Source organism: Rhinopithecus bieti, unplaced genomic scaffold (assembly GCF_001698545.2).
Source record: "Rhinopithecus bieti isolate Rb0 unplaced genomic scaffold, ASM169854v2 scaffold_1014, whole genome shotgun sequence".
Taxonomy (NCBI): Eukaryota; Metazoa; Chordata; class Mammalia; order Primates; family Cercopithecidae; genus Rhinopithecus; species Rhinopithecus bieti.
Window position 1 is genome coordinate 619,573 of NW_016803499.1, and position 66,845 is coordinate 686,417.

Consider the following 66,845-nt stretch of genomic DNA (forward strand, 5'->3'; position numbering starts at 1 on the left):
CCTTTGAACAGGTGCCCTATTTATGAAGATATTTATAGCCACCATAAAAATATAGGAAAATGATTATTCTTCCTCCCCTTCTCACTTTTTCTGCTAAAGAGGTAGAACAATATATTGCCTCTGAATCGCACACCCTGGTGTATTTACCTTGCCCAGATCTTCCCAGATGTACGAAAAAACAACGTTGTATTTTTTTTCCTATATTTCTGCTGCAATTCTAATATGTTTCTCCAAGGCTGACTCTGACTTTGAATTTATGGAGAGTCTTTCAAAGGACCAATAATAATAATGAATTGTTGTATTTGGGGAGGCTCTGTGCTTCATTTCATGCTCATAAATTAATATTGCTGATTTTAAAAGACTGTGTGAACAGGTATCTTTATAGTATATTCAAGATCTTAAATGCTTTCTATTATTATGAGACAAGCCTGATGAACTTATTTCATTAGCAGTTATTTTCTTCACAATTATCTCTACCTTATGAAATCTAAGGAATTCCTAGTATTTTTACATTGAAGATTCTCTAGGTATTAAGGAGAAGTGCATTAAAAATCCCAAGAAATTCTACATGCTACAAAAAAAATGAAAGGAAATAGAAAACTTACTTGAATCATCTTGACATGAAAGCAAAATTCTTAAAATTCTATCTACCCTCTTGGCATCCCCACATAAAGATCCTGCAGAAACTGGAAACTTGTAGGAGCCACGACTAATCCAGGCAAAGCCAATTATGAACTGCTTCTGCAAAATGACCCCTGTTCTGCCAGCAACATTTGCATTGCATCTAGAATGTGAAATCTCAGTACCCTATATCATCACATTCCCAGCCCTTTCTTCTTATGTCTGTACTTAGTGAAGTCTCTCAATGCAGAGAACAAGGAAATTTATATTCTTCTTGGAAGAAGGTTCAGATGGAGCCACAGTCTTGGGCCCAAGACACTCTTCAAAGACGTTAATTAATGATGGGAAAAAGAAAGAGGCGTGGTGTATATAATAGGGGCAAACTCTTCTGAGGTCTCTTGGCTAAGAATTCCACAGAAAATGCAGGCAATCACTTTCTCCACTCTGTCCTGACCTCCCAACTCCTCTCCTGGGTCCTCCTCCCAGGAAGTCTAGCATGTCAAAAAGGAGCCTGTATCTTGTCTAGAAAAACTCAAAGGCAGCCATCCCAAACACAAATAATATGAAATAAATCTTAGAAAAGAGATGGTGAGAAATGACACCTTGGTTTAGCCTAGGCTGAGAAACCTAGAAAGACTGTTTGGAGTGAAGCAAACACCAGCTGGGAAGCACAGTTCAGGCCGAGGGCCTGACCCTGAGTTCAGAGATGGAGGAGCCAGGCAAAGTATGTGTTCTGTTTTGTAACCTTAATTTTTATGGCTATCTGCTGGTGGGCTGTTTCGCCTGGTTCTGGTCTATTTCAACATCCACTTATGTTCCACCGCTAGTTCTTTAATAAACACATTTTTTACTCTACCTTGCCAAGCAGGAGTCCTCAATGCTGGAGGCACCCCAATAGTCGTAGGAGGTCTCTTCTATCTGATTTGGGGAGCGAAGGTGTCTGCCGGTAGCCCTTTCATTTGCTCCTCTGCAGCACCCTGCAACTCCTGTGTGCTTCGATCCCTGGTGCAGACCAAAGCCTGCTGCACCTGGAAGAACCCTGGCCCCGTCTCACCCCTGAATGCACTGGATATGATCTCATGGGGAAAGAATCCACCTTGTTTTCCAAAGCCAAAAATGAAACAAACCAATTGTACTTGCAATTCATACTCGATATTTTCCATCTCTGAGTTTGTAAACGAGAAGAGGGATTTAAGACACACAAGAAAAGAAAAGAAAGCTGCTTAGAGAGAAATGTAAGAAAAGGTCAGTGATGCCATCCAAACAGCCATGAAGAGATGACAGTCATTACCCAAGGACTCTGATGATGGAGTTTGGGAGGCAGCCTGGGGTGAAGAAAGTGAATGGCTCAGGTTTCAGGCCAAGGTGGGTGTGCATCTTGGCTCTGTCACTTACTAGCAGCATAAGGAGAGCAAAGTGACCCAGCCTCTCCCAGCCTCAGTTTTCTCATTCGTACAACAGTGGCAGCAGTGCCTACCCCAACATTCTTGTCAGAATCCCATGCCAGCACGTAGCACATGGAGTGTGCTAGGACCTACATGGCACTTCTAGCAGGGTGCTGGCACAGCCAGAAGCAGCTCTACAGGAGCGGCTTCCATTACCCTCAAGTGATTTAGGCCACAATAACCCAGTGTGATCAAACTTCCTCATCTTTTGCAGACAGCCTTCCCATACCACGACCCTAAACGTGGTACAAGAAGGTGTCCTGACATTTTAAACAACGTTTGCCATAGAACCAAATCTCCATGCACTTCCACAAGAGTGGCCAGATAATATGATACATCATCTACAGAAATGCAGGATTCTTGGTGACTCATTTAAAAATAGAAAGGCTTTATACTGTCATCTACCAATGGAATGAAATCTGCATGCCTATGGTCTCAACAAACTAGCGTGATGGAGGGAGGCTCTAGATCATGCCAAATGAATTTTTTATCAAATATTAATCCAAATTCACACGCAGGATTGTTCATTAGAGATGGAATCCAGTGCCAGCATTTACTGGGGACTATATTTCACAAATTCTCCTACATCTGACTTGAGGAAAATCTGACTTTGAGCAAACGTTCAGCCCAGTGAGTGCTTCTTGATCATTACAATGGCCTAATAATAGAAGGTTTCCCATAGGTAGAGTTAAAATCAGCACATTCATTCAAGCACACACAGTAATGAAAAGTAGAGGCAAAGTCAGAGCATGAAAAATAAGAACTAGGGACTCTTCTCCCACACATGCTGAACTTTAAAGTTAAGACAGTGATGCCTATATGGGTAATAGATAAATCCTCCAAACTTGAGGCAGCCTGGTCTTCAAAGTCCAGAAAATTGTTTGCAGACTTGCCTCAGCCATGAATACAAGTTTTGGCTTACACATCTAGGGTGAATAAGGGATCCAATAAATGAGAATGTTGCAGTATCTTCCCTCTGTGAACAGAAACTTTATGACAAATTAGTGTTCTAGAACAACAAGAGGTCCCTAAGAGGTTTCTAGCTTTGGTGGGCACAGAAAGAGCATTCCAAGAATGTACCAGGAGATGCCCAGAAAGGAGGTCAAGGAGGCAGTGACAGAAACACAGAAATGGAGACAGAAATCAGAGACAGCTATAAAAAAAAAAAAAAAAAAAGTTATAGGAACACAGTTCAAAAGATGAAGGTCAACTCATCACACATCACTGGCCCTGAACTCCCTTGACAGCATCTATTTGCAAAGTTGTAGTAAAATGACACTGGAGCATAGGAGGAGATTTGGGGGAAGCCTTGCACGTGACAATGAGCCATTCCCTCTACTGGCTGAGCTAACGAACTGCACCACTCATTTCTGTGTATCATATTAAAGAACAGGTTTGGGACCTGGAGAGAGAGAGAAAGGGAGAGAGGAAAAGAGAGGGGGCACGCAACAATACTCAAAATGTGGTTCATTTCTGGGGATTTCAGATTAGTTCCCACTACCAAGCTCTCTTAGTTTCTTTTCTTGGTTTGAAAATGAAAACGAAACATGAGTTCAAGTAGACAAACAATGTACCCACCAAACACATGACTTTCCCCTCCCCCCCCACACCCCGATTCCTTCTCATTTATTATTAGAAGTTGTTCTCACCTTCTTAGTGGATACATTTAAATTCAGTGAAGCCTCAATATAATTATGAATGTTTTATTCCACATCACACATGCAGCAAACATGCAACTTACCCAGAAATCAGATGGATTCAGACTAAAGGTTTTCAAGGAAGCTGTTTCAAGGACCTGTAATGAAAATAGTGTCTTCTCGCAAAAGGTAGGAGTGCCAGCTGCAGCGCTGTGGGGGCTTGTCACATACAAAATCACCCCGGTACTGAAACAATCGGGGCCAGGCGTGGTGACTCACACCTGTAATCCTAGCACCTTGGGAGGTCAAGACCAGTGGATCATTTGAGGTCAGGAGTTCAAGACCAGCCTGGACAACATGGTGAAACCTCGTTTCTACTAAAAATACAAAAATTAACCTGGTGTGAAGGTGGGTGCCTATAATCTCAGCTACTTGGGAGGCTGAGGCACGAGAATCGCTTGACCCCAGGAGACAGAGTTTACAGTGAGCAGAGATCATGCCACTGCACTCCAGCCTGGGTGACAGAGTGAGATTCTATTGCAAAAAAAAAAAAAAAAAGAAAGAGTGATTCGGCATCTGTGACGGCATCCGAGGATGGCCCAGACCTGGTCTTCTCCACCACAGGCCAGATGTTCGCCGTCACGGTTTGGCAAAGGTGGGATCTGACCAAAAAGGGTAATATGCTCATCTTTCCTTCCTTCAAAGGAGTTGCAGTGAATTTCTGAGTTCAGAAATACCTTCTCTGCATCACTTGAGACATGCTATTTACACTCTTACTAATATAAAAAAAAAAATCCCTTATCTTTATTTTACATAGTAGCTCTTAACATAACCTCAGGGAAATAATGAGAAGATGGACTTGATGATTCTAACCATACACAAGGTGACTGTGAACGGGAAGGCTGCGATGCTGCACTGTATCACATACCTCCAAGAAAACTTTGAGCTGCATGGAGAAAACTATCTAGGATGGTATCATAGCAGCTACTTCCATTAAAGAAAATGCGATCTGGCTGACATTTAAGTAAAGCTTAAATTTACTTCAACCTGAGTTTCTCCTTTGGGTTGATAATACTGTAAGAAACTACATGTAATCAGCATTTCAGTCAATAAAATATAAATGTCAGTACTGGAAGAAAAGCCGTGGTTAGAAACACTAAGATAAAGATGTGGTCAACTGACAGATATTTAAATATGCAATGTGTCCCAGGGACGACGAGCCATCAAAATGGCTACACTCGCCCCCACGTGTGCCGCAGAACTGTTCACATAGCCAAGAGGTAGACACCACCCAAATGCCCATGGACAGATGAACGGAGGAAGAAAACATCGCATCGAATAGGAAACAGCTTCCTCCGACTGTCCTCACACCACTCTCAATACTTCCAGAACACTTCCCTTCTGACACCACACTCAACACAGATCACACCTGTGACCAGATGTGTGGGGTGTTTTGCCTCACCACACAACTCTGACTCCAGCAGCTCCTATAATTTAACTCGCTTCTGACGCCCTCTACCTACAAGCTCTACGTGCAGACAGTGCAGCACCCACAGGTTGAGAGCTGGGTTCCACAACACTATCCCCACCTCAGAATCCAGTCAGGTCACTCGAGCTTCTGACCCACCAGCTGTAAAGCAAGTGTTCTCACGACCCCCTTCTCACACTGCGACCCCCGTCTCACACTGCGACCCCTTCTCACACTGCAACCCCTTCTCACACTGCGACCCCTTCTCACACTGCGACCCCTTCTCACACTGCCGACCCCTTCTCACACTGCGACCCCTTCTCACACTGCGACCCCTTCTCACACTGCGACCCCCTTCTCACACTCCGACCCCCTTCTCACACTGCGACCCCCGTCTCACACTGCGACCCCCGTCTCACACTCCATCCCCCTTCTCACACTCCGACCCCCTTCTCACACTCCGACCCCCTTCTCACACTGCGACCCCCTTCTCACACTCCGACCCCCTTCTCACACTCCGACCCCCTTCTCACACTCCGACCCCCTTCTCACACTCCGACCCCCTTCTCACACTCCGACCCCCTTCTCACACTCCGACCCCCTTCTCACACTCCGACCCCCTTCTCACACTCCGACCCCCTTCTCACACTCCGACCCCCTTCTCACACTCCGACCCCCTTCTCACACTCCGACCCCCTTCTCACACTCCGACCCCCTTCTCACACTCCGACCCCCTTCTCACACTCCGACCCCCTTCTCACACTCCGACCCCCTTCTCACACTCCGACCCCCTTCTCACACTCCGACCCCCTTCTCACACTCCGACCCCCTTCTCACACTCCGACCCCCTTCTCACACTCCGACCCCCTTCTCACACTCCGACCCCCTTCTCACACTCCGACCCCCTTCTCACACTCCGACCCCCTTCTCACACTCCGACCCCCTTCTCACACTCCGACCCCCTTCTCACACTCCGACCCCCTTCTCACACTCCGACCCCCTTCTCACACTCCGACCCCCTTCTCACACTCCGACCCCCTTCTCACACTCCGACCCCCTTCTCACACTCCGACCCCCTTCTCACACTCCGACCCCCTTCTCACACTGCGACCCCCTTCTCACACTGCGACCCCCTTCTCACACTGCGACCCCCTTCTCACACTCCGTCCCCCTTCTCACACTCCGTCAATTGCTAGAGTGACTCACAGAACTCAGGAAAACATTTGAATACATTTACCCATTAATTATAAAGGATACAACTCAGGAAAGGCCAAGTGAGTGTGGGGAAGGGACGGGGAGTTTCCACACCCCACACTGGGTGCGCCCCTCCCAGCGCCTCGTGTGTTCAGCAGCCCTGAAGCTCTCCAGACCTGTCCTTTGGGGTGTTTGCAGAAGCTTCATTCTATACACTAATTGATTACATCATTGGCCATTAGTGCTCAGACCAAACTTCAGCCCCTCCCCTCCCCCGAGCAGCAGGCAGGGACTGGGCTAAAAGTCCCCTCTAATCTTGAGGTTGGTTCCCCGCCTACCAGTTCCCCAACACAAGGCTATCCAGCCACCGGTCATCTCAGTAGCATAGGAAAGACACCACCTCAGACATTTCAAAGGTTTTAGGAGCTCCAGGAAACCAGGACAGAGTCCAAACGTCTATTTCTTATTATGTCACAGGTATTTACAACGGAATATTACCCAGCCTTAAAAAAGTAATCCTACCATTTGCACCATGAATGAACCTGAAGGACATTAAGCTAAGTGAAATAAGCAGTATCAGAAGGGCAAATCTTGCATGATTCCACTTATATGAAGTGTCTACAATAGTCAAACTGACAGAAGCAGAGAATAGAATGGTGGTTGCCAGGGGCGAGAGGGAGGAGGAAATGGGAAGTTGTTGTTTAATGGCTGTAAAGTTGTCATTACGCAAGATGAGTAAGTTCTAGAGATCTGCTGTACACCCTAGTGCCTATAGTTAACAACACTGCACTGTGCACTTAAAAATGTGCTAAAGCTAAAACGGTAGATTCCATGTTACGCATTCTACCATCAAAAGCAAGGGAGGGGCATGAGGAAGCTTTTGGAGGTGGCTGATAATGTTCATTACCCTGATTGCATAATAATACAAAATAATAATAAAAGATAGGGTTACAGGTGTATGCATATTCCAAAATTCATCAAATTATGTACATTAAACATATGCACAAGTTTTTATGTACATCAATTATACTTCAATAAAACTATTAAATATTAGGAAGCTATCAAGCAAGATCAAATAACCTTCCCAAACCCTGTATATACCTCTCTGGTCTCTCTCACATTCAGGGAAAATATGGCCCTGAAGACTGACATGTCCACAGCCCTTGATTTACTGTATTTTTTATGAGTTTGCCAATAAATAACTTAATAGCTGAAAAAAAAATTTCTAGAATTGAGTGTAATGGCTGCGCAAGTCTTTAAAAATACTAAAAACCATTGAATTGCACATTTTAAATGGGTAAATGGTATGGGTATGCGAATTATATCTCAGTAAATTTGTTATTTAAAAAAAATAAAGGTGGCCAGGCTTGGGGGCTCATGCTTATAATCCCAGCACTTTGGGAGGCCAAGGTGGGAGGATCACTGGAGCCCAGGAGCTCAAGACTAGCCTTGGTAACATAGTGAGACCCAGTCTCTACAATTTTTTTTTAATTAGGCAGGTCTGGTGGTACAGGGCCTGTAGTCTGAGGTATTCCGGAGGTTGAGAAGACTGCTAGAGCCTAGGAGTTCAAGGCTGCAGTGACCTATGATAGCTCCACTGCACTCCAACCTGGACGACAGAACAAGATACCATCTCAAAAAGACAAACAAAATGGGTGCACATGTTCTTCTTAAGTGTAGCCCACAAATTCATATGTCTACATTGATCTCCTTTTATGCAAAAGCCCAGCAAAATATAGTTCTTTAAACCTCTGGACAAGGCCACAAACCCTGCCAAGAGCCTAGCCTAGGAATTTCAATGAGACGTAGTAAATGTTAAAGCACTTCAATATATAACAATTATTCTCACGAAAAAGACATGGACCTCCTTTATCCATCACTAGTGGATAAACGTATACTTTCCTGAATCTGTTTTCACCAAGACTACAGCTTGAAGGATCCGTTCTACAGAAGTTAGGAATTTATCATTTGGGACACAATGCTCATTAGTTATTTCAACATCTGCCCAGATCCTAATTTCAGACAATATAAAACTTACCTCTGCGCCCACCCAAGGCTGTTCCAAGTTATATTCATGATGTTCAGATTCTAGGTTCAGTTTACACATCTGTGTCAACCAGTACCAGACGCCACATCCTAAGAAGTCCCTACCAAACACAGTAAAAATATGCTAACAGCACTTGCGTGTAATTGTATCCAGAACTGATTCCTTCCACAGTATGTTCTTGGTCTGGCTGAAGCAACAGACCCTCGCAGTGTCACAGTTCTTAAAGATGGTGTGTGCCGAGTTTCTTCCCTCTGCTTGGTTTGTGGTCTTGGTCTCCCTGGACTTCAGGAGTGAAGCCCCAAACCTTCCCAATGAGTGTTACAGCTCTTCAAGGTAGTTCACACGGAAAAAGGAGCAACAAGATTCTTTGCCAAGAGCAAAAGAGTAAAGCTCCCACACCACCAAAAGAGACCCAACCGGGTGGCCTCTGCTAGCGCACGCGGCCAGCTTTTATTCCCTTGTTTGGCCCCGCCCACATCCTGCTGATTGGTCCATTTTACAGAGTGCTGATTGGTCTGTTTTTACAGTGTGCTGATTGGTGTGTTTACAAACCTTTAGCCAGACAGAAAAGTTCTCCAAGTCCCCACCCCACCCAGGAAGTCCAGCTGGCTTCACCTCTGATAATCATCCCTTCCTATATTCATTCAACAAATATTCTTAGAATATTTAATCTACTAGGAGATGTAGATGGCACAAAAATGAATCTGACACAGTCCCTGTCTTTAAAAAGCTGACATAGAGGCCTGGCGCGGTGGCTCACGCCTATAATCCCAGCACTTGGGAGGCCAAGGCGGGCAGATCACTAGGTCAGATCAAGACCATCCTGGCCAACACGGTGAAACCCCGTCTCCACTAAAAATATACAAAAAAAAATTAGCTGGGCGTGGTGGCGGGCGCCTGTAGTCCTAGCTACTCGGGAGACTGAGGCAGGAGAATGGCATGAACCTAGGAGGCGGAGCTTGCAGTGAGCCAAGACCATGTGACTGCACTCCAGCCTGGGCGACAGAGCGAGACTCCATCTCAAAAAAAAAAAAAAAAAAAAAGCTAACATAGAACATGAAATAGTTAAACCATAAGGTAGGAAGCAGTAAGTACCCAAATACAGGAACAATTTACACTCATAGGATTTTTGTGGAGGAGATTCCACTTGCTAGGCTTTCTGCTCAGCATTGTACGAACGCCATCTCATCCAGTTCTCACACAGGGGACTGTTTTTCTAATTTGATAGCTAAGGACACTGATGGTGATGTAGCCAGGTCGCTGAGGCAGTGGGCAGGGAGGGCTGAGTCCGAGGCCCCCCAGCAGCTCCCTGGCTGCACCATCACCCCTGCTGGCAGGGCCCAGGTCAGGCTCATTCCCCGAATCTCACATCACTCCAAACTTGTGTATCCAATCGGATAATCGAATAAAATCTGTTTGTTTCTAGACATCCGGTCAGTTTCATTTGCTTCTGTTTTCCTTTTAGAATTTTTTAAATGATCAAATTTTGGGTTTGCCTCCCTCAGAGTTAGCAACAATCTGACCAAATAAACATTATCTTTTAATTAAGTCAGTGCTTTCAAAAATTTCGTATCTCATATATGCTTCACCAGTAATTATTAAAGATGGGCAAAGGTAAAAAATAACTTTGGCTTTCTTAAGCTTATGTATTGCAACCTTCATGGGAAAAAAATTAATTCTGGAGATAAGTACGGTAGAATAAGATTCAATTCAAATAGCTAAACCAGTGACAGCAGAAACTAGAAGGTTTTGTGGGTTTTGCTTTGTTTTTGTTTTTGGTTTTGTTTTCAGACAGGGCCTTGCTCTGTTGCTCAGGCTGGAGTACAGTGGTGCCATCATAGCTCCCTGCATCCATGAATTCCTGGGTTCAAGCAATTCTCCAGCCTCAGCCTCACAAGTAGCTAGAACTACAGGCATGTGCCACCAAGCCTAGCTAATTTATTTATTTATTTTGTAAAGACAGTGCTTCACTGTTACCCAGGCTGATCTCAAACTCCTGGCCTTCAGTGATCCTCCCACCTCAGCTCCCAAAACACTGGAATTACAGGGGTTACCCAGCTTGCCCAGCCTACAGCTATTTATTTTTTAGATTAATAAAACACTAAGTAAAACAGATGGCTCTAGAGACTGCAATGAAAGTATAAAGGTATCCTAGTGAGATGGAAAGGCAAGGAGTTCTACAAGCAGTTCCAAAGATGAAAATTGGAAACCGTCCTTAAAAAGCAACGCAAGAGATTGCAGTGTTTAAACAAAAGCGTGTGAAGGACGACACAATTGGCATGGCCAAAATACAACAGCATTCCGGTAAAGAATGGACTAAAACAAAAGAATAATTTGCATGATTATGAGATAATATTGATAAGAGAAATTGAGATTTTAACACAAAGCCACGATGATCAAATTTATTTTTGGCCGAAAGTTTAAAGCTTACGTTTTCAAAATACTGAAATAAAGAAATAAAGCTCCTCTGGCTCCATACACCAATATTCAGGCAAAAACCAAAGTATTTGGGAAACATTATGGAGAGGATTTTTGTTGTGTTTTCTTCACTCAAAGTCAGGTTGGATTTAAGGAGGTTTATTTCTTTTAATTTTGCTTTGTTTTGCTTTTATATTTTCATACCTGCAAAATAAAGGACTAAATAACTGGTGTAACTTCCCAATCGTTTCAGAAACCAGAAAAGGTGCTTTGAAACACTAAAATTTTTATCTCTTATTAAAGCTTAAAATAAATCAATAATTATCTCCAGTCTATCTGTATTTTGTTCACGTAGCCATGTCTTCCATTTGCTCACAAACACTCAAACTTTCCCTATACACCTTTTTTTAAAAAAGGACCTACTTACAAATCATTTGGCTTAAGTTTTTTTTTGTTGTTGGTTTTTTTAGCAGCTTTATTGAGATATAATTCACATATTACACACTTCACCCATTTAAAGTATATGATCCAGGCCGGGGGCAGTCGCTCACACCTGTAATCCCAGCACTTTGGGAGGCTGAGGTGGGTGGATCACCTGAGGTCAGGAGGTCGAGACCAGCCTGGCCAACATGGTGAAACCCCGTTTCTACTAAAAATAGAAAAAAATTAGCCAGGCATGGCAACCGACACCTGTAATCCCAGCTACTAGCGAGGTTGAGGCAGGAGAATCACTTGAACTCGGGGGCAGAAGTTGCAGTGAGCCAAGGTTGCGCCACTGCAATTCGGCCTGGGTGACAGAGTAAGACTCTCTCTCCAAAAAATAAAATAAAATAAATAAATAAAGTGTATGATCCAGTGGTTTTTAGTGTGTTCACAGTTATGCAACCATCACCACAATCAATTTTAGAACATTTTCATTACCCAAAAAAGAAACTCCATACCCAAGACTAGTCGGTCCCCATTTCTGTACCCCAACCACTTATCCTCTTCTCTCCCCCAGCCCCCACCCCAGGCAATCACTTATCTATTTTCTGTCTCTATATATTTGCCTAGTCTGGACATTTTTTATTTTCCTAACTGTAATTATATATTATTTGATTAACATCTCCCCATCCCCCTTCCCCCAACCACCCCAGTCTCTGGTAAGCATCATTTTACTCTCTCTGTCTATGAGATCAACTTTTTTAGTTTCCACATACCTGTGAGAACATGTGATATTTATCTTTCTGTGCCTGGCTTATTCTACCTAACAGAAGGTCCTCCAGGCTCCTCCACGTGACCGCAAATGACAGGATTTCATTCTTTTTTAAGGCAGAACACTATTCCATTGTGTACATATACTACATTTTCTTTATCCATTTATCCACTGACTGGCAGACACTTATGTTGATTCCGTGTTTTGGCTATTGTGAACAGTGCTGCAAGGAACCTGGGAATGCAGGTATGTCTTTGACATGCTGATTTCACTTCCTTCAGGCTTTCTTTGAGCAATTGCTCAGTGACCTGAGCAGAAACCAATTTCCTTATTTTTAATTTCATCCTTGGGGTGTAAATACTTTAATAAAAAAACTTCCTTTTAGAGACAAGCAGCCATGAAATAGCCTTCTTAAGGTACCACAGAAGCAATATTTTTACAAAGCCAGAATGCGGCCTTCAAGACAAAATGTCCTAAACAGGTGATAATTGTTTTCCTATAACCCATGTACTTCTTCCAATACAATGCAAAGTTGACAGCTAGCATTATATTGTCTCTGGTTAGAATGTCAGTTTGACTGCTGCAATCATCCCTCTGACACCCCAGCTTTTTCAGTTGGCCCTCCTTAGTGCTCTCAGTTCCTGCAGGATGTCATTGTTGTGCAGTCAGAGGGGCCCCTGGGTGTCTCCTCCCACCTGCTGTGAGCTTTGGAGAATAGGAACCATGTTTTGTCTGCTACTTCCAGCCTCACGTGGCACCCAGACCAACCAGGCACTTTCGTACATGTTTATGAATGCAGAAGTGCCCCCATACAGGGAGCTGACCATTCCAGTGCAGACAGCATAGGCTAGAAATGGTAGGGGACGGAGATGAGTTTAACAGATGTGGAAAGAAGGCCTCCAGAAAAGCTCAGGACAGGAACAGTTTCTTGACTAATGGTTCCCAAATTCCTTAAAAGGAATAGACTGAATGTTGGCCATTGTGGCCACTACTTGCTGCTGTCGTTGTTATGCTTGTCCGTAGGCTGGAGATAAATGTTTGTAAACAGTACATGCTTCTAGGTCAGAGTGTGGTTTTGTCATCATTATAAAGTCCTGAGTTAAAGAGTATGTTCAGGCCTTGTTAAGACAGATCCCTGAAAGACAACATTAAACATTGCTGTCAAGACCCAAGAGCCTGAAGGGGCAGAGAAAGTCACAGCACCCCAGGTAAGCATCCCTGGAAAGGTTTGCTACTGTCATTTCCTACACTGAACATTACATCACAATGGCAACAGTCATCTCACCTTCCTCGGAAGTCATGAATAAACAACTAAAAAGAAGAGCATGAGAGTACCTTTACTCCACAAAAGATGCAGGGAAAAACTCTAAAATCAACACAACAAATACATCATCTAAACAAATACAACACAGCTAAAAGAGAAGAAAGTAACTAGAAACAAAAGATTTTGCTTTCTCCAAATTTAAGACATCAACTCAAAAGTTATTTTATATAACACGGTATCATGGGGAATTCAAAATCTCAGCTGGAGAAAGAAAATCTCCAAAGTAGTTTTCCTCACCAAACTACCTCACAACTTGGAGCATAAATTCATACACATAAATGGTTCATGTGCCATTTTCTTCCTTGATGAATGTCATAATTTTGGCAAAAATGAAATTCATAGCACTGGCTATTTTTGTTATGCAAACACATTAAAAGAATTCTGGCAATTTTCATATTGAATTAAAGTATGTTTTCCATCTTGGTATAACTTTGTAACTGAATTAACTTTTCTTCTCGAGCTTTACTAAGTCCCTGAAACCTATTTTGAATAACATGAAATTTCTTTTTAAAATTCAAGACAAACTTAAACATTGGGTCTCTGAAGATGCTGACTTTACTATGTAGCATGTAATTCCGTAAATATGTTTAAAAGCTCTATTGTGATTTAACACACTAAAATCTGTTCTAATATGTTTCATGTTGTTTTGGAAGATACTTTTCCATTAGCCTCAGATAATATTAAATTTAGAGTTTGGAAACACCTTGCCATATATGGTGGAACTCATACTAACTTTCATTCTGAAATTAGATTATTGTCCAACGAACAAGCAAGGCATTCATTTAAGGTCACTCTTCATAATAATTTTTATAACAGGCTTTTAATGTAACTCCTTTCGGAAAACATGATTTGACCTATAGTAGATTTAGATTTGTGTAGTATAGCCCCTTGTACAACATTAAGCAATAATTTTTAAAACTAGAAATTTAATACAATGTTTTTCCAGATTTTCCACCAGTGTAGTCATCCACGATGAGGTGTTTCAACATGTTTCAAGCTATAACCATATTTTGGTAATTACAACTTTATAACTTTATGATTTTATGCAAAAAATGATAAGAGAACCTATTCAGAAAGAGTGAAAAGGCATGAAAATTTTAACAAACAGAACTTGGGAAAACCTACTTGCCTCACAAGGGGAAAAACAGAACAAACCATCTGCTATTCTACCGTGAAAAGAGATTCTCAGGCAAAAGACTTGTTTTTCCACATTTGTGTAATCCCTATTTGAAGATTTATTAACATTCATGGACATTTCTGTATATAAATATTATTGTATGTACATTTCATAAGTATTGGCATTATTCCTTGACTTATCAACATTCTTAGGTAGAAAAATGTTATATAAACGTGAAACTCAGTATGTGCCAGGAACTATGCTGGGCTCTGCATCTTCCTGAGAGTTTACAAGACCTGCATACATACAGAAGTAATCTGACGGGTAGTCCCTAATGCAGCAAATCTCATCTGATGTTGGCCCTTGCCGTAGGTTTTGTTATACTCTCCTCTTCATGTCAATTGCACTCTGAGCACATACGAAAACGCAAGGCAGTGGCACCAAAACATCAGTTTGAAATATTGGAATTTAAAAAATAAAATAAAAGCACTGGGGAAATAATGGAGGAAAATCATAACTTTGTCATTTTAGAATTTAGAAGCATTTTATTGTGATTCACACATTTCTGCCAATGGAGAATGCGTGGAAGTCTGGACACGGGTATGGTCTCTTCACTTCCTGGGGCCTTTAACTCACAAGGCCCATTTCTCACCATTACAGGAAGAGCTCACGATGCTAAAGTCATCCTTGTCCCTCAACACGGAGACTCCATCAGCCTTCACACAGGGAGCTACAATGTATATTGAACCCACAAGAGACTGCTCAAAAGATGTGGAGGGTAATTCCCATTTATCTTGTCTGATAGTCACACCTTTACATTTTACTTGTGGGACAAAAATAGGACTAAAATGATACAATTCATTCATTTTGAAAATATCATTAACTCTGAGACACTTCTTAAAAAATGTTTCCTATTAAACTGTCATTTAAACAGTAAATAAGAGACATTTAAGCCATTAGGTGTGTTGAAGGTGTCTGGTTTCCACGAGACGGAAGACTCATACAAGCAATCACACACACACACACACTTACATGCACACAGGGCAAAGAGACAGCAACAAAGGTCTGAATATGCTGCATAAGCTCTCCGCAAAGCATCAGAGATGAAAATACTGATGATATACAAAATTTCAAAGTTTGCGGGCCAGTACTACTAATTTTATTTCCTTCAGTTATTATTTTTAAGCCAATATTACAGTAACTGAGATACTGAACAAATGGTCAAAATAAAGAAACATGAGTACTCAAGATGAGGAAAAAGCCCACAGAACTGAACGACTAGCTTAAAGTTTTACATAAATTGGAAACAAGAATTTGGGGAACTGTTAAATTTTCATTATAATTACTATTTTGAATTTTAAAAAAATTCTTTTGATAATGGAATACAGTTCTTTTGGAAAAAATTTTTTTTAAGTTAGAGAGCTAAAGTAACTGTGAACTCCTCAAATTCCATTCCTTGTCATAGAATTGGAATGGACTTTTTACAATGTATTACAAATTCCAAAGGCAGAAAGGAGGGATGAGCTCCGCCTCTCAGATGGAAGAGGAAAACACAGGCTCCCAAGAACGAGCGATAGTCAACATGCCATCTAGATAAATTAACGTCTTCACTCCCCAAAACTCAGCCAGATATTTTTATTTTGGGGGGGAGGTGATTTTTGATTTATGGAGAGTCTCAAGAATTTGTTGCTTAATTCTACTTGGGTCATAAAATCTTTGGATATCGCTATTTTGAAATATTTTGAACAGTCCATCATCAAAAGCCCTCGTCTCCTACAGGGCATCCGGCCACTTCCTGTTTCATGCATCTTGCCCTTAATCATCTCTCCGGAAGACTTCTGAACTGTAAACAATCAGGATTTCAGACCTTTAACATCAGGGGAAACATCAGTATGCAACACACCCTAGCAGATATTTAAACTCTCCTGCGCTTTCTATAATTTTTATAGCTACTGCCCCAAGTGGTTATCTAGAAAAACTGTAGTGTTTAAACAGGGTGGGCAACGTGGGGTCAAGGGGAGTCGGATGGGTTAATGTTTGCACAGCACTTTGGACCAGACAAACTTGACACTGGGCCTATTGTACTAAATATAAAAGGTGCTTTATTTGACACAGGAGACCAAACAATAGTAAAGCAAAATGTTAAGTGTAGGAGTTGTGGGAGAGGAAGAAAGAGGCTACATCAGCTATAAAACTGATGTACAAATCTCTCCGAATTTAAACGATCCACATCGACTCAGTCTCTTTTGCTAATGTCTGTGCTGTGGAAACAGACAGGTTCCAACACCGCTTTCTGAACAAGGTGTTTGCAACTGCAGCTCTTGGTGTGGTTGAAAATCTCTTGTCTTTGCAGCCATGTTGCAATCCTGGAATTCCACCTCACAGGGATGCGTTAAGAAATGAAGCTGAATATAAAATGATTAACTTGGATGCTATCATCCCTCAGATCTCTGCTATCCCTAAAAGTCTATGACTTACCTGGCATAATAGAGTATGACTGAGTCTATTTCTCAACTTCCCTAGAAATCATTCAGTCACATGTTCAACAAATGCCTACCAGCAGCCAGTGAGAGAAAGGGGCAGGGGGAAGGGCCAGAAAGCGTATGAAATTAATACAGCCAGTGTCTGCCCTGGAGCGGAGTGCTATTTGGCAGAAGGGATGGGGCCTACCCCAGATGGGTCTGTGATTAGTCACAGAGGAGAGGCACTATAACCACAGGTGTGACAGAAATTCGGAAGAGGATAGTGTTATGATTTGGGAGAACCAGAGAGGCCAGGGAGCAGAGAAACATTTTAACCAGACTTCTAAAGAGGTTGGAGATTTCAGCAAAGAATGATAAGGTCTCCATTCGGGCCACCATTAAAACCCTATGGGAGACTTAGTTTTTCAAAGAAAACTCAACTTATTCTAAAATGAGGAGAGAACAACAGAGAAAGGCCTTCTTCTTGCAAGGGAATGTCAGAGAGCATGAACCCCACCCCACCCCCGGCAGAGAATGGCAAGTGAGAGAAAGGCCATCCCCGTTAAAAAGAAACAGCTGGGCCTGAGTTGTCCAGAGCCTATAAAACTCACACTTTGTTACTTTCAGATTAATATTCTCTTTGGATCTAAGTCTTTGGCCAGTAAAAGTCCATCTTTAAAAGAACAAGCAAGAACATTTTCTCGGCAGAAAAAAAAAGCAGCACACCCTCATTGTCATGTGAGGCTCTTCCCACCAACGCTTCTGCCCTCAGTTCCCAGCAGGCCATTCATTCATTCATTCAACGACTGCTGATTGACTTTGTCATAAATTTTCAAAAAGCTGGGACAGAGGACTTTGAATATTCAAAACACAAAGAAATAGTAAGTGTTTGAGGCGATGGATGTGCCAATTACTCTGATTTGATCATTCCACATTGTATACCCGTATGGAAACACCGCTCTGTATCCCATAAATATGTAGAATTATTGCATGTCAACTAAAAAAGAAAAGAAGAAAAGCCAGTTGCTGATTGAGGCCCTGTCTGTGAGATGCTAGAGATACCCTTGCTTGTCGTTGTCCCTGCCCTCCAGTGGTTTACAGTTTAGTGAAGGAGAAAAACATCAGACAGAAATTCTTCCCTCCACAGCTCCGCTAATCTGGAAGAGAGACGTCTGTGGGCAGCAACACCTCATAAACTTTGATTAAGCAAAGAATTCATAGACTCATGAAATTCAGAGCCTGAGGGCATCTTAAGGCTCTCATCCAGATGTGGAAAATAAGACCTAAAAAGACAAAGTGTTTTGGGTCTGAGTCTCAAATCCACTTCTGACTTCGGGTCCAGGGTTGGGTCCAGAAATCTTCCTGTCACAGGGCTGAGTCTTCACACGAGAGAGCATTTTGGTGTTTTCTTGATATTTTACCGCTACTACACATATAAAGATTTTGTCAATTACCTTTGACATGCACATAGGTTGGATAATAGGACTTAAATATCTCTGAGTCCATTCAAACTATTCAGACCAAATGGTACATTTCTCTAGGATCCCCTGACATGGGCATTAAGGAAGTTCTGGCGGGATATCGTGAGTAGTGTCTGAATGAAAATCAGTTTTTTGCCTGCTGAAGTCCCAATAACCCATTTGTTCTGCTATTGATCACAGTACAAATCTCTATGCTGTCTAAAATGTGACAACATAAAATGCTGTTTATTGTAGTAGAGATTTGCTATGTTAGTACTATTGTCAGTCATCTTAAAAATTTAAGCTGATGATTTCTACAATTATGTTTCATACACAAAAGATGCTATTTTGATGAATCAGTTCACTGGGCTCAGTATATAGTATGAATGATACCAAAGTGATTTCCTTTTCATGATATATATTTCTAATTAATCAGGTCATTTGAGCTGAATACTAAAACAAACAGCATGTGATTGTTTTTAGAAGTGGATGAGTATGCAGAAGAGAAACTAATCTAAGAGCTTCTTTCCTGTTAAATAAGCGAGCTGAATTGCTCATACCGTAATTGAAATCTCTTTGCTTTCCTGAATTACCTGAAATTGCATGCAAGGAAACTCCATCTTATGTTATTGCAATTTATATGTTTTTAGGACGTGTAACTTTTCTTGGGCTTATTAATTTGACAATCTGTAACTTCCCTTGCCCTCTCCAGATTTTCACAGCTTCCACAACTTCTTCCACTTTAGTTTCATTTGTTCCAATTCAATTGCTCTTTCTCAGGGGTTTCACACTACTCCTGAAAGTCTGCCCTGTGGGGAGCTGGGAAAAGCAAAAAGCAGGCTGGGAAATGGTTAGAGATAAAGGCTGGGAAGGGACCGCCTGGGCAGGACTGTCAACCTTCTAGGACTACTGTGGTTTGAGTTCCACCAAAGCAGAGAGGAGACCAGTAGGCTAACCACAATTCTGCTGCATGTTCTGCCCCCAGCTTCTGGAATTTACTGTGACCAAAACCAGATTTTTCACCTTGTGTGCCATTCTGTCTCCAGCACTAACACTGTTAACAATTCAGAAAAGGAAGAAATGATTAACAAATCAATCCCTCAGACCCTCGGAACACTCCTCACCCTAAGCCTTTGCTCAAGATGTTATCGCCACCAGAGCCAGGAGTCAACCAAGCGTGTTTAACAGGCAGAGCAGGTCATTTTTTAATATTTCTATCCTCCATGTGCCAAAACAGGAAACACACAATAATACTGTCCCAAAATAATATGTAGACAGTGGACACAGTCTTCTGATCAAAGCAGTAAAACGTAATAATAAATAAAAATTAAATTAATATTACAATACAAAAAAGGAATAAATAGTAGATTAATATCTTTTTAATTGCATTTATGTTTTTTTCCTTCCTGCACCTGAAGGAATGCTTCTAAAAGAGCCAATTCTTCAAGGTTCAGAAATGGATTTGAACCTAAAAGGACTGAATTGGAAGCACACTAGTGGCAGTTTCAGATTCTCAGCCCACGCCAGTTCCAGGCAGTGGGAGGTACGCCCACGGCCTCCTGCCATTGTAGAAGGTTGAGGTGCTAAAGTAGAAAGAATGCCAAGGCCAGGCCCTCTGGGAAAAGCAAGACCTCGGAAACCACACATGCTGGGGAGCAGAGGATTCGGTGCAGCTGTGTCATGTCAATCCCAACCAAGCCCTTTACCCCTGCCATTTAGAAGCTAGTTTATCTATAGGTCCTGTCTGGCTTGGGCTAAAGGAAGCCATCCCAACACCCTCTTGGTTTAGCTTCTGCCCAGCTGAACCTCTGTATCAACGAGGAACATTGGCTGCTTTCCCTGACCCTTTGAGTTACTCCCTGGCTTCCCCATTTCTGATGTGTCATAAATGAAAGTTGATCCCTGGGAGTGGCTGCAAGACAAGGTGATGTGTCTTCTATGCAAATGGTCAACCACTGACTTATTCCAGCCACTAGCGCCTAGAGCTGCCTTTAACATGGGCCATTCCTTCTGATTTGTTCTCTTTCTTCTTCCTGACTTCCTCTCCCAATCACTCTCTTATTCTGATGTAAAATTCAGACTATCTGCCATATATTCTCCCTTTATTCTTTCCATCCCCACAACCTGACTCTCTCCAGTCCCGTTTCAATATGGCGCCAGCATCACACTCACTTTGTCTGTTGCACAGCTCTTCACCCATTTGCCAGGGCAGTAGAGTCACTACTTTGTAACCAAAGGGATTATTTTCTCTTGTGTTTGTTTATTTGCAACACTTTTTTTATATAGATTTTTGGGGTACAGGTGCAGTTTACTTATATGGATATATTACATAGTGGTGAAGTCTGGGCCTTTAGCACACCCGTCACCCGAATAGTGAACATCATACCCAATAGATAATTTTTCAACCCTTTCCCTCCTCTCAACCTCCCCACTTTTGGAGTCTCCCATGTCTATTTTTCCACTGTGTATGTGTGCTCATCATTTAGTTCTCACTTATAAGTGAGAGCATGCAGTATTTGACTTTTTGTTTCTGGATTATGTCACTTAGGATAATGTCTCCAGTTCTGTAATGGCAACATGATTTCATTCTTATAGTTGAGTAGTAGTCCATGGGTATAAGTACCCCATTTTCTTTATCCAATCATTCACGGATGGACACTTACATTGATTCAACATCTTTTCAATTGTGAATTCTAGTGCAATAAACATACATGTACAGGTATCTTTTTGATATAATGATTTATCTTCCTTTGGGTAGATACCCAGTTGTGAGATTGCTGGATTGAATGGTAGTTCTGAGAGGTGAAGCCTGGGCTTCTGGATTGGGTGGGGACTTGGGGAACTTTTCTGTCTAGCTAAAGGATTGTAAATGCATCAATCAGCGCTCTGTGTCTAGCTAAAGGTTTGTAAACGCACCAATCAGCACTCTGTAAAAACGGACCAATCAGCACTCTGTAAAATGGACCAATCAGCACTCTATAAAATGGACCAATCAGCAGGATGTGGGCCAGGCCAAATTAGGGAATAAAAGCTGGCCACCCAGCCAGCAAAGGCAACACCGTGAACACGGTGGGGTCCCCTTCCGTGATATGGAAAGTTTGTTCTTTCTTCCCAATAAATCTTGCTGCTGCTCTTATTTTGGGTCCACACTGCCTACCTTTATGAGCAGGAATACTCACCGTGTGAAGATCTACAGCTTTGCTCCTGAAGCCAGGGAGACCAGGAACTCACTGGGAGGAAGGAACAGCTGTGGAGGTGCCACCCTTAAGAGTTCTAACTTTCACTGCGAAGGTCTGCAGCTTACCTTTTGAAGTCAGCAAGACCAGGGACCCCCTAGAAGAAAGAAACTGCGGACGCATCTGAAGGAACAGACTCTGGACACATCATCTATAAGAACCGTAAGATTCCTCACGCCTGTAATCCCAACACTTTGGGAGGCTGAGGCGGGTGGATCAGGAGGTCGGGAGATAGAAATGGAGACCATCCTGCCTACCAGGGTGAAACCCCGACTCTACTAAAAATATAAAAAATAGCCAGGCGTGGTGGCAGGCGCCTGAAGTCCCAGCTACTCGGGAAGCTGAGGCAGGAGAGTGGCGTGAACGTGGGAGGCGGAGCTTGCAGTGAGTGGACATAGCCCCACTGCACCTCAGCCTGGGGAAAAGAGTGAGATTCCTTCTCCAAAAAAAAAAAAAAAAACTCACTGGGACGGTCCGCGGCTTCATTCTTGCCAAGAACCTGCTGGAAGGAACCAATTCCAGACACAGTTCTATTTTTAGTTCTTTGCAAAATCTCCATACTGTTTTTCCTGAAGGTTGTACTAATTTACATTCCCACAGTGTATCAGAATTCCCTTTTCTCTGTATCTTCACCAATAGCTGTGTTTTTTTTTTTGTTTTTTTTTTTTTGAGACGGAGTCTCGCTCTGTCGCCCAGGCTGGAATCCAGTGGCCGGATCTCAGCTCACTGCAAGCTCCGCCTCCCGGGTTCACGCCATTCTCCTGCCTCAGCCTCCTGAGTAGCTGGGACTACAGGCGCCCGCCTCGTCACCCGGCTAGTTTTTTTTTTTTTGTATTCTTTAGTAGAGACGGGGTTTCACCGTATTAGCCAGGATGGTCTCGATCTCCTGACCTTGTGATCCGCCCGTCTCGGCCTCCCAAAGTGCTGGGATTACAGGCTTGAGCCACCGCGCCCGGCCAATGTGTTTGTATTTTTAATAGGCATTCTGACTGGTGTAAGTGGATATCATGATGGTTTTGATTTGCATTTCTCTGATTAGTGATGAGCATTTTTTCATGTTTGTTGGCTGCTTGCATGTCTTCTTTTGAAAAGCGTTCATGTTGAAAGCAATTATTTTTAAGGTCCTGAGGGAATAAAAGACAGTAAACATATTCCTGTATCAATATTTTATAGGACACATCATGGGTGAGTCCTTGCCTCACCCCACCAAAAGGCATCATCAGTAGGTGTAACTTCAATATGACAACATTTATCGTTCCCTTTCATTTCATCCGATTATTCCAGTTTCTTCCAGATGCAAATCTTTAGGTCGTCTAAGTATAGGTTCTCCTGAACATCAACCTATAATGCCTGTGTTTTCCATTTTGCCAGTGGTTTAAGAAGGCAGGTACTAATTTTTTTTTAATTGTCATTATAAATTCATTTAAAGTGAAGTGACATTCTTGATCTATGAAAATCAATCCTGTTACCATTCATTTAAGAGAAGAATGAGACTGTTAAATTGAGCATCTGGTTTTATGATGATATGAAATACTTTTCTCTCAACTGCCAGTGGCTTAGAAGCATACCATGAGAAGCATATTATAACCCATTTGGTAAATTTTTCGTATCACAGGTCAAGATTCCATAAGGGAAAACATGATTTAAACCTTTAAAGTATATTTAATGAGGATATTGCTACCTGAAATAAGCATTTGACATTATTAATGAAAATAAACTGGGTGTAGAGTAAATGTGCATTCTAAGATATTTTTGAAATTTTTTTAGGTGGATGTTGGTGAGGCTGTGGAGAAAAGGGAACGCTTACACACTGTTACTGGGAATGTATATTAGGCCAGGCACTGTGGAAAGCAGTTTGCAGATTTCTCAAAGAACTCAGAACTACCATTTGACTCAGCAATCTCATTACTGGGTACATTTCCAAAAGAAAATAATTATTCTACCAAAAAGACACATGCACTCATGTTCATTGCAGCACTATACACAATAGCAAAAACAATGAATCAACTAGGTGCCCATCAGCAGTGGATTGGAAAAAGAAAACGTGATAAATAAACACTAGGGAACATCACACAGCCATAAAAATAATGAAATAATGTCCTTTGCAGCAACATGGATGGAACTAGATGGAAGCCAAATGCCCGATACTCTCATTTGCAGGTGAGAGCTAAACATTGGTACTCATGGACATAAGGATGGCAGCAACAGAAACTGGGGACTACTAGAGAGGAGAGGGAGGGAGAGGTGGAAAAGTTCAAAAACTTACTATTGGCTACAGTGCTCAGTACCTCGGTGACAGGATCATTCGTACCTCAAACCTCAGTATCACGCAACATACCCAGGTAACATACCTGCACATGCACCCCCTGAATCTAAAAGTTGAAGAAAAAAAAGATTTTACGTAAACCAATTTATTTGAAAACAAGTAAAATGAAAAAATATAGAATAAAATAAAATATAGCATGTTTAAGGTAATGGGAATATCTACAAAATCAGAGGGTGACCCACAGCTGAAACAGTCTTCACTGGGTTACAAATGTAGTAGGCAGAGTCCACATTTGATTGAACTTTCATTCATCTCATTGCTATGTGCAGTTCTGCCCTTTTTCGTGAAAGCAACAGCTCATGCAGCCAGAGTAAGCCTCAACAATGCAAATCCAATCTTGTCACTGTACACTGAAGGTTACAGCATCCAGCAATGGAACACCTTTGCTACCTGCATTTTATTTTGAAAAAATTATACTCACTCTTCAAAATCCAACCCAAATAGTTCCCTCCATTAAGACTTCTCCAGTCAACTCCTCCTGTACCATCAACTGTGCCAGGTAGATAGCTCTACTTTTCGCTCCTATCACAGTGTACTGCAATTACTTGTTTACGTGTCTGTTTCACTTACTGGATTAATTGAAATAATAATTACATGAAAAATGTTAAGAGCTCATTATGTGTCGGGTACTATAGAAATAATGATGAGTAAGACAGATACGTTTCTGAACATTTGTGGTGGGTCTTAAAATTGAAAAGACGAAATAAAAATGCTTCAATGGATTGAAAGTCAAAATAAATAACAAAGTAAGAAATATTAACTGTTGATCTTAAAAAGTCAAGTCTCCAGGCCCCACTGAACCAACCTTCAAAGTCCTAAAAAGATTCGCAGATATGATCACAATCATTGTATTTCAATTTTGGAGAGAACAGGAGAGGTGGCAAAGGATTGGAAACAGGGAAAAGAGTAATATTAAAGAGTTTATGTCAATCTCTAGAAAAAATTATCTAATAAATTATGAAATGTAGGGTGGTAAACACCTTCAAAAGGAAGCAAGGCCTGGGAGCCAGCATGGATTCACCACCAGCAGGCTGGAGAAATTAACCCACTGTGACCTTGGTTAGAGGAGTAAGGGGTGGAGCAGCAGAATGCTACAAATACACCTTAATTTCAGTCAGCTTTTCAACAAAGTTTCCTCAAGTATTTTATTTGTGGGTGTGAATTAAAAAATTAAAAAGTTAATAATTCAGCTTGTAGATTTCTTACTGATTGAACTGCCAAAGAGTTTTAATTACGAAAGTAAGATCAACTGGAGTTTCCAATGATATGCTAGAGTTTTAATTCATGGGCCTGACATTTCTGTTTAAAACAAAAATACACAATTCTCAAGTCAATGGATAATCCCATATAATATGTTTTATAACAAGATCAAGATTTAGAAGATCTCAATAGACTGAAGCAAACAAACCAAAAACAGTATCGAACACACGAAGGGATCATTGTAAAGTGCTTCCATCAGGTTCGAAAAACAAACTGTACCAGGAGGAGGAAGCCCACATAACAGCAGCTGCAGCTCACGTAAAGGCAACATAGTGTGGTTTCTCCTGCGTATGTTTTTGTTTTACTGAAAGGGCAACATGACATGGCAGGCTAAAAGGGAATGCACTCTCCACCCGGTGGATTGAAGCACTGTACGTGGACTGCGCTCTGCACTGGTCAGATGTAGACAAGATGGAAATAATTACATAAATAGCATGGCCCATGCCTTCCAGGAATTCAGTCCAGTAAGTGAAATAGACATATAATCATGTAGTTACAGTACATTGTTATAACAGCAAAAACTAGAACTATCTACCTGGCAGTCGATGGTGAAACAGCCAAGATCCCTTGTCCTCCTCACAGGACGTGTGATGGGGGTGTGGCTCGCTTCTTCAGTGCCCCACTGCTCAAACCTCTAAGGGAGACCGGCAGGCTGTGGGGCTTTGACCCCACAGCAGTGTCTAGGGGTGGATGTTTACAGCTCCTGACCCCCACTGGGTGTGTGTTACAGGGAGATCTTTAGGTTTAGCCATCCATAGGCAGCTTGTGTTTACCAGCTCAATTAGCCCCTGCCTTATCCCAAGAACAGAGGGCTTTCTGTATCGTAGGGTTCTTGCCTTCGTATACCAGAATAATCGGATCACACGTGGGCTTGGAGAATGAGTTCAAGGTTTTATTGAGAGGAAGTAGCTCTCAGCAGATGAGGGAGCCACAAGGGAGATGGTTTTCCCCTGGAGTCAGGCTGCTCGAAGGCTTGGGCTCTCCTCCGACCAAAACCAAACCATCACTCTGCCAGCTGGTGGTCTGCTGGCATGCAGGTGCCTGTCAGTGGCAACGTCCAGCCACCCATGTGTTCCTCGATGATGTGCTCCTCTCCATGTCCAGCTGCCTGTGTGTCTGCCTGCTAGAGTCTCGGTGATTTTTATAGGCACAGGATAGGGGTGTGACAGGCCAGGGTGGTCTTGGGAAATGCAACATTTGGCCAGGAAATGCCTGTCCTCACTTAGGTCCATGGAGGTGGAGCCCTAGCCAGGGACCACACCCTCCTCTACCCAGCACTTCCCTTCTCTGCTCCCGTATCATTTAAAGGGACCATGCCTTTCTTTACCCAACACTTCCGTTTTCAATAGTATAGAAGGAGTTGACTGGAGAAGTCCTAATCGGGGGAACTATTTGGGTTGGTCTTGAAGAATGAGTATGATTTTTTTCAGATAAAATATAGGGGCAAAGGCATTCTAGCCTAGAGGAACGTAAAAAGGGCAAAACTGCAAATAACAAAATCATTTAGGAGTCCATAGCAAAAGTCTAAGACAAGACGACAAGGATTCAATAAAGGTAATCCCAAGGAGGTGTGGGAAGGGAATGTGTACAAGAATCATTAAACCCCCAAGAAGAGCATCCACCAGGGGTCAGCTGATTGCTTCAGCAGTATCACTCATTAGGCATTTGTTGAGCTCCTACTCTATGCCAAGTACTATGTACCAGATGCTAGGGAAGGGCTAGAGATACAGGGTTAAACAAAGCCAAGCAATAGTTTCTGCCCTCTTAAAGTTCACAGTCTAATAGGGGATGCATAGATAATTAAACAATTCCATAAATAAAGTTGTGACTGTGGCTACAAAGGATAGTACCAAGGATTATAATCGCCTATAAGAGGGTAGTTTTTACCTTTTCAGAGATATCAGGGAAGGTGTCCCTAAGGAAGCCGTGTTTGTACTGAGATCCGAAGGATGGGAAGGAATGGCCTAGTAAACAGGAACAGGTGCTCCAGGCTAGGGACAGAGCACAGGAAAGCTCCCTGTGGCAGATGAGTTCATGGCAAATGTAAGACCAAGAAGACCTGACCCCTCCCCCTAAGTTTGAAGGGGTATGGGGTCAGGCCTTCGTCAAGACCTGGACATCCCTCTTTACTCCTGACTAAATTAAATGTTCTGTGAGGACAGGATCTCTACATCATACACCATTTGGGGCTTTTCAAACATGAAAATGAAACAAGTAATGATTCTTTCAAACAGAGGCCGATCAACGCATTGAATTCTCATCATGTCATCACTTGGTCTTCTTCCAAATTCTATCCATTTCTCATGCACCTGTTCAGGTCTCACCTCCTCCCCCCAGCATTCCAGGACTACTCCAGCTTGTGCACAGGAAAGCAGAGTATTCAGTTGGCGGTCCAGGCTCAGAAGAAGGCTGCCTTATTTTGTCATGTCATGCACCAGCTTTGTTGACAAGACAGCAGGAGAAGGGTGAGAATGATGTCACAGCTGTTCTTAATCTCCCACACAGGAGGTCCGTGGTAAATAAGTAGACTGCCAATTGATTTATTTCTTACTTCATGGACTTGAGTCTTATAGAATTCTAATTAAATTATGGAAAATACAGAAAGGCACATACATGGTAGATGTGGAAGGCAAAAATATATTCACTGGGTTAAAAAAAAATAGTTTCTCATTCCAACATTATCTCTGTGTACTTTCTGCAGTATAGCACAGCCGTCCTTGAAACTTAGGGCTCTATCTTATACATGAAAATGAATTTTCAGGCTAAGGATATAAAAACCTCAGGTAGGCTTTTCCAAATTGGTGTGGGAGTTTAAGGGTTTGGAGGCATTCCAATCTAAGCACAGAGAGACATTCATCATGCACTGCCCAAGTTCATCTTCACTGCTATGTTAATATGAAATGGTCAGCGGTTATTTTGGTTGAGTTAGATTTATTACTACATTTAATTTAAAAGAAAACAATCAAGCAGAAGAGAGTCCTTTCTTCTCTCTCATCAAAACATTAGTATCTCAGAGACAGAGCAGCTAATGATAGAGAAATCAGAGCTACATTCCATTAGGCAGAAAGGGCTCATCCTCGCTGCATGTGGAATTACAGAAAGATATTTCTTTTCACACGTGGACAAAAACACAGTGAAATATTCAAAACTGAGGAGAGGTGGCTTGCTAAGAGCATTTATAAATGCTTTATCTTCAGCCCGTGGATCTTTGGCTCTGCTGTGTCTCCAAAGGGCCCAGATGCTGCTGTTAGTCAAAAGCGGCCTGAAGATGACTCTTGGTGAAAGCACCATGTGGGTTTCATTCTGCTGACCGCTCATCAAGTATTCATAGGGCAATAAACGCTTGCTTGCATAGCCAAAAAATGAAAGACTTCTGAAGGCCCAACGAAATTGTTGTGCATGTTTCCAAATACAACCAAAGATAAAATTAGATGTCACCCAAAAAAGCATGTTTGCCCAAACTTTTACCAACATTAGGGTAATCATAACTGCAACTTCACTGCAGATGGTTGGCCCAGTGAATGTGCCATGTGAAAATCTATACTATTCAGTACTTCGTGTTCTTAATGACATTTTCTGCTTCGAGCATCTTCTGACCCTAACAATCTAGAAACCCATCGGTCATTCCTTACACGATGTTACAAACAAGACCCTACTTTCTGGCAGGATGTCAAAGGGCCTGGCCAAACGTCTACTTTTTTCAAGTACAATTGATAGCGGATGACAAGGTCCAGCTCTTCTCTAAATTCTGACAACTATGCAACAACAAATAAAAAACATTCCAATGATTTACTGTTTTAATTCTACGCTTTGTGTTCTGTGTTTCTTTAAGAAAGGTGCAAGTGTATGCATGAGAGTCAGGAAACATTGCGGTTACCATGGTAATTATCTGTGTTTAGAGAGCGTGTGGAGTAAAGGTCCACGTAGTGGTGGAAGAAGAGCGCATGTTAACGATGGCTTTTCACGAGCTTAAATCATGTTAAGTTCCCAGTTTCAAAGAAACGTTTTTAAAAAATGTAAGCTTTCATCTGGGAAAGCCGTAAGTGCCAAAGTATGTTTTGTTCCAGGGGTGCTACTTTCCTGCTAGTAATGAGATTCTATCTAAAGACAGAAGTTAGGACCTAGTGGGCCGTGACTCCTGGGGAGGAGGGGGTTTTCTGATCAGTCTTCCCTACTGATTTGCCTGGGGACACATTCACTCTTTTGCTTCCCACAGTCTGGTTTTCAGACCCTTTAAAATACCCTGGGTAATCCCAGGGAGTTACTCTACAAGAAAATATCAAGTCCCGTTACCTAGAGGCTGCCATCTGAGCAGAATCTGGCACAAGCTTAGCACAATGCCTCACACCTAAGAGCCTGAAGGTGTTGCTTGACTGACTGATGGAATTGCTTCACTCACGTTTACAAAAGCAAAGGGCCTAACAACTAACAAAAAAAATCTAACATCTTAATTACGAAATGGGCAAAGGACATTTTTCCAAAGAAGATACACAAATGGCTGATAACATGTAAAAGGATGTTCAATGTCACTGGTCATTAGGGAGATGCAAGTCAAAATCACAGTGAGATGCCACTTCACACTCATTAGGACAGTTATTTTTTTTTAAAAAAGGCAGAAAATAACAAGCTTTGGTGAGGCCACGGAGAAACTGGAACGCTTGTGCATTGCTGGTGAGAATATAAAACGGCAAGGCCTCTGTGGAAAAAGTATAATGATTCCTCAGAAAACTAAACACAGAATTACCGTATGATCCAACAATTGCGCCTCTGGGTATATACCCAAAACAAGTGAAAGCAGGAACTTGAACAGATATTTCTATAGCCATGTATGTGCATAACAGCATTATTCACATAAACCTAAAAGTAACTCAAGTGTCCACTGGTTGATGAGTGGATAAACCAAATGTGGAATATCCATGCAATGGAGTATTTATTCAGTCTTTAAAAGGAGGGAAATTCTGACACGTGGGATGATATGCATGAACCTTGAGAACATACTAAGTCAAATCGGCCAGACACAAAAAAGACAGATACTGCATGATTCGACTCCTATGAAGTACTCAGGGTAGTCACAAATCGTAGAAACAGAAGGTAAAATGGTGGTCAGCAGGGGCTGGAGAAGAGGAGGAAAGGGCATTAGTGTTTAATGGGAACAGATTTCAGTTTGGCAACGTTAAAAAGAGTTCTGTGGCTAGATGGTGGTGATGGTTGCACAACAATGTGAATACACTTAATGCCACTGAACTGCATACTTAAAATAGTTAAAATGGTAAATTTGATGTTACATATTTTTACCACAATGGAAAAAAAAGCCAGAGGCCTGCCGTGCCAGAGAAACTCTGGGAGAATTGTATTTGCACAGCATTATTACTGAGATGGCAGCTGAACAGTCGGAGTAACCGATGTTGTTCTGTTTTGTAACTAGGTAGTCTAAAAATAAAATAGCCACTTTCCACAAGTCATGGCCTTCATTATAAATCCCCAAAGCCAAAATTTTTGCAGGTGAGTGATATTCACAAAACATCCATTCTTCCCGGTTCTTCAGACCAAGTTGCCAGTTAGACAACAATGAGGACATTCCAGCAGGACAAACGCCCTGAAGAAACGCAGGAGCCATCAGCACCGTTCAGTGTTGGGCTTGGCTCTGAGAAAAGACAGCCTGCGTGCTACAGGCTTCCCTCGCTTGTTTTCATGAAGCTTGAGCAAATGTTTTAGAAAGTTATTTCTAAATATTTTTAAGCTTGTGACAATGAAGATCACAAATTGATTTTGAAAATAGTCACTCAAAGAGAAGAGGGATGCAGGGATAGCAGATGCCTTCCTCAGGAATTAAACATTGGCTCATGGGTCTGCAAGTCAGGAGAAATTTGTACAACACTAATGAAAATCGAGCTATGGGTTTAGAAGAAATTGGATGTAAGCCATCTTTTCGGGGGTGGAAGGTACAAGTGATTCACAGGATGTGAAGGAACTGGAATGTTGCTCTATGCAGGTGATTTGAATTATTAGCCTGGAAGCATAGGAAACTCTAAAAAGATTGGAAATAATCAGGAAGTAATGATCACAGTAAATAATGGGAAAATGCCCATTCACGAATTTGTGTAGGCCTAATAACAAGTTAAAAGTTACAAATAAAAGTACAAATAATTAGGAGTTGAGTATAACTAGTTATGTTATTAATTAGCTTGATAATAAGCTTTCTAACTGTAACAAATTCTGCAACAGATCTTATGCACATAAACTATACTTGTTTCTAGAAATGTGTGCATTTATCAATTCTGCCAGTCACATGTTCCAAGCAGGTGAATTATGGGAGCAGGCTCATTAATCTGGAATAGTTTCTGAATCACATCTACACAATAACAAACCTGCCCTCATTCACTCACTGACCCCAGGAAAGCTGTAGAGTGGACAGCATCGAACATCAGGAGAATCTGTTCATCCTACCATACTTAGCAGGTCTACTCGGTAGTGAACTGGGATTCTCTTCACAATGAAAACATCAGATTCTCATGACCACTTGAAGCAGGAAAATATCTAAGAGGGAGAGTGGCCACCAGCATGATGAGGATTCTCATGTTTTCTGAGGTTAAGATAATTTAGGATGATTCTTCACCTGCTTTGAGAAGTCAAAGATTCTACAGGTTATTCATACAAGGTAAACATAATATTTTTACGAATGGCAATGGAGTTTTTTCCTTTCACTGGTGTTAAATAATGCCCCAAGAGAAGGTATTTCCTCCCATGAGAGAGTATTTAACGACCAAAGATATTTTACTCATTCTGGCTCGGTCCCAGAAAAAGAATTTGACCTCTAATTGTCAGGAGATCCATCTTTAAGAAACGTGTTATCACGGATTAATCCTGTATCACCCATGGTCTTCATGCCACCAAGGCTTGCTTTACAAATATTTATTCAAGGAGTTGAAAAAGGTCCACACTATGTTTGGTAGTGGTTTTATTTCATTTCCTTCAAATAGTACAGTAGAGTACATAACTCTTTGTTGTGCTGCTGTCTGTAGAACGCTGTAAAACTGAACTGGACAGATCATTTTAAAGGTGAAAGCTCTTTGTTTTTAGAGTCTCTTTGCAAACAAAGCATACCGAAGCCTCAGCCTGTATTAAAGAGAAATACTTTTTTTTAAAGAGCAGTAGGAAGTTGTTGGGTTTTGGTTACTTCTTTTTCCTCATTTGGTAAAAGAATAAGATAGCAATGTGTGGTGCATGGTGCGTGGTTGCTCTAAGCATAACATAGATGTGGTCAACCTAAAATGTCTTATCACTTTCTATACTTGGAACCAGCTGCTCAAATTGGTTACTTATTTTGTAGCTGAAGTTAGGAGGAAAAAGTTCTACATGACTTTTAATATTAGTTTCAAATGTTAAGTATTAGTATTAAAAATATTAGCTGTCCCAAATTAAGCCTTGCTCCCAATGCTGCTTCATAAAACTTAGCATTTTTTGATAGTTAATAACAATCGCTGACATTCACTGAGCAGCTATGACATGCCAGGCACTGCTCAGTGCTTTCTAAACATGATTTTATTTAAACTTCAGATCATCCCCAAGAAATAAGGAATATGGTCTCCATCATACTGAAGAGAAAGGGCAGACTAGACCATTTATAACTTACCTGAGGTCACACAGCCATGAAGATGCAGCCTGCACCCCACATCCCAGGATCCCAACCACTGCCAGGCTTGCGCCTGAGCTGCGTTTCTGGCTTTCCCCTCCATCCTTAGAAAGCAAGCATGCCCAGTGGGCCTGCAAGGAAGATCTGTTCCATGGCCGAATTTAGCATGTTTGTTCCACATGCATCACAAGAGAAGCCAGCCTTTCCAGGCATTCGTTAAGTAAAAGTATTTTAGAACCGAATGTCTCACACTTCACTCCTGGGGATCTGGTTAAAATGCAGATTCGGATGCAGAGGGCCTCAGGAGGGGCCTGGGATTATGCATTTCCAAGAGGCTCCCCAGACAGCACTGATGTTGCTGATCCCTGAATACACCTTGAGGCACAAGGATTTGGGGAGTTCATGAAACCAGTTAGTAGACTATGGAGTGGGATCTCGAGCATGGGAGCAAGGTAGATTATTCAGTAAGACACAGAAAATGTATTTCAACCCTTCAGGAAAACGTTCAAAAGTCATCAATCTACCAGCCTCTCCCCTCCCCCTTCCTCTCTGGGAGGAGAAGAGCCGCCATCCCAGGACGCAGAGGGACATGCAGTTGTCGTTTGCTGTCAGAGTGGTTTGGGGCCAAATCGAATAAGCATTTTGGTCAATGGGTTTGCAATTTTCATGACTCATAGAAAAGTTGTCAATCAAATAAATTCTTACAGAGCCACACAAGGACTACTAGATAGCCAATGACATTGGAAAAGAATATTTAAAGCATCAAAAAATATTTCTTGTCTGTTGCAAGTAGAAAGAGGCCATTATAAAATAATTATGAAGAAATACTAGAAGGATCTACACCAAAATTTTAATAGCAGTTATCTAGGGATAAAATTTAAGGTGATTTTATTTATTTTGCTGATCTATATGTTGTAAATTTTCTACAATAAATATGTGTGACTTTGAGAATCAGAAGAAAAATCATGTTCCATACTTAATTTTAAAGTTTACTCTGTGCCAAATTCATGATGACTCTTAGCATCCCTGAAGGTGCGATGACCAGGAGTTGTGGCCATCCCAGCTCAGACAAAAGGAAGCAAAGAGAACCATTTGTGGAATATTCTTGCAAAACAACGTGCCTAAACCGGATCCATCCTCTGGAGCTAACTTCCATTTCCAGGAAACACGGGGTGGGGTAAAGGAGTAAGTTAAATGATAGCACAAGGGAGCCAATGGACAGATCCAGAATGTGGGGCATTCTCCAGGACAACTGACCCAGTTTCTGCAACAAGGACATGAAGGGGGAAGGGGGGTCTGCTCTGTATTGAAAGACACTCAAGAGACATTGCAAACCGGTGCAATGTGTGGTGTGTTTAAGGAGTGACTGTTGTGTCCTCCCAAAATTCCTATGTTGAAGCTCTAACCTAATCCCCCGTGTGACGGCATTTGGATGTAGGACCTTGAGAGGTAGTTAGGTTTGGATGAGGTCATGAGAGTGGGGTCTCCATGATGGGATCAGTGCCCTTATGAGAAAAGGAACAGACCCGAGCTTGCTCTCGCTCTGCGAGTGACCACACAGGAGTAAGGTAGCCTGACACCGAATCTCCCAGCACCTCGATCCTGGATATCCCAGGCTCCAGAGCTGTGAGAAATCAATGTTTGCTGTGTAAGTCACCCAGTCTATGGTACTTTGTCATCACCCAGTGAAGTGGCCAAGACATGGCATCTCAATTGAACACACCAAGTATCAGAAAACATTTTTAAACAACACAGAAATTTTTATTATGCAAGTAATATTAATTTTAGGTGTGCAAATGGTATTGTGGTTATAAAAGAAAATGTTTATAGTTTTTTTTTTTGAGATGGAGCCTTGCTCTGTCGCCGAGTCTGGAATGCAGTGGCGCCATCTCGGCTCACTGTAAGCTCCGCCTCCCAGGTTCACGCCATTCTCCTGCCTCAGCCTCCCGAGTAGCTGGGACTACAGGCGCCGCCACCTCACCTGGCTAATTTTTTGTATTTTTAGTAGAGACGGTTTCACCCTGTTAGCCAGGATAGTCTTGATCTTCTGACCTCGTGATCCGCCCACCTCGGCCTCCCAAAGTACTGGCATTACAGGCATGAGCCACTGTGCCCGGCCATGTTCATAGTTTTTAAAGATGCAGGAATATGTAGGAATAAAATAATTATGTATTCCTGAAGGATATAGGAATAAAATAAAATGGTAGTACAAGACATGTTTTAACACTTTCAACAAAAATTGTATAAATGGGTAGCTTAAGGGCAGCAGCAATATATCAACAACTATCAAATAAGGGTGATGAATAAGTATCCACTGTACTCTTTATTCCCCTAATTCTGTGCATTAGAAATTTTTCATAATGAAATACATAATCAAGTTTTCTAATCTCTGCACTAAAGTCAAATACTAAGGTAAACTAGGGCACAGATCCATCTGAGACACACAGATATTTTAAGCTGGAGAAAGAAGCATCATCTATGCAAATTGAACCTTAGAGAGTTAATACGATCCCACTTGAGTAATTGAGATAGCCGAATAATCTGGATTGCGTGAGTTGCAAAGAGAGGACAACAGCATTGTGATGAGGCTGTATACAGGCTGGATTCTGAATTCAGAAATAATTCGTACAGATTAAGAAGATCATGAGGATAATAACTTACATGTATATAGTGCTTTATGGCTTACATGTATTTTCAGGTACAGTGCTTTACTTCATCTTCATTTAATCTCCTTTACTTCCATTCTAAGTTGTAAAGATTACTTTCCACCTTGTGTTAGAGATTTCTGCAAATTCAATCAGTGAGCACGTATTACAGTACAGGTCCCGTGCTTGGAGCTGGAAATGCAGGAGAGACACGGCCTTCAGCTCTGCCAGGCAAGAAACTTCCAGCTCGGATTCATGAAGGTTCAGTCTTGGAGAAAGGAGCAAGTCTCAGCAATCAGACCAAATTTAGAACCTCACATTGAGCAATGAACTCCACATTTTGAGAAGAGACCCCATTCTGTTTCCACCTCTTCTGAAGCCACCTGCTCACTCAACAGGGACAGCACACTTGGTCTCTTCCTTCACAAAGACAAGCGAAAGAACATTAGATGACAACCTCCTCAACTTACCTGCACCTGCAACACCCTGCACAGGCAAAGCATGACTATCTTTCACACATCTTTTGGGCATAGGGAAAGGTCGTTCCTTCCCTGTTTCCAAAGTCAGCTTCGCCTGTGCTCTGTGTGCTTGCCCCTGCCCCTCCAGAATCTGATCCTGTCAGTGCTGCCGAATCACTACTTTGTTTGTTTTTTGAGATGGAGTTTCATTCTTGTTGCCCAGGCTGGAATGCAATGGTGCGGTCTCCGCTCACTGCAGTCTCTGAGGCCTCCCGCGTTCAAGGGATTCTCTTGCCTCAGCCTCCCAAGTAGCTGGGATTACAGGTGCCTGCCACGACACCTGGCTAATTTTTGTAATTTTAGTAGAGATGGGGTTTTCACCATGTTGGCCAGGCTGGTCTCGAACTCCTGACCTCAAGCGACCCACCTGCCTCAGCCTCCCAAAATGCTGGGATTACAGGCATGAGCCACCGCACCCGGCCTGGAGATAGATTTTATAACAATCTAAGGAAAGCTATAGACCCTCTTACCAGGAAAAGGCATGGAACATATACAGTTGTATGAAATTTCAGGAGGTAAGTGAAAGCCCCTTGCAGCACGGACCTCCTGAGAGTCTCTCTTCCACCTGGTAGGTACCATTTTTACCACCATCTACCTAGTCACAAGGTCAAACAGCAAAGTCTTAGGTAACTCTTCCACCTTTACCCCAGCCCCTTCCAAGTGGAAACCAAATCCTGTGCCTTTTCCTCCTACGTGTCTGTAATCTGTTTCTCCTCTAATCTATCTACAACACTACCTTAGTGCAAACCCTCATTATCAGTCACCTAGGTTACTCTAACAGGCTAAAACTTGTCTCTATTCTCCCCTCCAACCTGCACACTGGCAACTAGTGTTCTGGTTTTCTCTGCATCTCTAAGATGTAAATCTGACTATACATTTCCCAGATTAGAATCCCTCAATTCACAATAACTTAAAGGCAGAAGCAATCCAAATATTCATTGACAGATGAATAGATAAACAGAATGTGGCCCATCTATACAATGAAATATTATTCAGCCTTTAAAAAGGATTAAAATTCTGACAGATGCTACAGCATGAATGAACCTTGAGGAAGCTGCGCTAAGTGAAAGAAGCCAGTTACAAACGGGTAAATAATGTAGGCTTTGACTCACACGAGGTGCCTAGAGTAGTCAAATTCGTAGAGACAAAAAGTACTGGTTACCAGGGGCTGGGAAAATGGTGGTTGCCAGGGGCTTTGGAGATGGGGGAATGGAGAGTTATTGTCTAAGGGGTGAAGAGATTCATTTGGGAAGCTAGAGCTGGATGGTGATGCTGGTTGCAAAGCAACATGATGTGCTTAATGCCACTGACCTGTATGTTTAAAATTGTTAAAATGATAAATTTTGTGTTACATTGTTTTACCACAATTAAGAAAAATCCTCCCATAACTATCACCTAGAGATAAATACTAAATTCCTTAAAATGACATCTAAAAATCAGGATCCAGCCCAACCTACTCCTCCAAGCTCCGTTCACAAGTCACCCTTAATTCCTGATTCCCTGACTCCCTCGTAGCTGTTCATAGAACTTGCCTCTCCACCAAGTGTCTTTCTTTCTGCGCAGGAGACAGTCTAACCTAGTGCTGAAGAGCCAGGACTCAGAACTGCACTGCCTAGTTTTCACTCCCTGCTCGGCCACTTACTGGTTGCACAAGTTATTACCCGACCTTGCAATGCTTAGTTTCCTAATCTGTAAAATGGAAGTAATAAACTCGTAGTTACTGTGGCGATTAAGTGAACTAGCACATGTAAAACACTTCAGATTGTGCCTGGAACTCACTAAATGCCTAATAAGTTGTCATTTGTCAGTCATCTAAGAATGTCTCATTCTTTTTTTTTTTTTTTTTTTTTTTTTTTTTTTTGAGATGGAGTCTCGCTCTGAAGCCCAGGCTGGAGGGCAGTGGTGCCATCTCGGCTCACTGCAAGCTCCACCTCCTGGATTCACCCCATTCTCCTGCCTCAGCCTCCCGAGTAGCTAGGACTACAGGCGCCGCCACCACGCCTGGCTAATTTTTTGTATTTTTAGTAGAGACGGGGTTTCACTGTGTTAGCCAGGATGGTCTCAATCTCATGACTTTGTGATCTGCCCGCCTCGGCCTCCCAAAGTACTGGGATTACAGGCGTGAGCCACTGCACCCGGCCATCTCCTGATTCTTACGAAGCAACGTCTGTGATGGGATCATATGTTGGGAGCCATCCCTGTTCTCCCACCCTCATCTCAGGAAGCGCCGGGCGCTCCTTGCTCTGCATTCCTAAGTAGTACCTTTTATATACTTGTATTTCTTTCAAAGAAGCAGTGTCATTATCTGTTTACATGTGTGACTCCTCCAGTGAACTGTGAGCGCCTAGAGATCAGAACTGGTCATTTCTCACCTCCCTACAGAGCCTCAGACAGTCTGGCAGGTGCTATATTTTGTAAGCCATCAGCCGAACTCTGTTGAATAAATGAGTCCACGTTGTAGAGGGAATTCCTGCTGGAGTGCAAGACTGGATTAGGTGCCCCTGAAATCTAGGAGACTCTAAGCCCAGGAGTCCAAGATCTCTGCATGTCCACACTAAATATTTGCACATCGTCTTTGCACATTTGCTTTAGGAAAGCAAAGAAAGCACACCCTTCACAGGGCCTGTGCTTATCTCTGCCATACACGTTTGATAGCAAAATACAGCACACCTGATCCATGGCAAAAGAACATCCATGTCTTTAACAGATTTGGGAATTTTTACCCCAGATACAAGTTGAAATTACTGCTGTAATTGATTGAGAAAATAGTAATAGAGCATCCGTTTTGTACCAGGCATTAAGGATATAGTGACAAGCAAATTCTTACAGGCACTGCCCTCGCCAGGCACCCATGGAGTACACATAGATGTGTGCCCAAATGCAGCCCAGGTCCCTTTCATCCAAGTGACCTCACTGTCTTCACTGAAGGCTGCTCTACACACATCCACTCTATGCAGAAGCCAGCGATGGAAAGAAATTAAGCTACTAAGCATGCCCTCTAATCACTGAAATTGAATCACTTCAATGACAAGTCATCACTGGCCAACTGTGCATGTAAAAAGATCTCCATGGCCGACCCCTAAGGAAGAGGTGCTTCCCCTGTACTTCAGCCTCCAGTTCTGACATTACCTTGAACTCCAGGTAGAGCTAAGATTTCCTACACCCACCCCACCCTCTTCACAGGATATGTTAAGCCTCAGGAAGAATGCCTTAGTAAACATGGTTTTCTGTTTCAACTTGTTAATAATTGCTGAATTTGGTTTGGGGGAATGTTTTATTATAATGGCTGTTAACAGGAAGGTCTCCAACTGTCAAATCACCTAACAGGCTTCATGTGGAGAAAATCTAGGTGTCCCAAGGGTGATCCACGGCATCTCTGTGGATTAGCAGGTTAAATAGAAAGAAAATTGTCCAGCAAAGAGATTGAGGCTGGGAGAGAAAGACAGAAAGAGAGAGAGAGAGAATGTGTGAGAGAGAGACCACAGTTCATAAGAGAACAAAGAAAACAGAATTTCAGATTCAGGATGTAGTGGTCCCTGTTTCTTCCCATGCTCTAGTTTTCACAAATCCCCTGGGGATCTTGATAAGACGCCGATTTTGATTCAGTGGGTCCAGGTCGGACCTGGCTCTCTGCATTTCTAGCAGCCTCCCAGCCGACGCCGTGCTGTGGAGGGAAGGATGATGCTTGGAACAAGCAAAACCTTCCCAGTTCATTAAGAACACGGATTCATGCATCCTCTTAAAAAATAACAGTCAACTTCATTTCTTCTTTTGCAGAACTTGGGGGGAAATATTTTAAACATCTCTTTCCTCAACGATGGCCTTACTGGGTTTGTCTAAAGCAGTGTCTAACTCTCAAATCTTGAGGGAGCCCCTTTATGAGAGACGGTGAAAAAACTGCCATGGGAACAGGTGGGAGAGTGCCACCCAGGAAGGGGTCAGGTTCTGGATTCAGGAGCAACTAAGAAACACTCCCTTCCATTCACACCTTCTCAGGTTTTCCCGGTGCTCCCGATCTGAGAAAGAAAAGTTTTGAAGATGAGAATGAGGATGCCCCTCATTTTCAGACTATGTGAAAATACCCCAAAAGACATCAGTTCAACCTCTCCTTATGTTTCACAGCCACTGGGAAAGCCATTTAAAGATTTTGTAACTGTTTTCGTAACTTAACTTTATGTAAATCTGAATTGTCCTGAGCTGGATCAGATGATCCTGAATGAAAAATCCCTTCAAATATTTAAGACTTTTTTTTGACTCTCCCAAAGGTAAGATTCCACAGAATCCAGACATGACATTCTCCCAAGAATTCGGCTGATGTTCCATGAGCCTTGAAGCCTTCCCCACCCTGGCCCTCAATTCAGCTTACCTGCCTCCCACTGAAATATTTAGATTCACGGAAGCCACCTGGTGTGGGAAGAGCATTTCCCCGTGTGGCAAAATGAAACATGCTCACTGCAGCCTCTGTGGCCACAGCCATTCGCAAGCCACTGCCGTGTCCCAAGAAACACCAGCTCTCTACACAGGGCAGCTCCTGATCTAATGTCACCAGAGGGCCACCGGTGGGATGTAATCACAAGCCCAATCCCTGCTGGCAGACTTCAGTCCCCTAATGCCTCATTTTCCCTGCAGGGCTCCCCCAGCCAGCAAGTGTTCAAGCCCGACCCCAGAGGCAGTGACAGCAGGACTGGAGGCCCAGCCAAAGGCACAGCCGGGAGAAGAGCCACACAGCTAATTAGTCCAGGAACCACATGCCTATTGTTCTCCTGTGTTCACCAGCCGGAACCTGATCCGCCAAACTGCTAGCCCACCGGGCAGAGCAACACACTCCAGAGATCTGGGCTGTCTGCCAACGCCACCTCGCCTGAAAGCTTCCACCCCCTGAAATCCAAACCTGGGGACCATTAGCCCAGGAGGCCTGCCTGATCATGCACTGCACTGCAGGGCACAGGGAGGGTGACCCTCCCTCGGGACATGGACTGACCCACAGCGACAGGGGACAGCAAAGGCCACGGCATCCTGCATTGCACCCCAGTGGCCCCGAGTGGCGGGTCCTATGGACCGGCCCAGGTGCCTGCGCCGGGTGGTTCTGCCACCTTCGCCTTTTGACCTGCTTTGGTGGTGTCCCCAGTCTTGAGGACTGACTGAAAGGAAAGAAAACACTGCTGGAACACTGTGATCATTTGCATTGGGGCTTGCTGGGTTTGAGGCTTTTTCTTTCCCATTGACAACTGTCCCAAGACCTGACCTCCAACTCTAGGTAACGCTGGCTGTTGGCAGGGAAATAAGTTTCTGTTACTTTGAAATCTCCTCTAGTCTGGTATTGGTGTAATGTATCATCATAGAGACCCTCATCACTCCCAGGGATACCCGGAAAGCCCCTGAGCTTTATGTCAAGAAAGAAAGAAAAAAAAAAAAAAAAAAGAAGGGGAAGATATTAAGAAAACTATAAAAGGGAGAACAAGCAATTCTCATGGAACGCTTCCAAAAGGTACCTTTTCCTACGTCTCACAACGCTGATCTCCCCTCTCTATCACTTGGCTCTTCTTGAATTTCATTGAACCAGGTCTAAAAGGAAGAGACCCAGCTGGGACCCCCTATCCCCCTTTAAAGGTGACTTTTCTGCAACTCCCCCAGACCACCAGGCTCCCCTCATCTTTAAGGGGAGGACACTGTTGAATACCCTTCTCCTCCTCCTGCCTCGACTTTTCCTTCTTCTTCTCCCAAACACTCTCATCTTCCCAGACTCTTCCTGCACCCATTCTAGGTTCTAGCATTTTCCTTTCTGCCTCATCCTTCTATGCCTTCAGAGCATCACTATCCCCAAAGTCACCTCTCCAGTCTGCACATCCACTCAAAGCACGTTGTTTCAACTTGTGGGACGTATCCACTTGGATTTGAAGCCAATGCCTTAAACTCATCGTGTCTAAGACCAAGTTCATCCTCTCCACAAAACAAGACCCTGCCTCTACTTTCCTTCTTTATCTTAATGACATTAACATTCGTCCAGAAAACTGGGTTTGGAATCCAATAATCTGCTCATCCTCATCTCTCTCACTTCCAACCTCCAGTAGTTTCCAAGCAATAGTCACTCTCCCTCTCATACTCTCCCCTTTCTTTCTCTCCACTCTGTGCCATCCCAACAGACCCTGTTACCTGCCGAGACTGCTGGGCAAACACTGAACTGATGCCTGTCTTTATGAATCATCAAACTTTAGAGCAGAACTGAGCCTTAGAAAAGATTCTGTAAGCCTCCTTATGCTTCCAGATGAGGATAAGAACTGAAGCCTGGGAAGTGGGCTTGCCAAGCCTCCTCGGGTTTTGAAGGAGTGCTATCACCTGTCCCAGACATCACTGCTGATGTCACTCAAATATTGCAATCAAGACTCTCTCCACTTGGTATCAGTCTAGTCACTGAACATAGTCATTTTTTCCTGTATCCATGCTTTGCTCATTTTGCCTCTTTTCCCTGGAATAAGTCCTCCCCAACATCCCTCTCCCCTTTCTCAACCACCACTTAAACTCACCTCAGGTACCGCTTCTCTACGTAGTCCACTTTGATGCCCCCTCTACTCCTGGCTGTCTCTCCTTCTGAGCTCCTCCAGCCCTTTTCTAGATTTCTCTTGAGACACAAGCATAACTCTCCCTTCATTACAGTTATTTGTCCTACTTAATATTGCAGACGGCTCTACTTGTTATTTTTTACCATTTACAGACTCCACCAGTATGTTCTGAACAAGAAATAGTTAAACTGAACTGCTTTCTATAGCCCTACTGTTTATTTAATAACCCAGAAGCTGGTGATAAGGTCCCCAGTGTCATTTTGGCCCCCATTCCATCCCTAGAATGATCCAGGGTCTGGAAGAAAGAAGCAAGTTAGGACAACAGTCAAATGAAAACAAGTAACTCTCTTGATGGCAGGAATGGCGGCCAAGCTAAGTACTTTGAGAGACTTAAATTGGGCACACCTGGCCGGGCACGGTGGCTCATGCCTGTAATTTCAGCACTTTGGGAGGCTGAAGCAGGTAGATCACCTCAGATCAGGAATTCAAGACCAGCCTGGCCAACATGGTGAAACCCCGTCTCTACTAAAAAATTTTAAAAAAACAAACAAACAAACAAACAAAAATAGCCAGGCATTGTGGTGGGCGCCTGTAATCCCAGCTATTCAGGAGGCTGAGGCAGGATAATCTCATGAATCCAGGAGGCGGAGGTTGCAGTGAGCTGAGAATCGCACCACTGCACTCCAGCCTGGGCAACAAGAGTAAAGCTCCAACTCAAAAAAAAAAGGATAACCTCCCGTAACCCCTGCTCCTGGAACACAGGCTGATGTGGACCCAGATTTGTAGTCCCATTCTTCATGTAAGAACAAAAACCAAATGGAAGTCATCCTTTGGAGTGCATGTCATGAACACAATCAAAGCAGCTCCATGTCATGGAGGCTGTCATAGGCGCAATTTTAATATCCTACAACATACAAGTTGGGAAAATATCATAGACCCAAATATTTGCCAAAATTGAGATTATCCTGAAAAACAGTCAGGCCTTTGCCCGCTGAGCAGTGGCATAATTAATACTTTATATTCTAGTGACAAGGAGGTGTTGAGGAAAGATGGGACGAGCAGAAATTAGCCACTCCTTGGGAATAATCCCACGGTCAGAACTATAGGAATTCTCTCCGGCTAATTGATAATAATCATCTAAGCCTGGTTCACATGGCAGTTAAACCCTTAAATGGAATAAAAGGAAAAACTTTTTTAAGGGAATTTTAGTATTTATTTAAAAGGCTGAAAATGACTTTTGTTTTTTTGAGACAGGGTCTCACTCTGTTACCCAGGCTAGAGTGCGCGGCATGATCACAGCTCACTGCAGCCTCGACCTCCCAGGCTCAAACAATCCTCCTGCCTCAGCTTCCTGAGGAGCTGAGACTACAAGTGTGTGCCACCATACCTGGCTATTTTTTCTATTTTTTGTTGAGATGAGGTCTCACTGTGTTGCCCAGTCTGGCCTTGAACTGGCCTCAAGCAATCCTCTCACCTTGGCACTTTCTTAAAGTGCTGGGATTACAGGCATGAGTCACCACACCTAGCCTGATTATTCTTTAATATTTTCAAAATAATACTTCCAAATAGTTTCAGTGGAAAAGAAGTTTAATGTGTAAAATGTCTTTTTTATTTTAAAGAACAGCTTTACTAAAATATAATTGGAAGTTTGTTATACATATACATTGTGAAATGATTAATTACTATAGTCAAACTAATTAAAATATTCATCACCTCACACAGGTACCTTTGTGTGTGTGTGTGTGTGTGTGTGTGTGTGTGTGTGGTGAGAACACAAGATCCACACTCTCTTTGCAAATTTCAAGAGTTCAGTATTATTAACTATAGTCATCATGCTGTACATTAGGTCTCTAAAACATATTCATCCTGTGAAACTGAAACCTGTATCCTTTGACCAGTATATACCACAATTTCTCCCACCCCCAAGTTCACCCCTGCCCCTGGTAGCCACCATTCTATTTTCTGCTTCTATGAATTTCACTTTTTTAGATTCTACATAGAACTGAGATCATGCAGTATTCTTTTTTACTTGACATGCTTTTCAAGTTCATCCATGTGTTACAAATAGTAGGATTTCCTTCTTTTTTAAGGCTGAATAGTATTCCATTATATGTGTGTGTGTGTGTGTGTGTGTGTGTGTGTGTGTGTGTGTGTGTACACCACATTTTCTTTATTCATTCATCAATGGATGCTTAGGTTGATTTCATATCTTCAGTATTGTGAATAATGCTGGAATGACCATGGGAATGCATACATCTCTTTGAGATATTGATTTCAATTCCTTTGGGTATATATTCAAAAGTAGGATTATCGGATCATAAGGTAGTTCTATTTTTGATTATTTGGGAAACCTCCATGCTGTTTACCATAATAGCTATACAAATCTACAATCCTACCAACAGGGTACAAGGGTTCCCTTTTCTCCACAGCCTTGCTGACACTTGCCAACTCTTGTTTTTTGATAATGGCCACCCTAATAGGTGTGAAGTTGATGTCTCATGGTTTTCATTTGCATTTCCCTGATGATAGGTGAGCACATTTTCATATACCTGTTGGCCTTCTTTGGAGAAATGTCTATTTAGATTCTTTCTCCATTTTTTAATCAGATTATTTGGGGTTTGTTTGTCATTGAGTTGTATGAATTCTTTATATATTTTGGATATTAACCCTTATCAGAGATACGGTTGCAAATATTTTCTCCCAATCTGTAGGCTGCCTTTCCATTTTTTAAATTATTTTTCTTTGCTGTGCATAAGTTTTTTATTTTGAAGTAGTCTCACATGTTTATTTTTGCTTTTTTGGCCTCTCCTTTCAATGTCATATCCAAGAAATCATTGCCAAGACCAATATCAACAAGGTTTTTCCCCATGTTTTTTTCCTAGTAGTTTCACAGTTTCAGGTCTATGTCTTTCTTTTGAGTTTGTTCTTGTGTATAGTGTAAGATAAGGGTCCAATCTCATTTCTTTGCACGTGGATATTCAGTTTTCTCCACACTGTTAACTGGAGAAACTATCCTTTCCATCTTGTATATTCTTAGCACCCTTGTTGAACATTAGTTGACTGAATACTCATTAGTTTATTTCTGGGTTCTCTATTTTGTTCCATTGGCCTATATGTCTATTTTTATGCCAGTGCCATACTATTTAAATTATTATAGCTTCGAAATATAATTTGAAGTCAGAAAGTGTGATATCTCCAACTTTGTTCTTCTTTCTCATGATTGCTTTGGCTATTTGGGGTCTTTTGTTGTTCCACATGAATTTTAGAATTTTTTTTTCTATTTCTGTGAAAAATGCCACTGGAATTTTGACAGAGATTGTGTTGAATCTGTAGATTGCTTTGTGTTATATGTATATAATATTAGTTCTTCCAACTTGTGATAGGAAATACTTTTCCATTTATTTGTATCTTCTTCAATTTTTTCATTAATATTTTGTAGCTTTCAGGGCACAGATCTTTCACACCCATGTGGTTCTTTTTGATGCTATTGTGAGTGGGACTGTGTTTGATTTTTTTTTTCAGATAGTTCATTGCAGGTATAAAGAATGTAACTGATTTTTGTATGTTGGTTTTGTGTCCTACAACTCTTCTGAATTCATTTATTAATTTTAACATGCTTATGGTGTTTTTAGAGTTGTATACATATAAGCTCATGTCATCTGCAGAGGTAATTTTATTTCTTTCTTTCCAATTCAGATGCCTTGTATTTATTTATTTGCCTAGTTGCTCAGCTAGGACTTCCAGTACTGTGTTGAATAGGAGTGGCAAGAATGGCAATCCTTATCTTGTTCCTGGTCTTAGAGGAAAAGCTTTCAGTTTTTCCCCATTGATTATGATGTTAATCATAAGTGCCCTTCACTGTGTTGAAGTACGTTCTTTCCACATCTATTTTGTTAAAAAAAAATTGTCATGGATAAATCCCTAGAAACATACAATATGCCAAGACCGAATCAAGAAGAAACAAAGTTTGAACAGACCAACAAATAAGGAGATTGAATTCGTAATCAAAAACCTCCCAACACAGAAATGTCCAGGACCAGATGGCTTAATGGATGAACTCTACCAAACATTCAAAGAATAATTAATACCAATCCTTCCTAAATGCTTCCAAAAAATAGAAGAGAAAACATTTCCAAACTCGTTTTATGAGTCAACATCACCCTGATACCAAAGCCAGACAAAGACACCACAGAAAACTCCAGACCAGTATCTCTAATGAACATAGATGTGAAAATCCTCAATTAAATATCTGCAAACCAAATTCAACAGCACATCAAAAAGATTACACACTCTGACCAGGTGGGATATATCCCTGGGATGCAAGGTTGGTTCAACATAACACAAATCAGTCAATGTGTTACACCACATTTAACAAAATGAAAGATAAAAACCACATGACTGAATGATTATCTCAGCAGATGCACAAAAAGCACTTTACAACAAACTCTTGTAAATAAACTTGTAAAGTTCAATTATAGCTAAAAATACAAAATATTCTTTGTTCAAATTCTAGGTACACATTTTCTTTGGTAAGATGCTAGAACAGAGAGCAATGAAGTGAGCTAAATGAAAAAAAAAAGATTAAAAGATAGCAAATAGAGAGCATCATGCTGTAGTCTCTCTTTGAAAACGTTTTCCAGTAGAAAAATGCACATGTTTATTCCAAATCCATTTCAAGTACAAGCAGACATTTCAGTCTCTTGCCTGCCAGCTCTCTGTCTTCTTTAACCCACTATGGAGAACACTTGACATCTGCGAGGAAGGAACAGCATGACTTTCATTTACTTCAAGGTTAAAGGTGAAATGTATTTGTCATTAAAGTCCTCAGCAAACCCACAGAACAGGCCTTTTCTTTTAAAGGGACATCAAATATTTTAATGTGGTTAGAGGCACAAAGAAGACAACAGATGTTAACGTCTGGTGATGATGTCAGGACCACAATGATTTTTTTCCCTAAATTTTGTTCTTTTTTTATGTAATCAGTTTCAAAACATATTCAAATGATATTTAGGACAACCTAGAAACTAATAATTCATCTTGAACCTATGTCAAAAAGCAGATCCAAAGGAAGCACAAAATACATTTTGTATGGTTTTTTCCCTTCCTTTCTCTCTCTTTGGTCCCAAATATTACTCTTACTTCTTTTTAGAAAGTAGTACTATTAAAAAAAATAAAATAAATAAAATAAAACCCTCCATATCACACAACTGGAGTTCTAAGTGCTTCCTTTGTCCATAGAATGAACCACTGTGACTTATGTAAGCTTCCTCCTTCCCCCTGACCAAAGGAGATCAACTGCCTGGCTGGTCTAGATCATCCTTTGGCTTTCATAGGCTTTATGAAAATGCTTTACTCCACCAGGAAGTCTGCAAATGTCTACAGGTCTGAGTTGCTGCATTGTGGCGAGTGCATTGGGGAATCAAAGCATCCTTTGCTCTGATGGACCAACAAAGATACAACCATTTTAAAAACAGGTCAAATAAACTCACCAAAACTCTGCTTTTATTAAACAAAAAAACTAAATGCCAATGGGACTATTTTAAACATAATTCCCTATTATCAGTTTGGGTCACAAGTTTTCATATAAAAATGAAAGCACAAACCAGACAATGAGGAACACAAACACACTGTTTACAAGCTGCTGATACATTCCCAGAGTCACTCCGGGATGCATTTAGTTACCTTTTTTTATACAAAGGTAACAAAAGTAATTTGAAAAACTGGAATATTTATTAGAATTCTTTTGCTTTTAAAGAAGATGCAGTTTTGTTGAGATATAATTTACATACCATAAAATTCACCATCTTAAAGAGTATAATTTAGCGGTTTTTAACATATTCTTGAGATTGTATTAATACAAACAACATCACTATTTTATTCCAAACCATTTTCTTCGGCCAAAAAAGAACCTCTATACTTCTTAGTAGTCATTCCCCTTTCTTCCTCTCTACAGCCTCTGGCAGCCACTGCTTTACTTTCTGTGTCTATGGATTTATTTACTGTGGACGTCTCATGTAAATGGAATCATACAATACACAAGTTGAGCATCCCTAATCCAAAATCCAAAATACTCCAAACTCCAAAACTTATAAATGTCAACATGATGCCACAAGGGGAGAATTTTACACTTGACCTCATGTACACAAACATTGTTTCATGCACAAAATTATTAAGAATATGACTAAGACCCCAAAAGCAAATGCAACAAGAACTAAAATAAATAAATGGAACTTAATTAAACTAAGAAGCTTCTGCATAGCAAAAGAAATAATCAAGAGTAAATAGACAATTTATAGATGAGAGAAAATATTCACAAACTATACATCCAATAAAAACCTAACATCAAGAATCTACAAGGGACTCAAATCAGCAAGAAAAAGCAAATAATCCCATTAAAAAGTGTGCAAATTACATGAACAGATATTTTCCAAAAGAAGACACACACACACACAAATGGTCAACAAACATATGAAAAAATGCTCAACATCACTAATCATCAGGGAAATGCAAATTAAAACCACAATGAGATGCAAACTTACCCCTGTCAGAATGGCCATTATTAAAAAGTCAAAAAATAATAGATATTGGCATGGATGTGGTGAAAAGGAAATGCTTGTACACTGCTGGTGGAAATGTAAATTACTACAACCTCTATGGAAAATAGTATGGAGATTTATCAAAGAACCACAATAGAACTACTCTTCAATCTGGCAATTCCACTTCTGGGTATATACCCAAAGAAAAACTCATTATATCAAAAAGACACCTGCAGTTGTATGTTTATTGCAGTGCAATTCACGATTGCAAAGATAAGGAATCACCTAAGTATCCACCAACTAATGAATGAATAAAGAAAATGTTGTATGTACATATATGTAGATATATAGATAGATATCGTGAAATATTACTCAGCCATAAAAAAGACTGAAGTAATGTCTTTTGCAGCAACTTTGATGGAACTGGAGACCATTATCCTAAGAGAAGTAACTCAGGAATGGAAAATCAAATACTGCACATTCTCATAAGTAAGAGCTAAGATATGGGTACACAGAGGCATACAGAGTGATATAATGGACACTGGAGAATCAGAAGTGGGGAGGGTGGAAGGGAAGTGAAGGATGAAAAATTACCAGTTGGGTGCAGTGTACACTATTTGGGTGACAGGTACACTAAAAGCCCAGGCTTCATCACTGTACAATTCATCTATGCAACCAGAAACCACTTATATCCACTAAAGCTATTGAAATAAAAATAAATAAATAAAATAAAAACTATGAAATCAAATAAAAGGAAACAAATGAACATGCATATCCCGCTGGTGGCATAACTACCAAAAAAGAACCATTCCAAATAAGTTAAAAACACAGGAATTTGACAGGCATTCCCAATGGGATATAGCCTAACTATAAAAAGAACTGTAAAAAAATTAATAAAGAATTAAGTTTAAATATATATATATTGTTTAAAATTACCTTTGGGCTCTCTGTATAAAGCGCACATGAAACTTGAATGAATTTCATGTTTAGACTTGGGTCCCATCTCCAAGATATCTCATTATATATTTGCAAATGTTCCAAAATCCAAAAGATTTGAAATCCGAAATATTTCACATCCCAAGAATTTCACATAAGGGACACTAAACCTGTATTAACCTTGTGTCTGCTTTCTTTCACTCAGTATAATGTTTCAAAAGTTCATCTGTGTTGTTGCATGAGTCAGAATTTCATTCTTTTTATGGATAAATAATATTCCATTGTATGAATATGCCATATTTTGTTTATTCATGCCTCAGCTGACAGACATTTGGGTTGTTTTCACATTGGGAATATTATGAATAATCATACTGCTGTGAACATTCATAGCAAGTCTTGGTATAAATACATGTTTTCAAATCTCTTAAGAGTGGGTACTTTTTAACCCATTAATTTTCCTGGGTTGCTCAATTTGCACTTACAAGCGGGTGTTAGGGGGTCCTCACCAGGGCCTACAAGTCCTCTCATGAACTGTTGGCCACTGCCTATATCTCTGACCACAACTCTCACTATTATTCTCTTTCTCACTACATTCTACATCTCTTCTAAATCTTCCCTTCCTCTATATCTAACCACTAACCACCACAGTGTCCCCCACCCCAAAATTTTTTTAAATGAAGAATTAAAGAGGTCCTGTCTCAATGCAACAACCTGGTCTTATTCATCCTTTCCCAAGATATCCACCACCTCAACTACAGGTGTTAATACAATCTTATAGCTCTAAACATCTGCACTTAATGCCAAGTCTTCACTCAAATCAAGTTCCAACTCTGGGTGCTGGACCTCTCATCTCCCATGGGGAAAACGTTTTCACTGAGTTTATCTCTCACTCTCTTTACCCACAAGGCCTAGTCTCACCTGCAAAATAACTTACCACCATCCATCTGCACTCCACTCATTCTCTTGGAAATCCTGCAGGTTCTATCACCAGCTATGGACCAGGTTTCCTGGCCCTGTTCTGGCTCAAATGCAAGAACAGTGAGCTAATATGCAAGAGAACCACGGATGATTTCACACTGAAGATTTAACAGCAGCCGCACACACATTCTCAATGACCTAGGTTGGATCCATTTGGAGGGTAAAGGAGGTCTTGTACATCTTAGTCATCACCATGTCCAGGACCTAGAATGGTGCCTGCAGCTAGAAACCTTTCAATAATATTTGTTAAATAATTTAATGAATATAGGAGGGACTTTTCTCCTCTTCCCATAGGCACTGAGTTATTTTATTTCTACTCCTTTCTGTGCAATGTGTGAACCTTCATGCTAATGTCACTATTAATTTTGTTCCCATTAACCCTTCAACTAAAGTAGTGCAGCTCCTTACTCTTTCCTTTTTGTAATGTCATGTGTTTTATGGCACTGGCAAACAGCTGAGACACTAAAACCAAGTCTTAGTTGAAGCTGTATCCGTAATTACAAGCCTACTGTTTGTATTCTACTGAAAACAGCAACTCCATGTTTAAAACACCTCTGTTCTGTTGTTAATTCCTTCTAGACTCTCTGATACCAAGTATCATGTGTTTTGCATTTCATAAGTGCTCTCAGCCCCACGAGTTAGACGAGTCTCCCATTACATGGTGCAATTGCAACCTTTGGCAGTACCATCAGTCAGACTTGAAATATTCACCCACTCCCTCTTACCCCAAGTGTGAGCCCTCCCAGCCACACTTCATCATACATTATCTCCTGCTCCAGGGAGACTCAGTTTTACCTCTTTCAAATATAAACTCTCTGACTCTAAAGGATTCATTTCTCATCTCTGGACCTTCGTTTCCATTGTGTAAGAACAGGCCCTTAGTCTAGATCAGGAGTCTGGAAACTGCCCATGGGTCAATTTCAACCCATTACCTGTTTTTGCAAATAAGGCATTAAAAGAAAAACTTTAGTCACATTGAATTTAACGAGTTTGAGTAAAGAATGCTTTATCAATCAGGAAGCATCCGAAACCAGTGGCGGTTCTGAGATCTGCGGTCATCCATATGAGCCGAGGGCTTTTGCAGGCCGGACACAGAGACTAAGTAGAGAAATCACCTGACTGGCTACAGGCAGGCATCTGCCTTATATAGGCATGGTGTGATAAGGCGGCTGTTTGTGATTGGCTGAAAGTCAGCTGTTTGTTATGCTCCTAAATTAGGCTTGTTTATACACTAAGGTCAAAGTTCACTACCTAAGGACTCAAGATGCTCGGGCAGCCTCAGGCCACATTTAAGTTAATTTAACAAAAGTTTTATTGGAACAGAGCCATGCCCACTTTTCTAGATAATGTATATGGCTGCTTTCATGCAACAGTACTAGAGTTTCGCAGTTGCAAAATAGTCACTCTCTGGCCTTTTACAGGAGAAGTTTACTGACACTAGTTCATCTCTCTTGGCACTCTTCCAGACCAACGTTCCAAAAGTCAGGCCCCCTGACAGGTTATTTTCTACTTCCCAGTCCATGGCAGAAGTTACCCCATGGGCTCACAGCAAAGTGACTGGTAAACCTTTCAGTCTCCAAACCGCTGTAACATTTTTGTTACTCAGTCCTTGTCAATCTTTCTACTAGAGGGTAAATTTTAGTAATTCTTAAAAGAATCAGCAATATTTGCAAGTGTTGTTATGAAAATCCAGGAGTCATAAGGCAGTGATAAAGTTACATGGGGACGCCCTTGTGCACATGGATGCAAAACAGGGAGAAAATGCGGAATCCCCAAAAAGAAAGAAAACTGAGGCTGGAAGAGAATGCGCTCCTTCCTGGGCAGGTTGGAAACTGTGATTACTGCAGGCATCAAAGAGAGAAACTAAGAAACTAAGAAAAATAAATGGATTTTTAAAATAGAAAATAAGACAATGAGAGAGAGGAGTGTGGTTGTATGAGAGGCGACCTAACATGCTAGGACCTGAGAGACAGAGAAAGGGAGCCTCTGCACTGGCGAGGGAGAACCCAGGATTGGCACAACAGCATCTGCACCCTGGGCAGGCCAGTGCCCCTCACTGGACTCAGCCAGAGCCGGCTGCTGCTGTGATGGGGCAATCGGCCCTGCATACTTTCATTAAGTATTGAAAGGAACCTGGTTACTCACAAAATCTGAAACTGAGATACTGGGTTGGACCATTTCTAGCCAGTAAGTGGCCTCTTACCAGGACCCCAGTGAGAGGTGACAACCTGCCAGCAGCCCTCGCTCTCGTCGTCTCCTTGGCCTCGGCGTCCACTCTGGTGGCACTTGAGGTGCCCTTCAGCCCGCCACTGCACTGTGGTAGCCCCTCTCTGGACTGGCCAAGGCCAGAGCCGGCTCCCTGTGCTCACGGGGAGGTGTGGAGGGAGAGGCGCCGGCGGGAACCGCAGCTGCGGGCGGCGCTCACAGGCCAGCTCGATTTCCGGCGGGCGCAGGCTGGGCGGGCCGCACACTCGGAGTGGCCAGCCGGAGCCGGCCCAGGGCAGTGAGGGGCTTAGAACCCGGACCAGTAGCTGCGGAGGTTGCGCCGGGTCCCCTAGCACGGCCGGCGCTGTGCTCAAATTCTCGCCAGGCCTCAGCTGCCTCCCCGCGGGGCAGGACTCAAGACCTGCAACCCACCATGTCCAAACCCCGCTCTCTGCCGTGGGCTCCCGCAGGGCCTGAGCCTCCCTGACGGGCACCACCCCCTCCTCTGTTGCGCGGGTGGGCTGAGGAGTGCAGGCGCGGCTGGGGACCCGCAGGCAGCTCGGCCTGCAGCCCCTGTGCGGGGTTTCACTGGGTGAGGCCAGCTGAGGCCAGCTGGACTCCTAAGTCTGGTAGAGACTTGGAGAGCTTTTATGTCTGGCTGAGGGATTGTAAATACACCAATCAGCGCTCTGTGTTTAGCTCTGGGTTTGTAAATACACCAATCAGTACTCTGTATCTAGCTAACCTAGTGGGGACTTGGAGAACTTTTATGTCTAGAGGATTGCAAATGCACCAATCAGCACTCTGTCAAAACGAACCAATCAGCTCTCTGTAAAATGGACCAATCAGTAGGATGTGGGTGGGGTCAGATAAGGTAATAAAAGCAGGCTGCCCCCGCCAGCAGCAATCAGCCTGGCTAGCTTATGTGCTGTGGTGGCTTTTTTCTTTTGCTCTCTGCAGTAAATCTTGTTGCTGCTTGCTCTTTGGGTCCACAGTTACTTTAAGACCTGTAATACTCACTGTCAAAGTCTGTACTTTCATTCCTCAAGTCAACAAGACCGTGAACCTACCCGAAAAAATGAATAACTCCAGACAAGCTGCTTTTAAGAGCTATAACACTCACCGTGAAGGTCTACAGCTTCACCCCCAATCGCGAGACCACGAATTCACCAGAAGAAAGAAGCTCCAGACACATCTGAAAGAACAAACTGTGGATACACCGTCTTTAAGAACTGTAACACTCACTGCCAGGGTCTGCAGCTTCATTCTTGAAGTCAGTGAGACTGATCAAGAACCCACCAATTCCAGAGACACCAGCAAGACGGGGTATCTGTTCATTACTTAAACTCGCATCAGTAAAGACAAGTGCATCTCTGCTTGCTGGCATGTTGGCAGAGATGAAGTAGAGGTGTGTGAGAGCTCTGGCAAGCCTCTGCTGGTCTTCACGCACTTTGTAGGGAAATGAGGATGCTCGCTCTGAGGCAGTCTGAATCCCAACCCCTTCGCCAGTGGTGCTGGGCTCAGATATTTGCACACCTGCGTGGGAGCTCCTTGCAGTGGAGAGTGGAAGGATGGGACAAAACCGTAAATGAAGAGGGCAGGCGGGAGCATGTGAGTTAGGAGGCAGCCTCTGATGAAGGGCACACCCACCCCCTTTTAGATTGGACAATAAGGGTGGGATTCCAAAAGTAACAGGTGCTGCAGAGATCGGTAAGGTCGGTCCCCTTACTCTGTCCCCTCCCTTGCCACGGCCATCCCATTATGTCACAGACACGGGAGTAAGGCAATGAAACAGATGCTGTGGAAGTTCAACATGGGGAGATAACTACCTACGGAGTTCGTCTTAACAATGATTGAACCGATTGTCATTAAGCAAAAAAAAAAAGGAAATGTTGAATGCTGTTAATTTTTTTTTGTTTTGTTTTGTTTTTTGAGGCAAGGTCTTGCTCTGTTGCTCAGGCTGGAGTGCAGTGGTGTGATAGCCCACTGCAACCTCTGACTCCTGGGTTTAAACAATTGTCTTGCCTCAGCCTTTCAAGTAGCTGGGATCATAGGCACATGCCACCACATCTGGCTAATTTTTGTATTTTTTGTTGAAACGGGGTTTCACCATCTTGGCCAGGCTGGCCTGGAACGCCTGACCTCAGGTGATCCACCTATCTTGGCCTCCCAAAGTGATTACAGGCATGAGCCACCCGTGCCCAGCCGCATTCAAGTTTCTTATTGTTTTTATTGTTTTCATATGTCAAGTATCTGTCAATGTAGTACTTTTTTTTTTTTTTTTTGGGAGATGGAGTCTCGCTATGTCGCTAGGCTGGAGTGCAGTGGCGCGATCTCGGCTTACTGCAACCTCCACCTCCTGGGTTCAAGCAGTTCTCTTGAATAGCTGGGATTACAGGCACACGCCACCACGCCCAGCTCATTTTTGTATTTTTAGTAGAGATAGGGTTTCACCATGTTGGCCAAGATGGTTTCCGTCACCTGACCTCATGATGTGCCCGCCTCGGCCTCTCAAAGTGCTGGGGTCACAAGCGTGAGCCACGCGCCTGGCCTTCTCTGAATTTTTTTTTTCTGAGTATTTTTAATCAATCAAAAAGTATAATCTAAATTACAGGTTGGGCTTGGCGGCTCACGCCTGTAATCCCACCACTTTGGGGGGGCTGAGGTGGACAGATCACGAGGTCAAGAGATCGAGACCACCCTGGCCAACATGATGAAGCCCCGTTTCTACTAAAAATACAAAAATTCGCTAAGTGTGGTGGCACATGCCTGTAGTCCCAGCTACTTGGGAGGCTAAGGCAGGGAGAATCACTTGAACTGGAGCCGAAGGTTGCAGCGAGCGGAGATTAAGCCAGTGCACTCCACCTGGCAACAGAGTGAGACTCCGCCTCAAAAAAAAAGTATAATCTAAATTATAAACACTTTGGATACGAATTGCAAAATCTTTGATATGTCATCTCCTTTAAGCATATTATTTCTTTGCTTAATTGAGACAATCCTTTCAGCAAATGAGAGTATACACTGAAAATAGAGAATAATTGTAAAATTATGAAGATAAAGCAATCAACTGTCATAAAATTGGTAATAAAAGAATAAGCGAGGTAAAGGTATAGAAGACATTCTAAAGCTTACATTCTTTTTTTTTTTTTTTTTTTTTTTTGATACAGGATCTTGCTCTGTTGCCCAGGCTGGAGTGCAGTAGAACAATCACAGTTCACTGCCCTCTTGACACCCTTGGGCTCAAGCAACCCTCTGGCCTCAGCCTTGTGAGCATCTGAGAACACAGTCGTGCACAACTATGCCCAGATAATTATTTTTAAACTATTTATTTATTTATTTATTTATTTATTTTTAGAGATCTCCCTTTATTCCCCAAGCTGGTCTCAAACTTCTGGGCTCAAGTAACTCTCTGGTCTCAGACTTGTGAGCATCTGAGAACACAGACGTGCACAGCTACACCCAGCTAATTATTTTTAAACTTTTTTTTTTTTTGTAGAAATGAGATCTCCCTTTGTTCCCCGACCTGGTCTCAAACTCCTGGCCTCAAGTGATCTTCCCACCTCAGCCTCCCAAAGCGCTCAGATTATAGGCATGAACCACCATGGCCTGACCTAATGCTTACCTTGTTATACGGAACTCTGAGTCATGCTGAACACTTGTAGAATCTCTCTGCACTGCAGGAGAAAACAATGCCATGATCATTGGTGTCAGAGATGAACAGCCACAGGAGCAGTGGGAGGATCATTTGATCACTTGAGGGACTTGGGGTCCCTCAAGTACGGGTTGAAATTCTAGTTTTCTAATTTACTAGCTATGAGACTTTGGTCAAGTTGCTTAATCTTGCTGAGCCTCCGTCTCCTCCACTATAAGACACGATGAGAATGATAGCTTTACCTCTTGTGGTTATTTCAAACATCAGGTAAGATCTTCCAAAGCACTCACTACACCTACTCCACGCTGGCTTTCACTCCTCTCTCTTAGGACTGGGATGGGAAGTAAATGAGAAACGCCACATCCATGGCACACGGTAGGCATTGAATAGCCATGGGAGGCAGCTGTCATATGGAATATGTGGTTGTAAATATAAAGGCGTGAATGAATGAGAGGGAACTTTGATGTCCCCAGCCCCTTGTAGGATCCCATCTCTACAAAAGGAGGTGTTGGGAGGGAAAGTCCCAAGATGGTAGCTGTACCAACCAAAGAACTACAACCATGAGTAAGAGACCGGACCTGCCTGTCTTCGTCTCTCCTGCTCTGACGTATAGTAGAGAAAAGACCCTGTAATTCAACCACCCTGTTTTCTCCACTGTGCCCTAAAGAGGACATAGATCCATGGAAACTAACATGGACACAAAATGCTAATTGCCCGCAGGAGGAGGGGCCAAGTGGAGTTTCCGTCTGCACAGCTCGCCTTTTATGACTCCCTCAAAGTGAGGTCCAAGCAATAACAGATGGGTCTCGTATCCTTGATCCCCTCATCCAGTCAGCATTGATCCCCTCTCTCCACTATTTTTAATTAGAAATGTGTTTATTCTATAGGGTGACTTGATGTTTTATATTTTGCTGTCTCAAATCATGATCATTGAATAACAGGAAAAAACAAAAAAAATAAACTTCTTTTCATGAGAAAACAGAGTGATGATCCTTTAAACCCCTGTCAAATGCACACAGCGAATGGTAGGCGGTGCTGTTAGGAGGGGAGTGTGCCACCTTTGCTGTGCAGACTCGGGGTTACAGGGGAATGTCATTTGTCAAAGCTGCATCAACAGAGATGTATGCATCTTTGCCTGCTGACTTGCTGGGCTTCCCAGGCAAATTATCTGTCAGAGGCCTAAGTCCTGTCATTTTTCTGAGAAAACTACCAGGGAGAGGGGAAAAAGGCAGGATGGCAGGGCCCGGGTCTGGGATTTGATGCAGGGGCCGAGCACCTCCTCCCAGAGGAGGCCCTGTGAGGGTGCAGGTCCCTCTTCCATGCTCACTGAGCTGACGTTGGAATGTACAGAAAGACAGCAATAACCACAAAAAAAGAGTTGGATTTCCACACAAAAAAAAGACTCTTTCAGCTTCCCAAGCTATTTCTTTAAAAACATAATGTACTGTTGAGCATAAATAGAATTAATGGCTGCGAGGAATTTACTTTTATTTGTCCCTCTGTAGAAGCTAAAGATACTCCCAACATAAGAAGAAAAAATGAGAGAAGCACAATTTAAGATGGCTTTGAAATGTCTGCTTGGGCTATTTTACTTTTCTCATTCCATTGAAACAAAAGTTTCCAAAAATGGACTTGGAAAAGCCGAGGTTTGATATGACTATTTGGTAAGTTCCTTGAGAGCAGGAGTTTTGTATTATATTTCCTTATGTCCACCCTGAGCGATCTGAGCAGAAAAAGGTGTTAGGAAACTGTCGAATGGAGGAAGGAGCCCGCAGGCAACAGCCGGCTGGCTGAGAAGCAAAAACCGACCTGGGCAACAGGGAATGAATTGCTCACAAGAGGGATGTTGCCATGCAATTTCTGTCTGCACAAGTTGCATTCATTATTGCGGATGAGATGGAGAGAGCTGAAGTGTAAAGCTAGCAAATGGAAGAGAAGATGGAGGTTTACCTTATAATACAGATTTTATGCAGATGCTGGGAAATATCCTTTAGATCAAGGTCTCCCTTCTATCTTGAATAAAGCCCAAACTCTCCTGCACTCTGCAGTTTTCACACTTGCCCCTCCTAACCCACCCTTTCTAGAATGACAGGGCTCACATTTACTGAGAGTTTTGTACTATGTCAGGCACTGTTCTAATGCTTGGAATGTATTATGTTATTTAGGCCTCTGAACAAGCCTTGGGATGAGTGCAATGCTTACCACCCATTTTACAAAGAAATGGACTGAGACCCAAAGGGGCGAATCGATTTAACTGATGTCCCAGAGCAGCAAGTGGGAAAACCAGAGTGAGAATTCAAACCCATGCATCCTAACTCCAATGCCTTTCCTCCCAAGACCACAGCTTCTCTAGAAAAATCTGACCTCTGGCCGGGCACGGCGGCTCACATCTGTAACCCAGCACTTTGGGAGGCCGAGACAGGCAGATCACAAGGTCAGGAGATCAAGACCATCCTGGCTAACACGGTGAAATCCCGTCTCTACCAAAAATACAAAAAAATTAACCGGGCGTGGCGGCATGTGCCTGTAGTCCCAGCTGCTGGGGAGGCTGAAGCAGGAGAATGGTGTGAACTCAGGAGGCGGAGCTTGCAGTGAGCCGAGATCACACCACTGCATTCCAGCCTGGGCAACAGAGCGAGACTCCCTCTCAAAAAAAAAAAGAAAAAAAAAATCTGACCTCTATTTTTCTCCCCGACCTCTTCCTCTGTCTCTCTCCCTTCCTCTCTGCTGGCCCCTCCTCCTCAGTGAGGACCCCCATCCTCCCTTCCACATTTGCTCAGACTATTCTGCCTGGACCGCCCATCTCTCCTCCTGACTCCTGTCCCAAAAAATTGTCTGCAAAGTAAAATTAGGAAAGTTGTCACAGGAGGCTTTTCATTGCTGTTAAATTATCTCAAGTCTCTTGCTTTTGCAGAAAGGTCTCAACACTTAAGAGGATGGGGACTGTTTTACGTACCATCCCCTCTCCACCCTCACCAACTACCTAGGCTAAAAAAAAGTGGTAAACATTAAGTATTGGCTCAGTGAGTACTCATTTAACTGAAAGATATAAGTGACTCCTTATGCTTGTCTCTCACGAGTGGTGGAAGTCATCAGTACTCACCAACATTCCCTTGTCCTTTTCTTCTGGGCTCCTATACACGCCAGGGCCAGCCCTACGGCGTTGGTGGGGCTGTGGCCCCAACCCACGTGATTTCCAGGAGGCCAGGCCTCAGGCCTTCTCTCTCCTGGCATGGGGACAGTAGAAGCTGCTGTTGAAGGTTAAGACGATGGAGCCACAGGATCAGGCCAGGCTGTGCCACTATGCCCTTCAAGGGCAGCTGTTCTGGAGAGCAGCCTTGACCTCCACAGACACTGGGGAAGCAAGAAATAAACTTTGCTGTGACTTGTTTATGCCTGCAACACAACCTGGCCTCTGCCCACATGCGTGTGTTCATTCCTCAAAGAGTTCTACTAAACACAAATGCAGGAATCCTGTTTCTGTTGGCTCTTTCGTTTCAGGATCATCCTTGCTGGTAAGTAGAGACTCAAACCCACCAGATCCTAACTTGTGAGGCCAGAGCCACTCCCCTGAGACACTGAGCATCTCTTCCAATGGTGCTGCTGTCCTGTTTCCCCCTTGGATTCACCTTCACGGCCTGCAACACAGAATTTTATAGCCTCAATAGAAGCAAATCTTGTTTGAGAAACATCCAAAAGTCATTCAAGGCCGGGTACGGTGGCTCACACCTGTAAACCCAACACTTTGGGAGGCCAAGGCAGGCAGAGCACTTGAGCTCAGGAGTTCAAAACCAGGCTGGGTAATATAGGGAGACCCAGTTTCTACCCAAAATCCAAAACTTAGCCAGACATGGTGGTGTGCATCTGTGGTCCCAGCTACTCAGGAGACTGAGGCAGTAGGATCACTTGAGCCTGGGAGGCTGAGGCTACAGTGAGCCGAGATCATACCACTGCACTCCAGCCTGAGTGACAGAATAAGACCCCATCTCAAAATAAATAAATAAATAAAAAGCATTCCGATGCAACTCTCAGTGACAAGATGTGTAAACAAGACAAGGGACACGATTTTTTTAATTATAAAATGAAATTGAGTTAAAATAATTAAACCTTCTTGTATGATTCATAACGTGGCTGTGATGGTTAGTACTGAGCATCCTCTTGATTGGATTGAAGGGTGCAAAGTATTGATCCTGGGTGCACCTGTGAGGGTGTTGCCAAAGGAGATTAACTTTTGAGTCAGTGGGCTGGGAAGGCAGACCCACCCTTAACCCTGGTGGGCACCATCTAATCAGCTGCCAGTGAATATAAAGCAGGCAGAACAACGTGAAAGGGAGAGACTGGCCTAGCCTCCCAGCCTGCATGTTTCTCTGTGCTGGACGCTTCCTGCCCTTGAGCATCAGACTCCAGGCTCTTCAGTTTTGAGACCTGGACTGGCTGTCCTTGCTCCTCAGCTTGCAGACAGCCTGTTGTGGGGCCTTGTGATCATGTGCGTTAATACATAATAAGCTCCTATATATATATTTATAAATAGTAAGAATGTATTATAAATATATAATACACATATATTTATAATATAAATGTAACATATATTATAAATATATATCTATATATCCTATTCTGTGCCTCTAGAGAACCCTGATGATACAGTAGCTCTGGAGGCATTTATAAAAAGGTTTTGGAAAATAGCAGCCTTACGATCCAATATGCCCAGTGTTTCCTAGATGTAACTAGTATTAAGTGCAAAAAATTTTTTTTCTGTTTTTTTCTTTATTGGTGAAACTATTTAAATGTCTGAACATCAACATTAACTAGCACTGATATAATTATTATATTTAAATATATCTATGTTGTAATGTTTAGAAAATTATTCTTTAAGGGGACAAGTTGGAACTTCATTCCTTCATTCACTCAGGCCTTCAATCCATTAAAAGCATGCTTGATGGCCCAGTGCAGTAGAAATGACATTGAGAAAATAAGGAAATTATAATCTAGTGGTAAATAAGACATAATCCCACATAAATATAATCCTACACAGGTGTAATACAGTTTGTAAGAAGATACAAAGTTGTGTAGAAATCAGAAGGTGTGGAGTCATTTTCAGAGTTTCAGGGGGGTGAATGCAGCTTCTGTGAATTGCTCCTTTAAGCCCTAGAAGATGGGATTGCAACAGATGAACCGGGTCAAGGAGAAAGGGCGGTTCAGCAGGGACCCCACGATGTTCAAGTGCCTCAGACAGTACAGTTGGCTGGAGTTTGGGGCTAGAAAGGTAATTTGGGCCAAGTCATGAACTCTATGAGTGGGTCTCTGACGGAGAGGCGGCTTCACTCAGTGGGCAACCAAGAGAAGCCAGTGAAGATTTTTGACCAGAGGACTCTCATGATCAAAGCCAAGCTCAGGGTGACCAGGCAGGGAGTTGTGTGCAGGAAAAAGAGAAGGGCAAGGCCAGGAGACAGACAGATGGTAAAGAAAACATTCCTATTTTCTTTAGTGATACAGAGGAGTATCACTAAAGGAGCTGAGAGAGGTGTGGAGAGAGATGGAGGGAAGGAGGAGCTGGGTGGCAACATCAGTGAAGCCGCTGCAGCACCAACGAAGGCAGCATCAATGAATCAGTTTCCAGGATTTAGCAACTCAGCAACAGGGAGAGGCACAGCAGAGGAAGGAGACGTACGAGCCTGGAGTCACAAAGTGACAGATGGTGTCATGAGAAGGAGCTGACTCAGCACAGAGATTGTGAATTCTGCTACTGATGCTGTGTGGAGGGGAATGAAGGAGCTGCTGCAGGCTGCATGGCATGGAGTGGAGTGGAGACAAAATAAGAGGTGGATGGGGAGCCCGGGGCACTCGGAGTTCTCAGTGTGGACGTGAAGTCACGTGGTCTCAGACAGGGCCAAGGTGGGGAGGGAAATGGAAGCCATGGGAAGTTTGTGAGTCACCGTTCATGCAGCCCTCATCTTCTGCCTAGCCTTGAATGGGACCAACTTGGCTGGAACCATTGTCTTTTACTGTCACAGTCCCCTGGCTTGTCATGGCTCTGGACACGTGGCCAGCTTTGTGTAAGGACACTTGCAGGTGTCTCTTTCTATTCCTTGCTCCTCTCTCTAGCAGAAGCAGCTAGCTAGCTACCTACAGTTCACAGAAAACAGAGCTCTGTTTATCCCTCCAAGTTCCCTGATTTCAACCAGTATATTATATTAATAGCATAAATATGAAACAGGAGAAAAGTTATAAAAATCCTCCAGGCCAATGATCTGCATAGAACCACATGGTCATTGTCCCCATTCAGTTTACCTTTCTATAACTGTTAGAAACTTAGTCCTAACAGGGTAAAGTTCTCGGGATTTCTAACCTATGTCAAAGATTACCTTAGCAATTATATGTTTATAGGAGAATATTTTCTGTACAGATGGCTTTCTGAAATACAGTTAAAATTATAAGAACGTGGCCGTGCTAGAACACGACTTCTTTTTTTTTCTTGAGACGGAGTCTCACTCTGTCTCCCAGGCTGGAGGGCAGTGGCCGGATCTCAGCTCACTGCAAGCTCCGCCTCCCGGGTTTACGCCATTCTCCTGCCTCAGCCTCCCGAGTAGCTGGGACTACAGGCGCCCGCCACCTCGCCCGGCTAGTTTTCGTATTTTAGTAGAGACGGGGTTTCACCGTGTTAGCCAGGATGGTCTCGATCTCCTGACCTCGTGATCCGCCCGTCTCGGCCTCCCAAAGTGCTGGGATTACAGGCTTGAGCCACCGCGCCTGGCCTGAACACGACTTCTTAAATGCACTTATTCCCAAAGCCACATGTTTTCTTTTCCTATCTTTAAACTGATAAATCTACTGACCTCTCTTTGTTGACTGGATGTCCAAAGATGGGGCATGGAAAGGAAAAGAAAGAAATGGATATTTATGTAGAAGCATTGGCCTTGTTAAGAAATCCCGAGTCAGGACTCCCTAAAGAACCAAAGAGGTTGGAAAGTCCTCTGTGAGCCACATCAGGTAGTCAGAGACTCAGATGGTCTTTCTCTCCAGCCCTACCCCATTCTGGCCTAAGAGACCAAATGGAGGACTTCCTCTACCACCCTGCTTTGGTCTTTTATTTATTTTTTATTATAGGGACAGAGTCTTCCTATTTTGCCCAGGCTGGAGGAGGGCAGTGGCTATACACAGATGCCTCCACTGATCTGCTGACCAGTGTGGGAGCTTTGACCTGTTCCCTTCCTGACCTGGGCTGGCTCACCCCTCCTTAGGCAATCTGGTGGTCTCCTGATTCCAGAAAGTCACTATCTTGATGTGGAACTTATCACAGACACCCCATCCATGGCATAGCAGCCTCCAGCCCAGAACTCCTGAGCCCAAGAAATCCTCCTGCCTCAGCCCCCTGAGTAGCTGGGACTACAGGCACACAACACCACACCTGGCTAATTTTTTATTGTTATTGTTTGTAGTGACAGGATCTCATTGTGTTACCTAGGCTTGTCTTGAACTCCTGGGCTCAAGCAATCCTCCTGCCTCAGCCTCCCAAAGCAATAGGATTACAGACATGAGCCACCCTGCCCAGTCCGATTGTTTCCTGTTATAAAGATTGACCTCAGAATAAAATTTCCATTTCTGTCTCCTAAGTGAGGGTCTTGATTCATATCCCAATCGCCCCTTCAGTTTGTTACTGTCTCTTGACTTTTTTTTTTTTTTTCTTTTTTTTGAGACGGAGTCTCGCTCTGTCCCCCAGGCTGGAGTGAGTGGCGCGATCTGGGCTCACTGCAAGCTCCACCTCCCGGGTTCCCACCATTCTCCTGCCTCAGCCTCCCAAGTAGCTAGGACTACAGGCGCCCGCCACCTCGCCCGGCTAGTTTTTTGTATTTTTAGTAGAGACAGGATTTCACCGTGTGAGCCAGGATGGTCTCCATCTCCTGACCTCGTGATCCACCTGTCTCGGCCTCCCAAAGTGCTGGGATTACAGGCGTGAGCCACTGCGCCCGGCCAATCTCTTGGCATTCTTAACCAGAACTTGACCGTGACTCCAATCAACCCAGTAATGGCAGTTCCAGGTGCTAACGCCAGCAGCATATCTCCTTGACATCACTGGAACAGTCTTCTCCCATGAAAAAAAAAAAAAAAAAAAAAAAGCACAATGGAAAAAGAATGTAGAAGTAGTGGGGGGAAAGTATCTCTCCCTCCCTCCACTCTGGGGAAACATGAGTTCTCCCACACAGCAGCGGAGAAGTCCATCTGGTAAGTAATGAGCGCCACCCTGTAAGGGGAATTGCGGGGGGGCCTGGGAGGGAGACTGCGCTGCATCCCAGGCAGGACTTCTCATGGACAAGGCAGCTCTAAGCCAGGTGAGCAAAACACAGGCACGTGAACAACAGGGCATTTAACAACAAGATGGGAAGCTCTCTGTCAGCCACTTGACTCAAATATTTTGTAAGGAAACAACAGAACTTATTAGCAGAGGGACTGATATGGTTTGTCTGTGTCCCCACCCAAGTCTCAACTTGAATTATAGCTCCCAAAATTCCCAGGTGTTTTGGGAGGCACCTGGGGGGAGGTAATTGAATCGTAAGGGCCAGTCTTTCCGGTCCTTCTCTAGTGATAGTGAATAAGTCTCATGAGATCTGATGGGTTTATCAGGGGTTTCCGCTTTTGCTTCTTCCTCACTTAGGTCTTGCAGCTTGGCAGCAAGCACTAAGAAGTGCTTTTCACCCCATGCCATGATTCTCAGGCCTCCCCAGCCATGTAGAACTATAAGTCCAATTAAATCTCTTTTTCTTCCCAGTCTCAGGTATGTCTTTATCAGCAGCGTGAAAACAGACTAATATAGGGGCCCACGAAGGGAAGAGTCTAGGTTCCACTGTAGAGAAATGGAAAATAGAGCACCATTTAACCAACTCTAGTCTTAGGGGTTCTAAATAGTTTTGCAAATGCAGCTGCACAAAAGCTGATGATCAACTGCTACTTCAACTCAGAAACCAGAGTCACCGTGAAGAGATGAAACCAACTCAAATTCATTTTCCTAAAACCAATAAGCCATGAGACAGATTGGATATTCTCATTTAAAATTTAGAGTGTGTCTCTAGTTGCTTTTTTGGGCCAATGGGAAGAAAGTAATAAGTGGTTTTGTTAATTATTATGATTATGTTTATTCTCTTCAGGAACATATAGAAGTACCAGCTGGGCACGCTGGCAACACCTATAATCCTACAACTTTGGGAGGCCAAGGCAGGCAGATCACGAAGTCAGGAGATCAAGACCATCCTGGCCAACATGACAAAATCCCATCTCTAGTAAAAATACAAAAATTAGCTGGGTGTGGTGACACGAGCCTGTAGTCCCAGCTACTCAGGAGGCTGAAGCAGAATAATCACTTGAACCCAGGAAGTGGAGGTTTCAGTGAGCCGAGATGGTGCCACTGCAATCCAGCCTAGCAACAGAGCAAGACTCTGTCTCAAAAAAAAGAGAGAGAGAGAGAGAGAAAGAAACTATAGAAGGACCAACAAGTTAAAATAACTCTGTTTGAATCACAAAAATTCATTAAGTCAGACTCCACTGGTACAAAGTTATAATCATTTTAAAATAAAAAAAAACCAAAGTTATTCTTCTACTAATAGAGTAAGTAAGATTGCAGGAGAATGTTAACACATCTCAGAGGGAGAAGGTAAAACATTCTTAAGTACTACACCAGATAGGTAAGTACCAAGTTATTGATTATATACCTAATAAGCTGATCATTGATTTTTTGTCATTCAACAAACTATTCATCTTGAGATGGATTGGGCCAGGGTTGTGGGAAGCACTCAACAGTCCCTCTATTTTATTTTCTTTTAAAAGATCATGCAGCCGTGATTTAAGGCACAGGATATCCCCCAGCAGGCAAACATATGTGGTGCCTGCCCTCAGGGGTCTTGAAATGTAACAACACATTTGACTATGAAAACAGTGTTTTTTTAAATCCTACAATTTATAAAAATTACATATTGGCCG

At 42.7% G+C, this 66,845-nt stretch overlaps 1 long non-coding RNA gene across 1 annotated transcript; it reads right to left on the reverse strand.

Annotated features, from left to right (window-relative positions):
* Nucleotides 1-34,935: 34,935 nt before the first annotated feature.
* Nucleotides 34,936-60,046, reverse strand: LOC108538158 (uncharacterized). Its single transcript, XR_001888008.1, has 4 exons — nucleotides 59,977-60,046; nucleotides 56,844-56,895; nucleotides 54,345-54,429; nucleotides 34,936-35,908 (listed from the first exon to the last, which is right to left on the reverse strand). It is a non-coding gene; the product is annotated as an uncharacterized LOC108538158 (long non-coding RNA).
* Between the last annotated feature and the right edge of the window lie 6,799 nt (nucleotides 60,047-66,845).